This window comes from Trichechus manatus, unplaced genomic scaffold (genome assembly GCF_000243295.1).
Source record: "Trichechus manatus latirostris isolate Lorelei unplaced genomic scaffold, TriManLat1.0 scaffold00059, whole genome shotgun sequence".
Lineage (NCBI taxonomy): Eukaryota > Metazoa > Chordata > Mammalia > Sirenia > Trichechidae > Trichechus > Trichechus manatus.
Window position 1 is genome coordinate 7561767 of NW_004443995.1, and position 59809 is coordinate 7621575.

General features: G+C 39.2%; 1 protein-coding gene across 1 annotated transcript; it reads left to right on the plus strand.

The window, feature by feature from the left end:
• Window positions 1-27501: 27501 nt before the first annotated feature.
• On the plus strand, window positions 27502-37052 carry IQCM (IQ motif containing M). Its single transcript, XM_023733484.1, has 4 exons — window positions 27502-27608; window positions 33995-34077; window positions 35973-36237; window positions 36979-37052. Exons 1-4 carry the CDS (start codon window positions 27572-27574, stop codon window positions 37050-37052), a joined length of 459 nt encoding a protein of 152 aa, XP_023589252.1. The 5' UTR covers window positions 27502-27571.
• Window positions 37053-59809: the final 22757 nt, after the last annotated feature.

Sequence of the window (59809 nt, forward strand, 5' to 3'; positions counted from 1 at the left end):
AGAGGAGGCCGAGCAGGGGCGAAGAGGGCCGGGGTGTGGGAAAGCGCACACCGCAAATTACTAGTTGTTTTGTCTCCCGCTGGATGCTCCGTGAGGCTGCTTTCTCATACCCCCATTTGCTGGTCTCTGATAGGAGTCCAAGATGGTGGATCCGTGCTGCGTTAGCTGGTAGGGGACCTCTGCATGAAACTCTCCTCACTCTCCGTTCTCTGTTAGTTTCCTCACTCCATTTGGTGCTTGGCTGAGGTCTTTATCACTTCATTTGACGTTTTAGGGTTTCAGGATTGTTGTATTCTCTGTTCGGCTTAGTTTTTCGGATCTTTGCTGTGGAGGGACTGCATAGTGCTTCTGCCTAGAGTGCCATTTTGCCGGAACTCCTGAATTTACTATTTTCACCAACCATCTTTGCTATGCTAAGATTCCTTCATGATAATTCTGCAAGTTATGGAGTAAATGTCTCATGGTTACAAATTAATAAATGCCTTTGTGATTGTTTTAGCAAGTCATGGAAATACAATAATAGTGATAAACACAGAAATCTTTATCTTTTTTTCTTCTCCAAAACTACTTCATCTTTGAATTCTCTCTTGTAGTTCTCACACATACCGTGGTCAATATCTTCTGTCTCCTACTTATTAACAATGCAAGTTTTATTCATATGGAGTCATCCAGTGACAGCTCCTCATCTAGGTGAAGACATTTTTCCAGAGAGACTCTGACTTTTCTCTTTGCGGCTTCCTTGATCTCAGCATTTGCCAGAATATAAGATGTGTAAGTGTATTAGTCACTTTCCAAAATCCGTAAGAATTTTTCATGGAGAAATATATTTTTTGGTACTTTTCATATGTTTATAGTTATTTTGAAGTGGTTTGTTAGAAGAAAACATTATTTTTCCTCCTATGTCTAGCAGCTGTCAACTGCATCTCTCTACCATTTTCTAGGTTGGTAGCAGACCCAATATCACTCTTCTGCCATCTTACTGTGTTCTTTCCTGATTTCTCTGACATTCAGTTTGAAACCAATGTTAAGGCAATGACTTCACTGAATTTGAGCTGTGGTTACAGTAGTAAGAACTTGCGTAAACAATTTTAGGTAAATGATCCAAACCGTAGCTAACAGACAGATTTGGCCTGGGACTTGTTAATTTTATTACTTGTAGGATGGGCACTTTGCTCATTTCTACCACTGAGACTGCCAAGTACTTTCTGTTCTCACCTATTTTTTCTCATTTGAGAGACTTCTCCAGATTTATTTAAAAAAAAAAAAAGTAAATAAAAATCTGGATTCTCCAAGCATTGCATCTTTCTGTGGGCGTTTCTCTTTATTTCTTTCATAGTGAGAGACAGTATACTGTATGATTGAGAACTTGAGTTTTGCAGTCAGAGGGGCCTGGTTTGAATCTAAGATCTGGCACCTAGAGCACTTTGGTTTTGAGCAAGTTACTGGACCTCTCCAAGCCTGAATTTTCTTATCTGAGACATTGAGATTGGTAATACTAAGTGCAGAGAGTTGTTGTAGAGCTTCAATGAGAAAATCCTTTAAAGGGCTTAACACAGTGAATGCCACATCCTGCGAGCTCCATGTATGTAACTTTTATTTGACAAACCATTTTGAGACTCTCTGATGTTGCAGTTTAGGAGAGGAGAACCTTGGTTCTTTATGTTTCTCCAACCCTCTTTTTTTCCTTCTACTAAACCAAAAAAACAAACCAGTTGATGTTGATTCCATTCTGACTTACAACATTCCCATGTGTACCAGAGTAGAACTGTGCTCCATAGGGTCTTAAGGCTGTGATCTTTCGGAAGCAGATTGCTGGGGCTTTCTTTTGAGGTGCCTCTGAGTGGATTTGAACTGAGACCTTTCAGTTAGTCAGGTGCTTAACTGTTTGTACTACTCAGGAGCTCCTTTTTCTCCTTTAGGGACCTCTTAAAAATCCCATCTCTTCTGTGTATTTTCTCATCCATCCTCAACTCAACATACAAATATTGGGAAGATTGCAAATGTTTACTTATTCCGCCAGATCTGAATTTGGCATCCACTTGTCTGTCTTTTCAAAGTAATTTCTTAGTCTGCAGTCTAGGATTTTTTGTGTTTTTTTCTGACGGTGGGTAAATCACAGTACACTGTAACGCCAGTCAGCATAATGTATAGTACATACACATATGCTTTCCGATGATGACAGTGATGATGACAAACTCTGTATAAATAGGAAGGCATAATATTTTTAGGAGAAAGACCAATATCAGATTAGATTTAAATTCACTCATTGACTGTACCCAGTAACCTTTAGTTAGTTTGACTTCCTATGGAGTCACCAGAGTACGGACCTGGTTGTGTGTGTGTGTGTGTGTGTGTGTGTGTGTGTGTGTGTGTGTTCAAGCATATATACATGTATCTTTAAATTTAACATTATTATAAAAGCTGCTTCTGAAAATTGCTGCATGGCGAAGGGATTAACATCTCTGGGAACCCATAGTAACGGTAATTAGGAAAAGTGATTTAAATAAAAAAGTATTTTGGGATTTGTCTGTCAAAGGTGGTAGAGACCTTTGGATACCCTTATCCCTGAATCACAGCTGAATAGCTTTTTATAAATTAATCTAGAAATTATTTTTTTCTAATCCCTTTTGTGAAACCATACCTTAAACTTATTAAATAACTAAGCAATTAAATGTAATTCCCCTACTGACATTAACTGTCTTATAGAGAGATCCAGATGAGCAGAGCCTGCAAGATGCCTTTATAATGTAGAAATACTGCAGCTTTGGTCCTCAGTGCTTGGTTTTTCTTAATGAAGAGGCTGCATGAATAAGAGTTACAACTAGATCTGTAATACTACCTCACAGAAGATGAAATAAAGTGTTGGAATGCTCTTTTATATTTGGCACAGCTTGTTGTGAAGCACAATGCTGTAATTATGTGATAGTTTGAGTGTGAGGCCTGAAAGAAGATAACTTTTTCCCCCACGCTGGATTCTGGTGTTATCATTCAGGCCACCCTCCTAACAAGGTTCCTTCTGCCTTGTGATTAACGAAAATCTGAGGCTGACTTGGAAGAAGCGTTCTCCAAATTTGATTTTGTTCTATTCATTATTTTTAAATTCACGTACCCCTCAAAACTTCTATCAATGAAGAATTTCTGTCACATTGTGTAAGCTATTAAATATGTTTAAAAAATTCACCGTACAGTTTTCCTTAATATTTTACTTAAAATTTTCTTACTGTACCTTAATTTTATTACTTTTACTTGACTACGCTGATTAATGATTATTTGAAGTCTGTCCTCCCTAAATTTCACAGCCTTTATCGTGCCTCCTCAGTAATTTTTTTCCCTTGTAAGAGCATACCCAGGTTTTCTCTTTTAATCATGAAGCTTTTTTGGGTGGGGGGGACGTATGCTTTTTATTAAGGAGCCTTGGTGACGTGGCAGTTAAGCTGCTAACCAAAAGGTCAGTGGTTCGAACCCACCAGCCGCTCTGCAGCAGAAAGATGTGGCAGCTGGCTTCTGTAAAGATTATTGCCTTGGAAACCCTATGGGGCAGTTCTACTCTGTCCTATAGGGTCGAAATGAATCTGAATTGACTCGACACAATGGGTTTTGGGTATACCTTTCATTACCAATTTAAAAAAAATTGCGATCCTTTGGTGTCTCTCACTTTCTTAACGTGTTACCTTCTTCCTTGTATATATTGTCTCAATTGAAATTAAGCTTTGTTAATGGAGATCAGCTCCTCAGTTCCTTACATTTACTTTGTTTAGTAATGCTCTTAATTTTCACTGTGTATAGCAAGTAACCATTTTTTCACAAATTTTAAAAGTTAAAATGTTTCTTTTTCTCCACTATTAATTATTGCTATACTTTCCAGAAATTGAGGCCCCAGAAAAGAGCTTATATCATGTAAGCAGTCAGCAGCTAAACATAGTTTGGGCACGTATATTTCTGGAGAACTGTTTTTTTTGCGCTCCTAATAAAATCACTCTAAGTTATTGCTGCAATCAGTTGTTTGACAAATAGTTTTTGAACACCTGTGTTTAGAGAATTTTCCTAGGACCCATGAGGGATATTATGATAATTCGTACAGGAATATTATCCTTCAGACTTTTGCAGTATACTAGGGGAAACAACATGTGCACACAAATAACCATAAGATTTAAAAGGGCAAGTGTCGTAAACGAGATAGAGTAAGCGCTATGGGAATCCATCTGGAGGATAATGAGAAAACTTTATGGGGGAGGAAGCATTTGGTATGTTCCTCTAAGGAGAATCAGAATTGGTTGTTCCTTGGGAAATAAGGGTGTTAACATCTGGGAGGAGAAAGCAGCAGGGGCAAAGGCAAGGAAGGAGGGAGGCGCAGGTTGTTGGTGGCGATGGGAACAGGGAATGGGAAGTTCAGCTCTGTTTAAGCTTACAATCCATACGTGAGAGAGCTAGGACTTAGACTTGTGGCTTTGGGTGATCTATTATTGTATTATTTTATAAACACTGCAACTTTGATCGGGGGAGGAACATGAATAGATCCATGATTAAGGGAAATTGTTATGACATTGGATGTTCATGTATGAAAGGTCATGTATAAAATAAGGTCATGTGTGGAAGAAAGCTGGATCATGTATCAGTTATTTGGCCCTAAACACTCATTCTCACCACCCGTCTGTCCTTCTGTCAGTTTGTCATACTGTGGTGTCTTGCATGTTGCTGTGATGCTGGAAGCTGTGACACTGGTATTTCAAATACCAGTAGGGTCACTCATGGTGGACAAGCTTCAGTGGAGCTTCCAGACTAAGACAGACTAGGAAGAAAGGCCTAGCGATCTACTTTGGATATTAACCAGTGAAAACCTTATGGATCACAATAGACCATTGTCTGACTTGCTTACTTTGGGTAAATCATCAGGAGGGGTAAATTGCTAGAGGAGGATGCTGTGTTTGGTAAAATAGAGGGCCAGCAAGCGTGAGGGGGACCGTCAGTGAGGTGGATCGGCATAGTGGCGCAGTGATGAACTGGAACATGCTGGTGATCATGAGGATGATGCAGCACTAGGCAGTGTTTTGTTTTGGTGTACATGGGGTCACCATGAGCTGGAGTGGATGTCACAAACAACAAACACTCATTCACTTTCATGTCCTGGCCCGTATCATAGACATCGTTGGCCCAAGGAACTGAACAGGATATTAGTGACTCTCCAATATTTTGTGATTTTCGGGATACCAAGAAAGTTTATTTTACAAAGCCTTAGCAAAATCCTCCATCGACCGATACCTGTTATTTTCATATGCATGTTCCTTAGTGGCAAGTGATCACTTCCTTGATTCATTTCCCCTGTTAAAATACAAAAGCCTCTGAGCATGGTCTGAGAGCCTTGAGAAGGGAATGGATATCTCCCAGGGGAAGAACGTTTCTGGAAGAATATTTAGGGCAACACTGATTTTTCTTTTGGACTGACTTCACAATTTTACCTATCCCCATTTTAATATATTCTCATAAGTATATCAAATATAAATAAATAAGTATACCACTGTTCATGTATGTAAAATATATAAATATACTGAGTTCATAGCTAGTTTGTATATCATTTTTATTTCATAAAAATTAAATAAAATAATCAGTGCTTCATGCCAAAAAGGTGTTTTCTAGCACATAAAATCAGAAATCAGACTCCTAGTGGATAGTTGGATTAGGAATTCTTTTCTGGAGGAAGATTGGCTGTGATTTCTTAATGAATACCTTGATATGTGTTAATGAGCTACTCAGATGTATAAAAGAACAATTAAGTTCATTCTCAGCCTTCTACTACATTATTTTAATCTTGTATAAATAGTTCTTAATAAAATCATTTTATTCTTAATTGATTTTATTTTATGTAACACTGGCTTTTTACTTGAAGAGTTAGTATATGGTTACCATAAGCTGCTGTTCACTTCCTCTCCCTTTAGTGTATTTCATTCTCTTCTCTGTAGCCTCTTTTTCTCATTTTCTGTGATTTCTTTCTTCCATGTAGAACTCAGTGCCTTCATGAGTCTTCCCTACTGTGCTGCCTTACCTGGGCCTGCTCTGTCCACCCAGTGCCCTAACAAATCTAGACTTCTCTTCCTATCCTCTTCGTCTTTACCTTCTGTTCCTAATATTACTAATATTAGTTAAAACCGGAATGCTCCTTAGAAGCAAGGATGGCGAGATTACGTCTCGTGTGCTTTAGACATGTTATCAGGAAAGTTCAGTCCCTGGAGAAGGACATCATGCTTGGTGAGGTAGAGGATCATTGGAAAAGAGGAAGACCCTCAACAAAATTGACACAGTGGCTGCCACAGTGGGCTCAAGCATAGCAACAGTTGTGAGGATGGTGCAGGACCAGGCAGTGTTTCGTTCTGTTGTACATAGGGTCTCTATGATGTGGAACCAACTCAACAGCACCTAACAACAGCAACATTACTTACTTGTACTTTATTTCTTTTTGTGGTATCTAGAGGTTTGTGTATTTTGTTAATATTTACGAGGAACTGCTTTTTATTTTGTTGAAAACATCCACTGTTCATTTTTGAAGTTTTCTATTTCATTCATTTCTACTCTTATCTTTATTATTTTCTTCCTTTTACTTTCTTTGAATTTAGTATATTTTTTGTTTTGCATCTTTTAGAGTTGAGTGCTTAACTACTTATTTATTTTGTTTTAATAAATATTCACATAAGGCAAAAATTTACTCCTCAATGCTTCTTTACTTACCTTCCATAAGGTTTGATTTGCTGTGCTTTCATTTACTACCAGCTCTAAATATTTCATGATTTCTATTTTGATATACTCTTTAACCAAAGAGTTATTCAGGGATACATTTTAAAAATATTTTCTTTATGGTTGATATCCACTGTTTTCTGTGATATCACATCATTGACATCTGTTATAGATTGAATAGTGTTCCTCAAAAATGTGTGTCAACTTGGCTAGGCCATGATTCCCAGTATTGTGTGGTTGTCCTCCATTTTGTGATCTGATGTGATTATCCTATGTGTTGTAAATCCTACCTCTATGATATTAATGAGTCAGGATTAGAAGAAGTTGTGTTAACGAGGCAGGATGCAATCTAGAGGATTAGGTTATATCTTGAGTCAATCTCTTTTGAGATATAAGAGAGAGAAGCAAGCAGAAAGGAGAAGGACCTCATTCCCCCTGAGAGAAAAGAGCCAGGAACAGAGTGTGTCCTTTGGACCCAGGTTCCCTGCACAGAGAAGCTTCTAGACCAGGGAAGATTGATGACAAGGACCTTCCCCCAGAGCCGACAGAGAGAGAAAGGCTGCCCCTGGAGCTGGTGCCTGAATTTGGACTTCTGGCCCCCTAAACTGTGAGAGAATAAATTTCTGTTTGTTAAAGCCATCCACTTGTGGTATTTCTGTTATAGCAGCACTAGATAACTAAGACAACATTTTCTGAAACATCTAAAGTGACTTATTACTGGGCAGTTTTTTAAAATGGTCCACAAGAGTTTGAAAAGAAGATGTTTTCTCTATTTGTTAGGTTCAGGATTCTAAAATATCTATTAGAAAAAACAAACAAACAAACAAACAAACAAACTCATTGCTGTTGAGTCTATTTCAACTCATAGCTACCCTATAGGACAGAGTAGAACTGCCCCATAGGGTTTCCGAGGAGTGACTGGTGGATTTGAACCACTGACCTTTTGGTTAGCAGCTGGGTTGTTAACCACTATGCTACCACCCTATGGAGTAGTTCTACTTTGTAACACATGGATTGGCATGAGTCGGAATCCACTTGACGGCAACTTAACAACAAAAATTGCTACAAAAGTTTTCCTGTTATTTGCTAGATATATTTTTTCATGAATTTTCAATACTTTTATGATTTTTGGTTTTATGTGTATCTTTTATGACAAGTATTTTAGCTGGATTTTATTTTTATTATCTTATAGTCTCTATTAATATGTGAGTGTAGTCTGTTTATATTTAGTGTACTTATTCATAATTTACATTTATTTTTACCATCTTATTTGGATTTTTGTTTCTATTCCACTTTTTTCTTTGCTTTTAGCTTGATAAAGTTTTCAATAATTTCTTTTGATTTCCTTGTTAGTATAGTAGCTATATATTATATATATATAATTTTATTAGGAGTTATTTTTAACATTTTATTGGGAATATTTATCTCTAAATATTTCTTTAAAAATTATTCAGTTTATTATCTTCCTAAGCAAGACAAAGACCTTTTAACATTAATCCATTGAAAACTGTTTGTTTCTGTGCCTTCCCTCCCCACTTGTGTAGTAATAATCCTCATGTCTTTTGTTTTCTTCATTGTCCTTTGCTCTGAAAGTAATGGGACCAGTGGATGTATCTTAGATGGCTGCTTGCAAGCTTTTAAGACCCCAGAGGCTACTCATCAAAGTAAATTAGAACATTTTCTTTATGAACTATGTTATGCCAGTTGACGTAGGTGTCCCCTGAAACCATGGTCCCCAGCTCTTAGCCCCAGTAACTCAGTCCCTCAAGGTGTTTGTGTGTGTCTTGGAAGCTTCTATGACTTTGTCTTGGTCAAGTTGTGCTTACTTCCCCTATATTGTGTGTTGTCTAACCCTTCATCAAAGTTAATGCTCGTCTGCTATCTAGTTAATGGTTTCCCCTCCCCATCCTTCCCCTTCCTTGTAACCATCAAAGATTGCTTTTTTCTGCATGTAAACATTTTCATGGGTTTACACGCAGAAAAAATAATAGTAGTTTTTATACTAGTGGTCTCATACAATATTTGTCCTTTCGTGATTGACTTTCTTCACTCAGCATAATGCCTTCCAGATTCGTCCATGTTGTGAGATGTTTTGTAGATTCATCATTGTTCTTCATTGTTGCATAGTATTCTATTGTGTGTATGTACCATTCATTCATCTGTTGATGGGCACTTAGGTTGTTTCCATCTTTTTGTTGTTGTGAATAATGCTACAGTGAACATGGTTGTGCATGTATCTATTCGTGGGATGACTCTTATTTCTCTGGAATATATTCCTAGAAGTGGGATTGCTGGGTCGTATGGTATTTCTATTTCTAGCTTTTTAAGGAGGTGCCATATTGTTTTCCATAGTGGTTGTACCATTTTACATTCCTACCAGTAGTGCATAAGAGTTCCAATCTCCCTGCAAACTCTCCCACATTTATTATTTTCTGGTTTTTTTTTGATTACTGCCAGTAATGTTGGGAGTGAGATGGTATCTCATTGTAGTTTTGATTTAAATGTCTCTAATGGCTAGCCATCTCGAGTATTTCCTTGTGTGTCTGTTAGCCTGAGTGTCTTCTGTGAAGAATATGAACAGTGAAGTTTCTGTTCATATCCTTTGCCCATTTTTTAATCGAATTATTTGTATTTTTGTTATTGAGATGTTGAAGTATTCTATACTTGAGATGTGTCATAGCCAGAAATTTTTCCCAGTGTGTATGTTCTCTTTTTACTCTTTTAGTGAGATGTTTTGATGAGCGTAAATGTTTAATTTTTTGGAGCTTCCAGTTATCTAGTTTATCTTCTGGTGTTTGTTCATTGTTAGTTACGGTTTGTATACTCTTTATGCCATGTATTAGGGCACATGGGAGGTTTTTATGGACCAACCTAGAAGGAGCATACATCACTTTACCCAGATGCTTATGATGAGAACTCAATCATTTGTCCATACATAAGTGTAAGGGTGGCTGTGAGAAATAGTCCAGCTGTGGCCCAGGTGGAAGACCCTACTATAGAGAGACAGGATATAGTCTGACTTATGTTTTAATGGGACACCATGGTTCCTGTATTGAGAATAGACTGTAGGATGGAGGTGGGAGTGGAATCAAACGGGCAAGTTAGGACACTACTTGAATAGTTTAGATGAGAGGTAATGGTGATTTGGACTAGAATGTTAACTGCGAAAGCAGCGTCAAATGACTGAATTCTGCATATATTTTGAAGGAAGTGCTGACAGGATTTGCTGAAGAAGAGGACATAGGCTATGAGAAAAAGAGAGGAGACAAGGATGATTGTTTGGCTTCAGAAACTGTAAGAATGGAGTTATCATTTACCTAGCTGGGGAAAATTATAAGAGCAACATTAGGAACCCAGTTTTTGACATGAAAAATTTGATATGACTTTGAGACATCCAAATGGAAGCATGAAATAGTTAAAGGGAGAGATCCAAGCTGAAAAATATGTTTTGTGAGTCAGCAGCATAGAGAATGGTATTTAAAAGAAGACTGGATGGAATCACAAAGTAAATGTATGTGGTTGAAAAGATATTCAAGGCCTGAGTCTTAGACCATTCTATGTTTTGATGTGAGTGAGTTAAGGAGGAATCAGCAAAAGAGTTGGAGAAGGAAGTCAGAGAAGGTAAGAGAAAATCTAGGACAGTGTGGCTTCCTGGGATCCACGTGAAGAAAATATTTCAAGGAGGAGGCAGTGATAAAATATGTAAAATGCTGTTAAAATGTTAAATAAGATGAGCACAAAGACTGGACAATTGAATTTAACAGCATGATGGTCATTGGTGACCTTGATAAAAGCTATGACAGGTTGCCTTCCTGAGGAAGCTGACTCTGAGGTGGAGATGAGCAAGAGATTTGTTAGGGAGTGCTCTTGGGATCACCATCTGTAGAAGGGAAGAGAAGGAAGCAGGGATTGTCATAGGGAGAAGCTGGGTTGTCAAGCAGTCTAGTGAAGGCCTCAGTAGACATCACAGAGGGCTCTGATGTTAAGATGACTCTTTGTAGTTGCCCTGAGCTGGGGCGAGGTATCAGATCCTGTGGAGCACCTGGGTGGTGCACACTGATAAGTGCCTGACTACTAGCTGAAAGTCTGGTGGTTCAAACCCACTCAGAAGCGCCTCGGAAAAAAGGGCTGACGATCTGCTACTGAAAGGTCACAGCCTTGAAAACCCTACAGAGTGCAGTTCTACTCTGCACGCATTTAGTCATCATGAGTTGGGACAGACTCAACAGCAACAAGCAGAAACAACAACATTAGAGTCTGTATAACCCCTTTGTTGATTAGTTTCTGAAAGTGATCTGCTCTGGGAAGAGGACGTGATTTGGACAAGGTGATTCTTCAGCCAGGGCAATTCCTAGGAGGGCTTGTAGCTGAGGGCTGTATTCTGGTAGTATTCTCAGCAGCTGGGTGTGTAAGTCCTTCACGGGGGTCTGAGTGGTTCATCATAGTCTCCACTGCCAGCTGTTTAGCTGCAGTATCAAGGGCAAAGGCCTGATGATAGTGGGTCAGTAAAGACTGGGAAGACAGAAATTGGTGACAATGAGCGTAGATGACTCTTTTTCCTTCATTTTTGATCTTCACTGGGAAGTGTCTGGATGTGGATTTGTTTTTATTCTTCTTGCTTGGCATCTGGAGTATACTTTCAATCTTGAGATCAATGTCATTTTTCAATACTGACACTTCAAATACTGCTTCTCCTTAATTTCCTTTTTTTTTTTTTTTGGAACTTCTTTTGCACACATGCTGCAATCTTTCAATCTGCCCTTTATAACTTTTAAGTGTTTTTCCATCTTTTTATTTCTGTCTGTCCCTTTGGCTGGAATCTGGCAAATTCCTCGGTATTAACTTCTAATCCACTGATTCTCTTATACTGTGTCCAATCTAGATTTTATTCTGCATATTGAGTCTATAAAATTTTTCAAAGAATATATTTTTATTTTAGGAGATTCTGATAGGTTCTGTTTCATATTCCCGTTTCATTTCTGGCTGCTTTGTTTCATGTTTTTATATTATTTCTTAAGAATATTATTTCTTCCTTTATCTCTTTGTGGAGACACTCTTAACCTACTTATTTTAAATTCTTTTTTCATATTCTTTTATTGTTTTTAATTTCCTATGGAGTGAACTACTATTCCACTTGCTGCTTTTTTTGGCTGTTTTTCCTTGTGTTAGTTTTGGACATGTATTTTATAATTTAAAAATTATTTATAATAATATTCAGCCATATTTTGGGTAGGAAGTTTTATTATATTTATATTTTATTTACCTCCTCTACACTCACAACTTTCTGATTCAGTACTGTAGTTGCCACCAGCTTCCCCTGTCCAGAATCAGGTTTTCTACTATTTACTTGAAATTCCTGCTCCTGTCATATTCGTGTTTCAAATCCTGTCTCTGAGCCAGTCGCTGACGTGGCTAGGTCCTGGTGGTGAGACCTGTCTGCATCTTCTGCCTCCCTGAGTATGGAGCTTATGATAGACTAACAAGAGCGACAGCTGGAAGTTGTATTTTCTGTCTCCTCTCAACCACTGGTTTCTACCAGGTCCTGGGCCTTATCGCCTACTTCACATGGGAATTATGTGGGATTTGCATTATTCCAGTGGAGCTGAACTCCAGATTGCCTCTGCCTGCTTCTGGGAGCTGGAGCTCAGCAGTCTACAGCTTCAGTCCCGTCACCACTTTGCATTTATTTTCTATTTCTGGTCGTTGAAGATGACTGAAAGTACATCCCTACCTTATTTATGGTTCTCATTCCTTAGGGAAAAGCTTTCAGCCAGGTAGTGGTGAGGAGATTTGATATTTATTGTTCAGTGTGTTTCTCCTCTTAGGGATTTTTTTCCTAGAAATATATAAATGATAGATATTGGTACTGTATGCATCAATGATGTGGTTATTGTGGACATTTTCAACTGTTTTGGGGACTCCTCACGTTTTTAAAGTCATCCCATGTAATAGAATGTTACACCCAATTTATCCCTTACCCTTATGTGTTACTTTCCTAAGCTGCTATAACAAAGTACCACAAAGTGGGTGGCTTATTAGAACAGAAATGTATTGTCTCCCAGCTCATGAGGTTACAAATCAGAATTTGGAGTGTTGGCAGGATTATGTTCTCTGTGAAGTCTCTTGGAGAAGATCCTTTCTTGTCTCTCCCAGCTTCTGGTAGCCCCAGGTGATCTTTGGTGTTCCTTGGTTTGTAGATGCACCTTGATATAACCATTGTCTTAGTTTCTTAGTGCTGCTATAACAGAAATACTACACCAAAATAAACCAAACACGTTGCCGTAGAGTCAATTCTGACTCATAGCAACCCTATAGGACAGAGTAGAACCTCACCACAGAGTTTCCAAGGAGCAGCTGGTGGATTTGAACTGCCAGCTTTTTGGTTAGCAGCTGTAGCTCCCCATAGCTCTTAACCACTGAGCCAGCAGGGCTCCAAAAATACAAGGGTGGCTTTAATGAGCATAAATTTATTTTCTCACAATTAGGAGACTAGAAGTCCGAACTCAGGGCACCAGCTTTAGGGGAAGGCTTTCTCTTGTCTTTTCTGAGCTTCTGTTCTTCATTTCCTTCGTGAGCTCCACGTGGCATCAATCTTCCCCATTTGTCCTTGCCTGTGTCTGTGCCTGATCTGCTCTTTTTATATCTCAAAAGTGATTGGATTAAGACCCACTGTATGTTTATAGGGCCTCATTTGTAGAACGAAGAAAACACTATTTTCAAATGGGTTTATCCACAAGTACAAGGGTTAGGATTTACAACAGATATCTTTAGGGGACACAGTTCAATCCATAACACCCGTCATCCCCCTGTGTTTCTGTCTCTTCTCTTTTATAAAGATAATACTCAAATGGGATTAGGACCCACCCTACTTCAGTATGAACTCATGTTAACTTGCCTAATTTCTTCAAAGATCCTATTTCCAAATAATGTCAGGGTCATAGGTACCCAGAGGTAAGGACCTCAACCTATCTTTTATGGGGGACACAATTCAATCCTTGATACTTCATTTCCTCTTTTTTTAATTCTCTTATAGAACCCACATATATTTATAGACTCAGGAATAAAATTTACTACTAAGGCATGATGGGAATTCCAGGCCCATGGCAGGAAATGGATGTCATGTCCCTGCAATTCCCATTGTGCCTTGTTTGATATGTTAACTAATATCTCCTTGAAGAACTCTCCATCCTTTCTCTTCTCTTCCTACCGTCTCCAAGTCTGCTTCTTGCCCAGTTTCTCAGGGAGCTTATTCTCTTTCCTGGCTTTGCATATCGCCTCTCTTTTATATGACTCTCAATCTGGAAAGAAATCCAAGAGGAAGTGAAAGATATGGAAGTGAGTGCTTATTGTGTGCTAGGCCCAGGCACTGTGCTAAATATTTTCTTACATTTGTTGATTTTTGTGTTGCAGCAGCACTATGAGTTATAAGTATTATTATTATTCATATTTTACAGATAAAAGAGTTCTGACTTAGAGAGTTAAGAAAGCAGTTGTCCCAATTTGCCTGGGACTGAGAGGATTGCTTGGACTCAGGACCTTCAGTTTTATTTAAAACCAGTAAAGTCCCGGGCAAATCGGGACGAGTTGGTCACTCTAGGTGTAAGGTCAATGACTAACCAGTTGCTGTTGAGTCAGTTCTGACTCATGGAGACCCCATGTGCATCAGAGTAGGACTGTACTCTCTAGGGTTTTCAGTGACCAATTTTTCACAAGTAGTTGGCCAGGCCTTTCTTCCAAGGTGCCTCTGGGTGGATTTGAACCTCCAGCCTTTCAGTTAGTGGCTGAGTGCATTAACTATTTGCACTACCCAGGAATTCCTGTCAATGACTAGGAAGTGGCAAAGCCTGGGCTTGAATCCAGGCCCACTTGAGCCTAAAGCTTTTGTTCTTCACTATGGTGTTATATTGTCCCCATAGGGTGAAGTATAAGATGGGAAATAGGTAGGAGGTAAAGGCATGAAAGAATCCACTGGTGGGGAAGTACTGTTTCCTGGAAGACATTTCATGAGGGGGATTGTGGTAGCTCATTCACAGACACAGTGTAAAATTGAACAAATCACTTTACATAGCTGTGCCGCTGTTTCCTCATCTGTAAAATGAGGGGCTAACAAGAAGACTACTCCTGAGAGTCTTTCCAGTCTTACAGTTACTTGATTTACATCTGTCCGTTAAATATAAACTCTTCAAATCATTTCATAACCTGTAAATACTAGTTAGTTTTTACAAGGTCATAGAGAAAAAAGAAAGCTGAAAATAGAAGCCAGAATTTATAGTTTTCATTATTTGCTCAAATTTTTACATCTAGCTCTTTAACTTCAGAGTTGGTATTTCCAAGCTCAGCAAAATTCCATTGAAACAGTTAATAATTTTGGCCTTTAATTTATTTTATTTAATTTGCTGTAATTAACTTTATGGTGTTTTCATTGTTGTCTTTAACTGTTTACATAGTGTTCCAAACATCTCAGCAGGAACTGCTTTGTAAATCAAGTTTTCACTGTTTATTGTTATTTATAAAATGTTAATAGCTTCTATTTAAAGTATGTGTGATTAATAGCTGAGAGAATGTACTTTTATAACAGCACTGTTCCAATCTGTGAAAAATCATAAGAAAAACAGAGTCACACCATGCCACAGTTACCATTGAGTGTATTGCATGTATCGATAGGAGAATTTTCATAAGATGTTTTAAAAGCGTTTCTGATATAATAGAGTGCTTAGAAAATAGGCACTGTCACCATTTTTTTCCTGGACATATATGTTCTATATGATATGTCTCCTAATCAGAATTTCCTAAAAATAAAATTTATGATAAGACAGAGCTTCTAATATTTAACATTTTATTCAAGGAAAGCTTCACTGTCCCTATTATCCCCACCCTGCCTTTTACTGTCAATGTCTAATGGTTTAATCCAAAGATTGAATGGGAATTTGAGATGAGAAAAATGTGGAATAACATGGCTTTTTCTGACACCAGTTGTGTGTGTGTGTTTACTACTCATTTGGGGCCAAAGTAATTAGTGCCTTTTTTCATTTGGATAATTATGGTCTTCCTATCAAGATGACAGGGACCCCAGGGGTGGTGCACATTGGTAACACACTTGACTGCTAACTGAAAGGCTGGAGGTTTGAGTCTACCCAGTAGTACCTCAGAAGAAAGACCTGTCAACCTATTTCTGAAAGCTCAGCCGTTGAAAACCCTGTGGAACACAGTTCTACTCTGATACACATGTGGTTGCCATGAGTCAGAGTTGACTAGATGCAATTTTTGTTTTTTTAAATCAAGATAGCTAGGTGAATAAAATTACACAATCATGCACCCACATAATCAGATGTTTGGGCAACATCTAATCGCAAATACACTTGTGGTCCCATAAGGTTATAATAGAGTTCAGAAATCTCCATCGGAGAACAGGACATAGCAGACGTAACCGGATGTAGCAAATGCAACAGCTTCCTGCAGGCAACATGTATACCTCATGTCTCTTGTATACAAAGCGATTGTGCTGCCAGCTGTATAATGGTTCTGTACATATATAACCTATAATACATATGCCTTGATAGTCATAATTAACACCTGTGTTACTGGTTTATGTATGTACTATACTTTCTATCATTATTTAATATGAACTTTCCCTACTTAAAAATAAAAAGTTTACCGTATAAGAGTGTGTGCTTTGACTCGTAGTTAGCAGCATCCAATCTCATGTGTTGCACGTCTCTTGAGTGTTGTAGCATTGTCACTCTGTTTAATTTTCTTTCAAAAATAATACTGTGAAGTGCATGATAGCTCCCAAATGCAGCAAAACTAGTGCTGGTGATGGCAACAGCAAGAGGCAAAAGAGAAGTATCAATTTGTAAGTGAAACAAAAGGTAATTAAACAACACAAAGGTGAAAAATCCGTGAATGCTATTGTTCGCCATTTAGGCATGTTTTCACAACGTCACATCACTTAATGTCCTGTTTCACAGACAGTATCTTAGACGTTAAGTGATGCATGACTGTACAAGCAAAACCTATTAGCCACAATGCAGAATTTCATGGCAGCTGCACAGAAAATTCAGCAGTAGAGAGATGTCTAAATAAATATTAAGAATTCTGGGAAAACTAAGCAAATTGTAATACTTTAGGATTCCCTGCAGGAATTCCAATCAATGATTTTTTATGGGGTACTTATTTGACTAGTCATGTTCTCAGTCTTATGGAAAACATAAAAGAAATGTAGAAAGCTAGTTCTTGCCTTGGTGGGGCTTACGATCTAGTACAGATATTGGTGACTTTTAGCAAAGCTCTATGCTTTGCGTTTTTTGAGAAAGGCCATAATAACTGGGGTAGTATTTTCAGAGTTTTAATGGCTTACTTTGAAAATTTAATGCAGTGTATATTAGGATTGTTGACTATATTTTAAATTGGGGTATAATATACAATCATAAGAGTGCACAAATCCTAAGTGTGCAGCACAATGAAAACACAAAATGAACACTCCTGTGTAACCACCATCTAGATAAAGAAATTAAATAATACAGAACCCTAGAGGACCTCCTTGTGCCCCCCTAAGACTCTATGCCCTTTCCCCAAAGGTCACTGTTATCCCGCTTTCTATTGCCATTAATAAAATTTATCTATTTTTGAAATTTATATTAATGGAATAATACAATATGCCCTCTTCATGCTCGCTTCTTTCTCTCAGTGTTATGTTTGTGAGAATCATTGCTATGAAATAGCCTGTTGTATGAATGAACCACAATTTATTTCTCCATTCTACTGTCAGTGGGCATTTGAGTTGCTTCCAGTTTTCAGCTATTACAAAATAGTACCTCTATGGTCATTCTTTTGCATGTCTGTCTTAGTTATCTAGTGCTGCTATAAGAGAAGTACCACAAGTGGGTGGCTTTAACAAACAGAAATTTAGTTTTTCACTGTTTAATAGGCTAGAAGCCCGAATTCAGGGTGCTGCCTTTAGGGGAAGGCTTTTTCTCTCTCGGCTCTGGAGGAAGGACATTGTCTCTTCAGCTTCTATTCCTTGGCTTCTTGGTGATCTTCCTGTGGTATAGCATCTGTCTTTCCCCATCTCTGCCTCCTCACTTGCTTGTTTAATCTACTTTATGTCTCAAAGGAGATTGATTTAAAGCACACACTACACTAATACTGTCTCATTCACATCACAAAGAAAACCCATTCCCAAATGAGATTATAACCACAGGTATACCTGTTACTGTTGAGTCAATTATGACTCATAGCGACCCTATAGGACAGAGTAGAACTGCCCCATAGAGTTTCCAAGGCTGTAAATCTTTATGGAAGCAGACTGCCACATTTTTCTCCTGTGGAGTGCTGGTGGCTTGGAACCTCTGACCTTTGAGTTAGCAGCATACCACTTAACCGCCACACCACTAGGAATTCTTTTCCAACTCGTAGTGATCCTATAGGACCGGGCAGAAGAGCCCCATAGGGTTTTCTAGACTGTAATCTTTACAGGAGCAGATGGCCAGTCTTTTCTCCTGCAGAGCTGCCAGTGAGTTCGAACCGTCTAACTTTTGGTTAGCAGCCAAGCGAAGAAAACTCTATGGAGCAGTCTTTTACCCTTTAGGAGAGGTAAAATGAAAAACAAACACATTTTAGCTAAAAAAAGAGTATTTGATAGAATTTTATAGTATAATGTGAGAGTTCTCAGTTTAGGATCTCCTTTTTTAATGACTTGAGACCAGAAATGAAATAAATATTTTTCTTTTGTGCTTTAAAGATTTAAACATTTTTTATAAAACCAGGAATATTTTTGATTTCTTAATTAGTGTCAGTGGCCACACATGCCTGCAAGGAACTAGAACATAACATCTATGTCAGAAGTAATTGATTGGAATCTTACATCTGAAGGTACTTGTGAGATCCTCAAGTGTGCTTTTATGAGCCTGGGGTATTGAGGGTGGGGGAGAGACTCTGAGGCCCTCTTCAATAAGAACAGGTTTTACCTGTTGTCCTCACTGACTTATGGAAAATATTTCCTTTAAATGTAGATAGAAGCTGCAGTGTTTAAATTTATGTGTCTATTTTAAATCCTTCATTTATAGACAGGAAAAAAATAAAAAAGCAAAAAACCAAACTCATTGCTGTTGAGTCAATTCTGACTCATAGTGATCCTATAGGACAGAGTAGAACTGCCCCATACGGTTTCCAAGGAGCAGCTAGTGGGTTCGAACTGCTGACCTTTTGGTTGGTAGCCAAGCTCTTAACCACAGCACTTCCAGGGCTCCATTTATGGATGAGGAAGTAACAATTCAAAGAAGTTAGTGATTTGTCCCAGATCATATATTCAAGCTTGCTGTCACCACAGAGCTCCTGACTCTCATGCTTTGTGTTAGCTGAAGTAATATTCTAATGATTCAATTATGCTCTTCTCCTTCCCACTTCCTGGCTCTGGGTAATATATTAACCTGATTTAATTAGAGAATCAAAGGGAGGTTTCTACATCAGGACAGGAGTGTTTACTCCACATGCTCACTGCTGTTGCACGTGGCTCTGAGATCCCAGCTTGTTCGATATTAATGATCATGAATTCATAGAGCATCTCCCTTCCAACTCATTTTATGGTCCTGTGACTGATTTGGTTCACATTTTTTATTATGCAATTATAAATCTTCTATTCTCCTGTGGTCTGGTGTACCTTTACCCATTATGTTGTTGTTGTTAGGTGCTGTCAAGTCGGTTCCGACTCATAGCGACGCTGTGTACAACAGAACATAACACTGGTCCTGTGCCACCCTTATAATCATTGCTATGTTTGAGCCCATTGTTGCAGCCACTGTGTCAGTCCCTCTCGTTGAGGGTCTTCCTCTTTTTCACTGACCCTCTACTTTACCAAGTTGGAAACAAAGAAGGATTGGTATTTGGAAAATATAGCCTTGGTGTCATGGATTGAATTGTGTCCCCCAAAAATATCTGTCAACTTGACTAGGTCATGATTCCCAGTATTGTATGATTGTGTAATCTGATGTGATTTCCTTACGTGTTGCAAACTCTGTCACTATGATGAGGTTATATGTGATCTCCTTGTTTGTTGTAAACTTTATTACTGTGAGGTTATACTGATTAGGTCTACAAGATTGGATAGTGTCTTAAGCCAATCTCTTTTGAGATATAAAAGAGAGAAGTGAGCAGAGACACATGGGAACCTCATACCACCAAGAAAGCAGTGCCTGGAGTAGAGCACATCCTTTGGACCTGAGATTCCTGTGCTGAGATGCTCCGAGACCAAAGGAAGACTGATGCATGATGAGGACCTTCCTCCAGAGCTGACAGAGAAAGCCTTTCCCTGGAGCTGATGCTCTGACTTTGAACTTGTACCCTACTGGACTATGAGAGAATAAACTTCTCTTTGTTAAAGCCATCCACTTGTGGTATTTCTGTTAGAGCAGCACTAGATGACTAAGAGATTTGGTGATAGAAATGACACCAGACATTGCATGATAGAATTTTGCAAGACCAATAAATTCTTCGTTGCAAATACGTTTTTTCAACAAAGTAAACAGTGACTATACACGTGGACTTTGCCGGATGGAATACGCAGGAATCAAATTGACTACATCTGTGGAAAGAGACAGTGGAAAAGCTCAATATAGTCAGTCAGAACAACGCCAGGGGGGACTGCAGACAGACCATCAATTGCTTATATGCAAGTTCAAGCTGAAGCTGAAGAAAATTAGAATAAGTCAACGAGAGCCAAAGTATGGCCTTGAGTATATCCCACCTGAATTTAGAGACCATCTCAAGAATAGATTTGATGCCTTGAACATTAATGACTGAAGACCAGACGAGTTGTGGAAGGACATCAATGACATCATACTTGAAGAAAGCAAGAGGTCATTAAAAAGACAAAGAAAGAAAGAAAAGATCAAAATGGATGTCGGAAGAGACTCTGAAACTCGCTATTGAATGTAGAGCAGCTAAAGCGAAAGGAAAAAAATGACGAAGTAAAACAGCTGAACAGAAGATTTTAAAGGGCAATTCGAGAGCCAAAGTATTATAATGACATGTGTAAAGACCTGGAGTTAGAAAACCAAAAGGGAAGAACACACTCAGCATTTCTCAAACTGAAAGAACTGAAGAAGAAATTCAAGCCTTAAGCTGCAATAGTGAAGGATTCTATGGGCAAAATACTGAATGGCTCAGGAAGCATCAAAAGAAGATGGAAGGAATACATAGAGTCATTACACCAAAAAGAATTGATCGACCTTCAGTCATTTTAGGAGGTAGCATATGATCAAGAACTGATGGTATTGAAGGAAGAAGTCCAAGCTGCACTGAAGACATTAGTGAAAAACAAGGCTCCAGGAACTGACGGAATAACAATTGAGATGTTTCAACAAACCGATGCAGCACTGGAGGTGCTCACTCGTCCATGCCAAGAAATTTGGAAGACAGCTACCTGGCCAACCTACTGGAAGAGATCCATATTTATGCCTATTCTAAAGAAAGGTGATCCAACAGAATGTGGAAATTATCGAACAATATCATTAATATCACAAGCAAGTAAAATTTTGCTGAAGATTATTCAAATTCAGCTGCAGCAGTACATCAGCAGGGAACTGCCAGAAATTCAAGCCAGCTTCAGAAGAGAACATGGAACCAGGGATATCATTGCTGATGTCAGGTGGATCCTGGCTGAAAGCAGAGAATACCAGAAAGATGTTCACCTGTGTTTTATTGACTATGCAAAGGCATTCGACTGTGTGGATCATAACAAATTATGGATAACATCACAAAGAATGGGAATTCCAGAACACTTAATTGTGCTCTTGAGGAAACTGTACGTAGACCAAGAGCCATTCATTCAGATAAAACAATGGGATACTGCTGGTTTAAAGCCACGAAAGGCATGAGTTAGGGTTGTATCCTTTCACCGTACTTATTCAATCTGTATGCTGAGCAAATAATCCAAGAAGCTGGACTATATGAAGAAAAACGGGGCATCAGGATTGGAGGAAGACTCATTAACAACCTGTGTTATGCAGATAACACAACCTTGCTCACTGCGAGTGAAGAGGACTTGAAGCACTTACTGATGAAGATCAAAGACTACAGACTTCACAATGGATTACACCTCAACATAAAGGGAACAAAAGTCCTCACAACTGGACCAATAAACTACATCATGATAAATGGGGAAAATACTGAAATTGTCAAGGATTTCATTTTACTTGGAACCACAATCAGTGCCTGTGGAAGCAGCAGTCAAGAAATCGAAGGACATATTGTACTGGGGAAATCTGCTGCAAAAGACCTCTTTAAAATGTTAAAAAGCAAAGATTTCACCGTGAGGACTAAGGTATGCCTGACCCAAGCCATGGTATTTTCAATAGTCTCATATGCATGTGAAAGTTGGACAACGAATCAGGAGGACCAAAGAAGAATTGACGCCTTTGAATTATGGCATTGGCGAAGAATATTGAATTTATCATGGACTGCCAAAAGAACGAACAAACCTGTCTTGGAAGAAGTACAGCCAAAATCCTCCTTAGAGGCAAGGATGGCGTGACTTTGTCTCACATACGTTGGAAATGTCATCAGGAGGGACCAGTCCCTGGAGAAGGACACCATGCTTGGTAAAGTAGAGGGTCAGGGAAAGAGAGTAAGACCCTCAGTGAGATGGATTAACACAGTGGCTGCAACGATGGGCTCAAGCATAGCAACGAATGTGAGGATGGCGCAGGACCAGGCAGTGTTCCATTCTGTTGTACAGAGGGTCGCTATGAGTTGGAACTGACTTGATGGCACCTAACAACAACAACAACTACTTTACCAAGCATGATGTCCATCTGCAGGAACTGGTTGACTCTACTTTGAGGAGGCAGCTCTTCCCCAGTGGTATTTTGAGTGCCTTTCAATGTGAGGGGCTCATCTTCCAGTGCTATGTCAGACAATGTTCGGCTGCTATTCATAAGGTTTTCACTGGCCAGTTTTTCCAGAAGGTCCTTCTTCGTAGTCTGTATTTGTCTAGAAGCTGTGCTGAAGTCTGTTCACCATGGGTGACCCTGGAGGTATTTGAAATACCAGGGGCATAGCTTCCAGCATCACCACAACATGCAAGCCACCACAATATGACAAAGTGACAGATGCATGGTGAGGCACTATGATAGATGCTGGGATTATAGTAGTGACTAAATCAGACATAGTTCCTGTCAAAATGGAATTTACATCCTAGTGGAATAACACACAAAAGAATACAAATAAAGTGGAATTAAAGATTTTGATAAGTGCTATGGAAGAAATAATCCAGATGCTAAACACAGAATAATAATACAGAGTAGGACGGATAGCAGATGAGGTAGTACTCAGAGTAGCCAGGAAATGTCTCTTTAAGGAATTCCCATGTATGCAGAGGCCTGAAAGATGAGCAGGAGCACACCATTAGAAGGGTAGGAAGAAAAATGTTTGAGGCAGAGAGAACAGTATGTGCAAATGCTCTGAGGCTGGAAAGAGCTTGGCTTTGTGTAGGGAGGAAGGGGAGAAAATAACAAGAAATGAAGTCAGAGAAGCAAGTGTGTACACAGCATGAGGGCACTTGGTAGGTAGAGCTCTGTGGTGGAGTTGTGTGCCATCAAGTTGATTCCTACTCATAGCGACTCTATAGGACAGCGTAGAACTGCCCCATAGGGTTTCCAAGGCTGTAAATCTTTATGGAAGCTGACTGTCACATCTTTCTTCCATGGTGTGGCTGGTGGGTTTGAAAGGCTGACCTTTTGATTAGCAGCCAAGTGCTTAACCACTGTGCCACCAGGGCTCCTTAGGTGGATCCAGAGGCTAGATTTATTCTAAATGCAGTGGGAATCCACAGAAGGGAAATGTTGTGATCTGATACATATTTAAGAAGAGGACTCCTGCTGCTGTGTAGAGAATGGATTAATTGGAGAAGGTAAAAGTGGTAATTGAGAAAACAATTTAGGAGGCTATTTCAGCACTCCAGGAATGTAATGCTTGTTACTCAGATAGGGAAAATGGGGAGAAACAGGTGTATTTTGAAGTTAAAATGCAGAAGACTAGGTGAATTGGATGTGGTAGGTAAAGATATGAGAGGAATCAAAGGCATATGCTTTGAGCAAGTAGGTGGATGTAGGTAAGACAGTGAAGTGGCAGGGAGGAGAAAGTGTTATTGAAGGTTGGCAGGGTTGGAGAGGAGGGACAGTAGTGGGGGGATTAGGGTAGAAAATGAAGACCTGTTCTCATTCAGCCTTCTATCAGCTGCGAAAGGGGCAGTCCAGACCCAGGTGCTTGGCCTGTTTCCACGTGTCCTGCTAAATATCATAAGGCAGCTCTTTGCCACCAGGGTGCTTAATTATACAGAATACCGTTATGAAATCTTATTAGCCATCTGCTTTAGGAAGGACAAGCTAAGGCGATGAGGTAGAGAAATGCTGTTTCCACTTCTGTTTGCCTGTATCCACGTAGAAATGGAATTAGAAATTCCTAGTATTCCTGTAACTCAGTTTAGGAGAACCCTGAATTCTATCTACTGGAGGAGAAAGAGGAAAGGACTTTTTCACAAACAGGCATGGGAATGTAGGGCCACCCTGCTCAACATGCTGTGGCTATACTTATTCACTCCACAAATATTTTTTGAGATTCTTCTACATGTCAGACCCTGTTCAAGGCACTGGGTATATAGCAGGGAAGAAAAACAAAACTCTTGCCTTTTTGGAAGTTACGTTCCAGAATATTGGTTATGTCAGTGCCCTGTTCAGAAACTTTCGATGATTAGCTGGCCATTTCTGCAGCATAAAATCTAAGCCTCTGCTCAAATCAGACCCTCTACCACTGTCTCACAAACCACATACTTTCTCACCTCCAGGCCTTGGCTTGTGCTATTTTTCTCACCTGCCTGACTTCTCTGTTCTTAAATTAGCCAGTCTGAACCACTCAGCGTTGATAGTGAGTACCCTAGGGCATGCTGGGCAGCATCTGGTTCTGATGGTTGGTGGCTGTGCTGAAGCAGTTATTAAAAACTTCAGTTGTACACCTGTGTCCACCCTTCCAGGTATAGCTCAGTCCCTCTTCTACCCTTTTCTAGACCCTTTTCCCAGCTCTCAGTGATCTCACCTTCATTTGAACCACTGGCACTTACGGGTCTATATCACTTATTTCACAATGCTTACTGACTTTCTTATGACATCTGGTATATAGTTGTTTGCATCTCTGTTTAACATTTTGATTTGTATTTGACTTACGTGTATGCCTTTTCATCCAAAATAGGTGGCAAGCCTCTTGCATAAGTCATGCACTAGGGATGCACTTATTAATCAATCAAGTGCATCAGGGAGGGACTCGGCATTTCATAACATCTCTTGGGGACTTAAAGTGGAGAGGACCCCTGTTTTTGCTGACATTCTGTGTCATTGTGCCTATCTCCAAGCAATGCCATCCTCCAGGGCCTTTCTCCAACCCCATCTCCTGTTACAGAGCTGTCCCCCATCACCTCGGCTTTGCGGGGCCATTACCATGCCAGCACCCCTGAGGATGCTGCATTAAAAAGACAGTGGGATGTCTTGCTTGCCAGCAAGTTTAATGCAGGATGACACTCCTGGCACGCTGAATTAAGGTGCAGGTGCCAACAGCCCCAGAGAAGAATCTATTTCTATGTAGATTAAAACAAGAAAATGATGGAGCACAAAACACCTTTATTTTCTTATATTTAAATGGAAAGAAGACAGTAATTAAGCCAGACCAAAAGATGTGTTCCGATTGTTAATTGCTAAGAGGTGCAGTATTTTAATTTATCCTGTTTCATTTGCAGAAGTGGGCAGACGAGGTGCATGTTCTGTGCTGTTGCCCCTGGTATAATGCCGACAATTTGAGAATTAATCATTTTTGGAGGTTCCAGATTTGTTACTTTCCAACTGTAATTGCAATTATTTTCCCCCTCTGGGTAGAATCTGTGGAAAAACATAGTAGCCTTCTACATAAGAGCATATGGCTAGAGAAACTTGACTTCCTTAAGGGCAAAGCTGGTTTACAGATTTACTCAAATAATCCCCACATCATCATTTAACAGGTCTTAAGTACATCACTCATAATTTGTTGGTCAGGTCAGTCAACCAAACAACTATACTTACAGTTTGAGAACAAGAGGCTCAGTGGGGCTCCATCTAAGCATTTAATATTCCTGTTTCTGTTCGTAAAGCTGGGTGAGCACACAGTAGCATGCATCACTGTAACTGGCTCCTGGCTGTAGAGCAGTAGTTGATGTGTTTTGCATTATGCTTTGGGAGCAGTGATGATGTCAGATGTAGGAGGAAGGGCTCAGCTGCATCAGCCCATTAATCAGCTCTTCACTGAGCGCCTCAACAATGCCACACGCTGAGCAGGGCACCATGAAGGTCGAGACACAAGGCAAGGCTTCCCCCCCTGCAATGAAACATTCAAATCCGCATTCTAAAAAAATGCAGAAGCCTGACCCCTAGTCTAGAAGGTAATATGTTTTTTAAAACTCCCCAGATAATTCTAATATTCATCTAGGGTTGATTATCACTAGTATAAAGTATAGTTTGGTTTTCAAGGCATCTGGAGTCTGATTGGGAATATAGGACTGAGTCCCTGGGTGGTGCAAATGATTAATGCACACGGCTGCTAACTGAAAGTTTTGAGGTTTGAGTCTGTGCAGAGTTGCCTCAGAAGAAAGGCCAGACAATTTACTTCCAAAAAATCAACCACCGAAAACCCTACGGAGCACAGTTCTACTCTGACAAACACATGAGGTCGCCATTAGTCAGAATCGACTTGAAGGCAGCTGTTTTTTTGTTTGTTTGTTTTTAATAATGTGTATCTGTGTCTGAGTGGTAGAATTCTTGCGTTCCATACGGGAGACCTGGGTTTGATTCCTGGCCAATGCATCTCATGCTCAGCCACCACTCTTCTGTCTGTGGATGCTTGTGTGTTGCTGTGATGCTGAGCAGATTTCAGCACAAACTTCTAGACTAAGACCGGGAAGGAAGGCCTGGAAATCTACTTACAAAAATCAGCCAATGAAAACCCAATGTATGACAATAATCCAATCTGTAACTGGTCTAGGTGCAGGGCCAGGCAGCATTTCATTCTGTTGTGCATGGGATTGCCCTGAGACAAGGGCTGACTCAACGGCAGCTAATAACAACATATGTATCTTATACAGTTAGCATATGATAAGTTTCAAGAGAGAGGCGTGGCCAACATAACGTGTTTAAGGGAGGAACAGATAAATCACTGGAGGTAGGTGATCATGAGGGAGGTGGGATTTAAACCTAGGTTTTAAGGATGGGTAGGCTAAAAATAAGTAAGACAGGACATTCTGGTGACAAGGCCAGCATAGACCTAAACTCAATGTCAGGACTGTGTAAGGTGTGTGCCAGGCAGAGTAGTGGAAAGTAGTGAGAAATCAGATGGACCTGCAAAGAACTTGGGCCCAAAGGTGTATTTGAGTTTTCCGTATATGCTAGTAAGTAGCTGCTTACATTGACAAGTTATTTCACTTCCCCGAGCTCCAGTTTTAATAGCTTCAGGAGCAATAGGGACAATAGTTCCTATCAGGTTGTTTGGTAAGGTAAGGTAATGGTTATAAAAGAACTTGATTAACTATAAAGTTCTACCAAATGCAAGCTGTTGTTATTGGAAGGGAAGACATTGTAGGTTTTAGAGCAGAGGAGTGATGTTACAAAAAAAAGCGTTAATTGTTTTTGTTCATCCTGTTTTTCTTGAGTGAGTGAATTAAAAATAAATACTCATCCTCACTATTTTCTTAATGTAACTGTGTTTAAGGACCTGGAGCCCAGCCTTCAAAAAACAAAAAAACAAACAAACCAGAAAATAACCCTAACGGCACATCATGGCTACTGCAGAGTCTATGCCCGAAAAAGCTGAATGTGAGTATCCACACTTATGAAGAACTTGACACACAATGCATGGTGCACCAACTGTTATAAACTGACCTTTCTATTAATGAATAACTAACTCTCAGAACACTGCTTATTGGCACACGTTGTAAGACTCCATCCCATTCCCTTTATTTAAATATAATCAACTTTTGAGAGATATGTAGCAACTTTCAACTTAGTATATTGTCCAATACTGCGACTATCCATATGTAACTATTTAGTGCTTGAAATGTGGCTAGTACAACTAAGGAGCTGAATATTTAATTTAATTTTAACTCATTTTTATTTCAATTTGAAAAACAACTTAAAGTTCAGTTTACTGGAAAGCATTCAAGAATGTTTAGAACAACTTGGGTGTGTGAATCTACTTTTTCAAGTGACATTTCACAAAATCTAAATACACATCAAGATGTCATGTGTAAGTGCAAAAGACACACTGGATTTTTAAGACTTAGAGCAAACAAAAAAGAATGTAAAATTCTCATTAATTATTGTTTTTAGTGTTGATTAATGTTGAAAAGATAATACTTGGGGTACATTTTGTTTAAATAAAATATGCTATTAAAATTAGTTATGTATTATTAAAGTGAATTTCTTTTTCTTTTTTTTTACTTTTTTAAAAATGTGGAAAATTTTAAATTACATATGTGGTTCATATTATATTTCTCTTGGACAGAGCTGTTTTAGACTTTACAACACTGTAAGTAATCTTAAACTTAGATTTAGGAAGCATAATTGAGAAATGGATAATCCTGTACAAAGAGCTGGGATTTTTAGGATTTTCTGCTCTGCTGCCTCTTTGCCTCTTTGCTGCTTGTGACCCAGCAATAGATGATACAGGCCAGCTGGTACTCATCCAGGGCTACCAATAAGAGCTTGTGTGGATCTCTTTAACTCTCTGTTTGGATAATACAACGTATTTTTAAAGATGGAAAGGGCAGAAAGGGAGGAAGATCCAGGAAGTGGAGGAGGAATGTTCTCTAGTTTCATTTTGCCTTTGGGTCATGCCCATAATTAAATTATATTTGAAGTCTTGATGCTGTGAACTTGGAATTCCCCCACATCTCCCTAGTAACCTTATCCCAGTCTGAGAAGTATTAACATAGATTTTTTTTGGGTACATTTAATAAAATCTCTCAGAGGTATGTAGAGAACTTATTGGTTATTTATTGTTACAAAGAGGATAAGATACTTTGATAAAGAAAACCAAGGAATAACGGAGAAGGGAAGTGAGGAAACGTATGTTGATATGAGACAACTCAACACAGTACCCTTAATTTGGAACTGAAGAGATGGGTCTTGATGCAGAAAATGTTGTGGGAAAAAATTGTTGAATATGTGTCATGGGAGAAGATAACCATATGCCACTTGAAATTTGGGTTTACTTGGTTCTTTACTCTTTTTGAAAAGAAATCAGAAATGGTATGTACTTTCTTCACTTATATATAATGGAATAGAATATAACTTCTTCTATTTGACGTTTTTTTTCGAAGTGGTTCTATTCTCTTTCCAGAGATTTGCTTCCACAACTCTTTACCTGAGAACTAATGACCTTAGTTCCAGCTTCTTCCCTCTCCAACTTCTCCCCGTCCTTGGCACGTCTAACTTTTTCCTCCATCTGAACCTACTTTTAGGAAGAGATCTTTTAGCACAAGTAGTGGTAGGCAAACTTTGCTTATTTGTTTTTTACTTGCCTGGTGTTTGATTGTTATTTTTAGCCAAGGAATTCTTTTCTTCAAAACAAATTTTAGGAAGAGCACAAATATGTAAAGCAGATAAGGCCTGAGCTATTCTGATTGAAAGAAGAGCCCTCAAGGCACATGAAATTAATGAAGCACAATTTTAAAACCACTGCCTTAGCGTGGATTTGATTCACTGTGTTGTTTCTCCTGGGCTATTTCTGGTTTAAATCTTATTTCTAATAATACAATGAAAAGCTTTATCTCCATAAAAGGAAATTCATACATTAGTAAGCTGGTGGTAGAGGATGGTTTATGTTGACTTTTAAAACAGCACCTATCTTTCCAAGGAAATCCTGGTGCCATAGTGGTTAAGAGCTATGGCTGCTAACCAGAAAGTCAGCAGTTTGAATCCACCAGGCGCTCCTTGGAAACTTATGGGGTGGTTCTACTCTGTCCTTTAGGGTTGCTATGAGTTAGAATCGACTTCATGGCAATGGGTTTTTTTTTTTTTTTGTGTCTTTCCAAATGGTTTGGCATTTATTTACAAATTGTTCTGGCACTAGATTCTTAAGCACCTGGAAGGCAGGGATAGCGTCTTATTTATTTCAGCACATTTAGCACCAAAATCAACATCTGGCTCTTAAAAACCAAAAAACAAATCAGTTGCCATCGGGTCAATTCTGACTCCTGGTGATCTCATGTGGTAGATGTTTAATGAAACTATGCTGAATTGAATCCAGTTGAACCTGAGGTGGAGCTTTCCTAACACCTATGAAACCAAACAATATAGGCAGTCAAGCTCTTAATGTGACTATATAACGGCTTTGGCCATGTGGCCACACATCTTTGTTCAAGATATATTCCTCAGTAAATTTTTGTGGATTTTCATTTTGAAGAATGCAGCCTATTAGCAGAAAGGATGGAAATCAAACTCTCTAAGGCCAGTTATTTTTGTTATGATTATGAAAAATACATGTTTGTAAGCCCCTGGATTTTTTAAGATGCAGAAAAGACTTGCTAAATGATTACACTCAAGAGATAAGCAGTGGCTCATTCTGTCATAATTTCCATAACTAGATCCATAACAACAGTAATAATAATTGCCTGCATTTATAGAAAGGTTTTTTTTTTTTGTGCCAGGCATTGCGCTAAGTGCTTTTCAAAAATACCTAAGTTAATCCTCACAATAACCTCTGCAAGAAATATTATTATCCCATTTTATAAGTGAGAAAACTGAGGCTTAAAGAAACGAAATAAGTCTCATGAGTAAGTTGGAATTCAAACTCAAAATAATAGTGTGACTCAAGAATGAGAGCTCTTAGAAGTCAGTCTATTTGCAATGGATATATATTTGCAAATAAACAAAGCCTTAATTATAGGTTTATTGTAAACAGAGAAGATGCAGACCTTGGCAACTTCCTCTTAATAGCTGAAGTTATAATGTGTACTCGAAAGTATAAAAGCTTCATGCTTACATACTTACCCCATTGTGAACAAAGAAATGGAAACCTCAGAGACTATAACTGGATGGATCCTTAATGTTAGAGTTGGTTAATTTACTGTAATTTTTAGAATTATTTGTTGAATATATGCATATATCCTTGGAAATTATAAAAATATAGAACGGACTCTAGCTTTGCCTTTTCAGAGGCATTGACTTACAAGCTATCTTGTGCTGCCTCAAGAATTTAACTCGTTTGATCAAAGGCTAAGTTTTAGTTATGGGAGAAAATGAGAATGGCTGCCTTAGGACCATAAATGACAACAAGGGCACGGGACTGCCAGGTTGAAGTCACTTTATCAATTTGCCTTTAGTGGAGCCAGCTCAGGACTCCTGTGAAATTGCTGTATTCTGGCTGTGACTGCCCTTTCCTGCTCTTTTGTAAACAATCCCAGGCCTTGTGCCATTTGAGAACCTCATGGCCTGACTATGGACACATTGTGGCTGTCCCTCGATGAATAGATGTCTTCTTGCTGGGCCCAAGGAGGTCATTAGGATTGCCAGAGTGTGCAAGAGCTCCTCCATAGTTCACTAGTACACCTGGGGAGAAGAGAAAATGAGACACGCCCCCTGATCACCAGAGAGCCCAACTGGGAAGACAGTTCTATCTTGGGAATTTAACTCTTCTGTCAAAGGTTAATTTTTAGTTATGGTAGAACATCAGAACAGCTGCCTCAGCACCTTCAATGGCAAGAAGGGTACAGAGTTGCTGGGTTGAAGTTCAAGTGTCCATGTGTCTTCAGGGAAATGTGAGTATTTCTCTAGGGTGGCGAGTCCAGTCTCAAAGGAGTCTCCAGTCTTGGGTACAAGCGTCAGGAAAAGCAGCAACATAGAAAAAAGCAGCAAAAAACTCTTGAGACTGGTGCCTGTGCAGGCTCAGAGCCCAGCTGTGTGACTTCAAAAGACACTCAGGCCCTCCGGGTCTCTGAACTTCACCTGTCAGTGAAGACTATGCAGATCGTCTCTAGGGTCTCATTGAGTATGAAGACCCTATGGCTTTTACAAAGCTACATTTTTAACAAAAACTGATAACTTATGTTATATGTTGATAGGTTCTATCACTTGTCATGTATATGACAGTTATGGAAATAATTATAAAGAAGGTTTGATTAGTCAGAAGAAGAGAGTTAAAAGAAGAAAGAATTATCATGAGAGGAGGAAAAAAGAGGAACACATTGTGGAGTAACACCTCGGGATAATCGCTGCCTTTCCTCCAGGAAATATGTGCTTTGGTTGGAGGAACCCTTAAAGAAGTTTAGACTTTAGTTGGAACTTGATGAAACAGACAATTTCAACTCCTAGTCTCTTATCTCTCCCATGTGGGTGCAGTGCAACTTATACCTTTGAATGACAAAAATTATATGAGCTGTTAATGGCGCTGATCCAATCACGTGTGACTTTGTTCTCTGATCTGTACAAGAAATATATACACTTCTCCAGAAACGTGCATGAAGTCTTAACAATTATACTCGATTGAAAAGAAGAAAAAAATCTACCAGTCAATATCCTTAGAAGTACATAGACAGCTGTGAATGTGGGGGGATACAATGACGATTGTGGAAGGACGGGAGATTTGAGTTTAGTAATAACTTAAAGCACTTCCCTTAGGGAGAAGCTAGAGAGCTAGAGGAGGTGACGCTATTTGTAGAATAACGTCAGAGGGACGATTCCAGTGCTGCTTATCTCAATGGGTCACCTTTAGGCTAAATTTCCTGTCTGCACCCAGCACTTTTGTGGTCAACCAGAGCCCAGTCTTTCCTCTTCTTGATTGCTAAGGTCTTTCTCAGGCTTCATTGCTCAGGACATCATTGCCCCAAAGTAACAGCTATCTGTGGCTCATGAGTGTACATAGTGGAAAGCAAGGGAAAATTTTAGGAAGGAATGAATAGAGAGTTTTGTCCTCAATATTTTATTATGAAATTTTCAAACATACAGCAAGTTTAAAAGAATTGTAAGTGAACATCCATATACCTATTTCCCAGTTTTTACTGTTTCTGTTTTACTGTACTTGCTTTCTATTCCTCTATCCATCCAACGTACATATCATTAGTTAGAATTCAATATTTGGTTAGAGTTTTTTCTTTTGATGTATAATGTACATATAATAAAATCCACAAATCCTGGGTGTATATTCATTGAATTATATAATTACATATGCTTCTGTAATCCATATCCATATCAAGATATAGAACATTTACATACCCTTAGAAATTTCCTTCATGTCTCTTCAGTCAATCCATGGTACCCACTATCAGAAGAATAACTGTTCTGATTTTTTTTTCTACCATATGTTAGTTTTGTTTGTTCTATAACATTATATAAGTGGAATCCTACAGTATGTACTTTTTTTATATAAGGCTTGTTTTACCCGGCATACTGTTTCTGAGATACATCCATGTTATTATGTATGTTAGGAGTTAGGCTCTTTTTTATTGCCAAGTAGTATTGTATGCATATACTACAGTTCATTTGTCCGTTCTCCTGTTGATGCACATCTTGGCTGTTTCCACTTTGGGGCTATTGTGAGTAAAGACGGAGCCCTGGTAGTGCTGTAGTTAAGAGCTTGGCTGCTAACCAAAAGGTTAGCAGTTCAAACCCACCAGCCGCTCCTTGGAAACCCTATGGGGCAGTTCTACTCTGTCCTATAGGGTCGCTGTTAGTCGGAATCGACTCGACGGCAGCGGGTTTTATTTTCTTTTATTGAGGAATTATATTTTGCAGTTATAATTTTATTGACAAGTTGTAAGGTAAATATCCTTGAAGAAATGTACAGCCATCTGCATTAGTCAACAGGTATGCTTTAGAGAACACAGGTAGAGTTGATAATAACTTTTTGTGCCGAAAGTAATACGTTGTTGTTCCTTCTGTATAGTAACGTTCAGAGAACTTTCAGCACTGAAGAATATTTCAGTTTTGTGTGTTTTCTTTGCTTTCTCTAGCCTTTAATAATTTAGGATATCCTATCTTGCCACTCTGACCATTACAAGCTGATTTTCTTTTTTAAAAGCAAAATGTTATTTTAGTGGCATTTCACTAACTTTTTTTGCATCCACTTACATTTTTATAAAGTCCTGCAAGATTCATAACTGATCAACTATTTTAATTTCACATTTTAGTTTCACTAGTTTTGATTATGAAAGTCCATTAGCGACATTAAACAATTAAAATGCTTCTCTCTGTTTCTATCTTAGATCCTACATCAGAGATCACCAAGCAAGATTTTTTTCAAGAGGCAAAAACTCTCATTGCTCAACATTATGAGAAAATAAATGAGGTTAATGCTTTGCATTTATCTAACATTAAGTTTTTCAGGAAACTAATAATTATTGTGTATACTACAATGATTATCTCAAGTGATTCCATGAACCCTAATATGTGACAAGCTCTGAACAGAATAGGAGAAAATTAAATCCTCAATAAATATGAAGGTTACATTTTAAAATAACATTTTTCAATTATACCAATTATTTAACTATACATTTATAAACTTTAAATATATATACATATGCACATATATATATTTACTTTGCACATTTCAAAGTTTAATGTTTCTTTTGATGAATTATAACAAATATTTGGATTTAAAATCTCAAGTAAACATCCCTTTGAACAGTATTTAGACAAAGCTAAACTAGAAAAGTCACATCAGTTATAGGTTTGCTGTAGGGTCGCTGTGAGTTGGAGCCAACTCAGTGACCATGTTTTTTCTTAAACTACAAAATGTACTATAAGGTGTGTCTCTTCTATGCCCCTAGCATGACAGCTTCCCTGTATCTTCTCCCATGTCACTTTGCATTACAACTGTTTACCAGTCTGATGACAGCCCCTTAAGGGCAAGAGAAGACTGTCTTTTTTGCATGTTGCATCTCCAGCTACAAGCACTATACCTGGTTCGGTATATATTTGTTGAATGGCACAGACTTGGAAAGTGATTTAAGAAGGGTGAAAGGGAAAGATTAGGGCAAAGAGACAGGAGAGACCTCACGGGCTGAAATTTTGGAGGAGAGTATTTACAGAGGAGATGAGGAATATTTGGGTAGGAGCAACTATGTGGACCTTTAGGGAGACAGGTGAGGGAAGGCGATCTTAGAATAATGGTTTACTGTGTGTCACACCAGCTTAGTCCCTTTTTAGACACTTTTAAATAAAGACTTCAAATAAAGATTTAAAACATTGTTCAGTGCTACCTGGAGGAGGGCTCTTGTAATTTTTAATGTTTCTTTTGAATCGCCCTTTATGATGAGACTGGCCATGAGGTGGTTTTAATCTTTTAATCAACAACGTTAATATTGTTTAACTAATCCTTTCCTCTAAGCAATTTTAAAAACAATTTTAAATTATCTTGATTTCACTAGTAGGCATATTGGATGAAAACTTCGTAGTCTTCAGAGTTAGATGTGCCTTAGCACCTTGACCTATTTTTAGAATTTTGTCTAATAATAACAGCATGATATTCCATCTTTGGTTGCTTGGCAAAATGTATTATTAGAATACTAAAATCTCCTTGGTGGTTGGCATCTTGAATTGGCAAGAATTTGAATTTAATTTGTCTGAGGCTTTTTTTTTTTTTTTTTTTTTTTAACTATAGCTCTATCTATGGGCAATAGAATGACTGAAACTACATTGTTTGGGTAATTATCTATCAGTGATCTGGGTTGCATTATTTTTCTATTCCTTACGGTGGTCAAAATTAGGAAGCATGTAGGTGACTGAAAGAATCTAAAATACAAATTTGATTATTAATATACTGTTCCTGAGAGCCAACTCCATATATGCCCAATTGTTTCTTATTTGTTTCCAGCAGAGAGATTTGGGGTGTTTGCATTTTATAGACATTTGAAACTAATTAAATTCTTATATGTTTGAAACGCCTATTTCAAAATACTTCCAACTGTATTTAGAAACACCACATTTGAGGAGAAAATTACTATTTTAAAATCTACATTTTTTGGCGGGGAGCAAAAAAAATAAATAATATCTACATTTTTTTAAAGTTGAATATAACCCTCATGCTTGTGAAAGGTTTTGGAGCACTACATAGGATAACATCTGATTTATATGATTACTGTCATGTAGTTCATTGTAAATGTCCTATACAGTAAGGTAATTTGTAAAATGTATTTAATGGATATGAGATTTTATTAAAATTTATTTTTGTTTCATTCATAGAATAAAATTCAAGGTACTTCTATAAATGTTTTTAGAAATAAACACCAAAAAACAAAATGTGGCAAATACATACCTTTGGAGATTAAAAAAAAGGAAACACTTGATGTGGTCCAAGAACATCAGATAGCACGCAAGAATATTTGTTTTCCCAAGGAGTTTTGCAAAAATGAATCTTTTGGAGAGCCTTCTCAACGAACTTTCAAGGAGCCACACTTTTTTCATGTAAAAGAAAAACACGAGGATTCTATAGATCAATTTGCAAAAGGTAAGTTTTTGGTGGAGTAAAGAAGTTCAGCAAACCAACAGATAAAACTGTTTGCTTCTCTGCACTTGTAATGGAATTTTCTTGTTAAGACAGAGCTCAGACTTTTAAATGTTAACAGTGGAAGGCAGGGAGGCATGATTAATAACCTGTTAACCTTTGGGGCCATCAGAAATTAAGAAGAGAGCATCCTAATGGGAAAGAGAAATTTAGGGGAACAAATAATATTCCTTATAGTACAAATCCTCAGAGATTGTTTATTTCAGCGTTACTAAGGCTTGACACAGTGGCTGCAACAATGGGCTCAAACATGGCAACGATTGTAAGGATGGTGCAGCACCCGGCAATGTTTTGTTCTGTTGTACATGGGGTCACTCTGAGTCGGAACTGACTTGACGTCATCTAACACCACCAACGACAGCAGTCACTGGTTTATAGCCCTGAATTCTGTTGTTGAGCAGGGTAAGAGTTTTTTAGTAGAGCATTGCACTTATCATTAGTATCCTTCATTTTGTGTGCTGCTCTGTTACTTCCCCAAAAGATGATCTCAGCTGATAGTTTTGGTTCAGGGTTTAAAGAGTATCTCAAGGAGGTAGTCTCAGGGAATCCTCTGGTCTCAACTCGTTCAGTAAATTCTTTTTAAGAATTTGAGTTCTCTTCCACATTTTTCTCCCCTTCTTCCTCTTATGCTATTTCTGAAGATCTCTGTTCATTTGTTCATGCATTTGTATTTTTTTCCTTCAGCAATGAGTTACTGTTGTATGCCAGGTACTATGCGAGCAGCTGGGGAAACAAAGATGAAAAGGCTCAGACAGTAATGGTGGGGATAAACATCCAGCTACTTTCTTATCATACGATGTGAAAATCGCTCTAATAGAAGTACATGCAAAGCATTATGGAAACACCGAGGAGTAACCAACCAAGGCCCAAACAAAAATTTCTCAGGAGAGATCTTGTTAGAAATGGGTTTTAAGGAGAAGTTTGTTAGAGATAGGATGGGAACAGGAGAGGCATTTTGAGCAGTGAGAGCAACATGTGTCTAAACTCTGAAGGATGAATGAGCTTGGTGTGTTTTGGGAAAGGAGAGATGTGACAGGAAATGAAGTCGGGAGGATGGGTGGGGCTAGGTTTTGAAGGGCATATTATTGCAGGCCTAGGATTTGAGCCAAGGATACCGGTGGCAGAATGATTAAGTGCTCGGCTGCTAATGGAAAGGTCTGCATTTGGAGCCCACTCAGTGGGAGAAAAGACCTGGCAACCTGCTCCCGCAAAGGTTACAGCCTGAGAAACCCTATGGGGCAGTTCAGGTCTCTGTGAGTTGGAATCAACTTGATGGCACACAACAACGACAATTTAAACCTATATGTAAGGGAAAGCTAATGGTGATTTTAAAGCTGGGGGTGGGGAAGAGATGAGTCATGACCAGATCTTTCCGTAAGAAAAATAAAACTGGTAGAGGAGACTGTGGAGAGAATGGTGGCAGAGAGATAAGTGACGAGGTTGTCTAGGAAAGACTGTGAAAATGGCCTGGCAGTGTCTAACCTCCTCTAACTTCACAAGGGGAAAGGAGAATCAAGATCAATAGCTACAGGTTGATTCCTATGAGGCGGAGATCAGACATGCCTCCTCTCTTGGCCATCTTTACCAATTCTGACACCAACCATCCCTCCCACAGCACTTTGTACTTGTCTGCTTGTTCAATAATTCATTGTAGTGGCCACACAGAATTCACAGACAATATTCACCATTATGGGGTTTATTAGGGAAGTAACAGGTTACAATTCAGGATCAGGAACAATCAGGATACAGTTCTTCCATCAGGACAGCCTCTTTTCAGCTGTGCTCGCAGACACACCTCTCTCTGGCGCTAGGCCTCTGCCCTGCTGAGGCAAGTTTTACAGAGTTCTTTTTGCCACTGCCGTTAAGTCCCCAGAGGCACCTCGGACACTGAACTTTCTCATGCCGTTGGCCAGGTCTCTCCTGCCACCGCTTCTCACCATCTTCTGGGTTACAGCTCTCTCTCTCTCGGTCTCCTGATTTCAGGAGCTTCTCAGTGCAGGGATCCTTGGTCCAAAGGACATGCTGTCTGCTCCTGGCTATTCTTCCTTTGGTGGTGGTAGTATCTTCTCCTTCTTGTCTCTGGTATGGCTCATTTCAAGCCCAGTGGGATGGCAAAAACTGACCAATCCTCTTGGTGAGACACAATTACCCTATTTGCATGGTCCCATCCAATCACTTGGGTGGGAGTTACAAAACCAAGTGAGAAAGGCCACACAAAAGTGATCCATTGCACTGCAGAGATGGTCCAAGTAATAGATGTTGGGGCCTAAATTAGGTCAGTAGTGAAGCATGAAGTGTGAATGAAAGAGGGATGTTACAGCAGTATTTCTCCAAAGTTCAGTGTTCGAAACACCAATCCTGAATGATTTACCTTGACAAAAGAGTTCTCTGGTCAAATAAGTTTGAAAAGAATGCATACTGTATTTTCTTCCTGGAGATTCATATTGTACATTAGTATATTGAAACCTTTGAGAAATACTGCCTTAAAGAAATCTGTTTTCTGTTTTTAACCTGGTGGCTTAGTGGTAGAATCCTTGCCTTCCGTTCCAAGTTCAATTCCTGGCTGATGCACCTCAAGCACTTCTAGGGAGAAAGGCCTAGTCATCTACTTTTGAAAAATCAGCCAGTGAAAATGCTACGGATTACAACAATCTGATCCCATTGTGCATGGGCTCACTAAGAGTTGGGTGCTGACTCAACAGCAGCCAACAACAACAATCTCTAAGTCATTTGAATAAAGAGCCTCCACTTTTCATATTATGCCAGTTATTGTCCTTAAGACTAGTGTTCCTTTTAACATATTTTGGAAGAACATTATATGACTGCGTTCAGTGCCTGGGCAGAACTTTGGGTTGTCCCCTTTGGGAAGAGGAAGAGTGTGTTCTGTCAGGGAACAAGAATGAAAATGAGATTGTTGGTAAAGTTCCTGAGGTTTCTAGACTGGGAAACTGGGCAACATCATTAAATTTAGATAGGAATTAAAGGGGAGAAGCAGGTTTTGGAAGGAATTAAAGGGGAGAAGCAGGTAGGGAAAGGGATGGGGAAGATAATGAATGGTTTTAGACCTGTTAAGTAGACATGCGTATGGAAATAACCATTAGGAAGCTGCAAATGGAGATCTAGAGTTAACGAGAGAAGTAAGCTAAGATTGAAGATAGATGTTTGAGGATCACTGCTGTACAGAAATTGTGGACTTTATGGATTCAGTCAACATTTATGCTGTTGAAAAAAGGTATTTGCAATGAAGGTCTTGCAAAATTCTATCATGCAATCTCCAGCGTCTTTCTATCACCAAGGCCACATTTTCCCACTACCAATCCTTCTGCTTTGTTTCCAATGTTCACATTCTAATCGCCAATAATTATCAATGCATCTTGATTGCATGTTGATCAGTTTCAGACTGCAGAAGTTGGTAAAAATCTTCAATTTCTTCATCTTTGGCCTTAGTGGTTGGTGCCTAAATTTGAGTAATAAAAGTATTAACTGGTCTTCCTTGTAGGCTTATGGATATTATCCTATCACTGATGGCATTGTACTTCAGGATAGACCTTGAAATGTTTTTTTTGTTCATGAACACGACACTATTTGTCATGGTTTGAATTATGTCCCCCCAAAAAATGTGTGTATCAGTTTGGCTAGGCCATGATTCCTGGTATTGTGTGATTTTCCTATATGTTGTAAACCTGCCTCTATGATGTTAATGCGGGAGGATGGGTGGCAGTTGTCTTAGTAAGGCAAGACCTGATCTACAAGACTGGATTGTGTCCTGAGGCAATCTCTTGAGATATAAAAAACAGAAGTAAGCAGTGAGACAAGGGGACCTCACACCATCAAGAAAGCAGTGCCGGGAGCAGAGCGCGTCCTTTGGACAGGGGTCCCTGTGCTGAAAAGCTCCTAGTCTGGGGGAACACTGATGAGAAGGACGAGAGAGAGAGAAAGACTTCCTCTGGAGCTGACACCTTGAATTTGGACTTTTAGCCTACTTTACTGTAAGGAGATAAACTTCTCTTCATTAAAACCATCCACTTGTGGTATATCTGTTGTAGCAGCACTAGATGACTAAGACACCATTCTTCTTCAATTTGTCGTTCCCTGTATAGCAAACCATATGATTGTCTGATTTAAAATAACCAATACTAGTCCATTTCAGCTCACTAATGCCTAGGATCTCAATCTTTATGCATTCTGTTTCATTTTTGACAACTTCCAATTTTCCTAGATTCATACTTCGTACATTCCATGTTCTGAGTATTGTTTGTAGTTGTTTCTTCTCATTTTGAGTCGTACCACATCAGCAAATGAAGGTCCCAAAAGCTTGACTCCGTCCACATCAAGATCGACTCTACTTTGAGGAGGCAGCTCTTCCCCATTTGTATTTTGAGCGCCTTCCAACCTGAGGAGCTCATCTTCTGGCACTACATCAGACAATGTTTTCCTGCTATTCATAAGGTTTTCACTGGCCAGTTTTTTCAGAAGTAGACTGCCAAGTCCTTCTTCCTAGTCTGTATTAGTCTGAAGCCTGTCCACCATGGGTGACCTTGGTGGTATTTGAAATACCAGCAGCATAGCTTCCAGCATCACAGCAACACCCAAGCCACCACAGTACGACAAACTGACAGACACATGGTGGTATACACACACACACACACGCATGCACACACACACACACACACACACATATCTCTCAAATATCTTTGGTTTCTTCCCTTCCTTATTCCATTACTTATTATGAAATTGTCTTAGTCATCTAGTGCTGCTCCAACAGAAACACCATGAGTGGATGGCTTTAACAAAGAGAAGCTTATTTTCTCACAGTCCAGTAGGCTACAAGTCCAAATTCAGGGTGTTAGCTCCAAGGAAATGCTTTCTCTACTGGCTCTGGAGGAAGGTCTGTGTCATCAGCCTTCCCTTGGTCTGGAAGGTCCTTGTGATGCATCAGTCTTCCCTTGGTTTGTGAGCATCTCAGTGCAGGAACCTCAGGTCCAAAGGATACACTCTGCTCCCGGCACTGCTTTCTTGGTGGTATGAGGTTCCCATGTGTCTCTGCTTGCTTCTCTCTTTTATATCTCAAAAGAGATTGGATCAAGACACTATCTAATCTTGTAAACCTCATCAGCATAATCTCATCACGCTGATAGAATTTATAACGTGTAAGGAGATCACATATAACCTCATCATAGTGATAGAGTTTACAACACATAAAATCACATCAGAAAATCATACAGTACTGGGAATCATGACCTAGCCAAACTGACAGATATTTTTGGAGGACACAACTCAATCCATGACAGAAATATATGAAATATAAGATGGAAACAGAGCTAGTGTTTTTGGTTGTATGCATGTGAGTTCTATCATGTTAGGCACAAGTATGGCTTTATAATTGTCTTTATGTAGAGATTAAGTATGGTTTAAAAGATGGGTATAGGTGCCAAGTTGACAAGGGATGGACTGTGATGGTTAAGATTATGTGTTAACTTGCCTAGGCCATGATTCTCAGTGATTTGGCAGATATTATGTAATAATCCTCCATTTTGTAATCTGATACGAGCAGCCGACCAGTTGAAAGGTGAGTTTCTCTGAGGGTGTGGCCTGCACCCAAGATATGTGGATGTTCTGGCACAGCTCATCCTCTCTCAATTCTGCATCCAACTCGTCATCCTCTGACCTCCTGTTCATGGGACGTAAGCCAGCAGCCTGCTGTCTGACCTGCAAATTTTGGGTTTGTCGGCCCCTGCAACCACATGAGTCAGGAGAAGCCTCCAGCCTGATGCCTGACTCATGGATTTGGGACTTGCCAGCTTCCACAACTGAATGAGCCATTTCCTTGAAATAAGTCTCTCTCTGTATATATTTATATATATACCCTTCACAAGTTTTGTTTCTCTAGAAAACCCAGCCTAAGACAGTGTTCTTTTTGCTTGCATACAATGCATGCCCATGCTTTTGTTGTTGTTAGGTGCTGTTGAATCTGACTCATAGCGACCCTCTGTACAATAGAACAAAACACTGCTTGGTCCTGCACCATCCCCACAATCATTGTTGTGCTTGAGCCCATTGTTGCAGCCACTGTAGTGCCTTCCAACCTGAGGGGATCATTTTCCGGCACTGTATCAGACAGTGTTCCGCTGCTATTCATAAGGTTTTCATTGGCCAGTTTTTTCAGAGGTAGATCGTCAGGTCCTTCTTCCTAGTCTGTCTTAGTCTGGATGCTCAGCTGAAAGCTGACTGCATTGGGTGATCCTGCTGGTATTTGCATACCGCCGGCATAGCTTCCAGCATCACAGCAACATGTAAGCCCCCGCAGTACGACAAACTGACAGACGTGTGGGGGACAATGCATGCCCATATTTTTCTTAATAGAGCAAATTCAGGAAAAACGTAAAATGATTTCCTCTTGGAGTATATACTTTACAGCATCACTTAACTAGTTCTATTGTCATTCTTCCAACAATTTATGACTCTTGATGAATTAGAAATCACATTTAAAAGTCAGTTTTTCTACTATATACTAAATGTTTATAATTACCGTGTAATATATAGTATTCAGCTACTTGTATATTCCCTTGTGGATAATAAATATTTAGATCTAATTTTTACTCTTTTAAATTTGAAAACAGGCTTTAGTTAAACTTGACAAGATATCACGATATCCGTGGTCAAGCACCTATATTTACTGTTGGTACTGAATTGTGCTTTAATCAGTCTGGAAAGGGTTAGATGCTGTGTGTGTGTGTGTGTGTGTGTGTGTGTGTGTTTGTACTCCAAATCACAAGTCTTTTTTTAAAATACAAAATGTAATGAATTTTAATAATGCTTTAAAAGAATTACATATTTGGAAAGCACTGGAGAAACCTATTTAAAAAATGACTCTGTGCTATCTTTCCTTCTTTGTGAGGAGTCCTGGTGGTGCAGTGGTTAAGCGCTTGGCTCTTAGCCTAAAGGTCAGTGGTTCAAACCCACCAGCTGCTCTGCAGGAGAAAGCTGTAGTAATCTACTTCCATAAAGATTTACAGCTTTGGAATCCGTATGGGTCATTTGTACTCTGTTCTGTAGAGTCACTGTGAGTTAGAATCGACTTGAGGGCAATGAGTTTGGTTTTCTTGGGTTGTTTCTTTGTACATTGTGATGAATACTTACCAGTGTTGATCAACAAAGTTCATAAAATCTTCTACTTGATATTTTAATGATTTCAAGAATACATATGATAGTAAGAGACATGTTTAAACTGTTATTTACTCATTCCCATAAAATTATTTGGAAGAATTTATGGCCAGGATCTATAATAATTTATAAGAAAATAATTTATAAGAAAGATGGAAGGTAGAATTTTCTTTTCAAGGAGGTGGAAAATTATGTTGAATTTGGTATTATAAAATAATCTTTTTTTTTTTTTTAATGTTGAAACTTGAAACATACTCGTCTCCCTCCTTGTATAGAATCAAAGCCTTGCTGAGGAATTTCTAAAGGAGTGATTAAATTTGGGATAGTGTCTTTAGAGATAATCATACTTAAAGAATTTTGTAACTACTCGTCTGCTTTTCTTAGTTTCTTCTTGGTTTAGATTGGTATATTTTTTTTTCCCATTTCTTGCCAGGAATTTTTTTTTTTGCTTGCCAATGTTATTACAGAAAGAGCCTAAACAGAATTCTCAAAATTAGCAAATGAATAGAAAGAATTCTGTATCTGAGTAACAGATGTCTCAAACATACCTCTTTCTTCTTTATGTTGCTTCTGTTTTTGTGCTGACCATCCTAGTAAACTCTGAAATAGAAAGATGCAGGGTGGAGACTTGGAGTGAGGTAGAAAATCATTGTATCTAGTATTATGGGGTACTAGGAGCAGTAGCGGTTTAGTGGTAAAATTCTCGCCTTCCATGCTGGAGACCCAGGTTTTATTCCTGACTAATGCACCTCATGCACAGCCACCACCTGTCTTTTCTGGAAGTTTCCATGTTACTATGATGCTGAACAGGTTTCAGCAGAGCTTCCAGACTAAGATGTTCTTGGAAGAAAAGCCTGGTGATCTAACTTCTGAAAATCAGCCAGTGAAAACTCTATAGATTACAATGATCTGATCCACAACCAGTCATGGGGATGGCACAGGACTGGGCAGCGTTTTGTTCTGTTATGCATAAGGTTGCCATGAATTGGTGGCTAACTCAAAGGCAGCTAACAACAACAACATTGAAGTAGCCGTAAGGTTAATTACCTTTTAATGAGTTAATAGTATCTAAAATACAAAAATTATTATAACATTGTAAATGATTTGGAGACACTTGAAAGGCAGTCTACTAGCTCTGTTATTACCCAGAGGACAATTTAGGGACTAACAGAAATCTTAGCACAGACTAGAAATTTGTAGAGGTTTTCTGATTAAGTATATTTGTTTCTATGTTTTGCACTTGACAAAGAACACAGCTAGAAAAGAGGTAAAAGGCTAGTTAAATGTTTTACAGTAGGTCAGGGTCATTCCATAAGCTTTATGGCCTGCTAAATAATGCCAGCTCCCCTGAGGAAATAAAATGAGGGCAATAGCTTCCTAGAAATTGTTTCCTATCTGTAAAAACAAACCTTCAGTAACATTTGTTGTTTTTGGCTTTTGGGCATCTTTAACCTTAGCTCTGGTAACAGTATTCTGGTTTGACCTTGAAGAAACACTGCATTATGGATTCAATTGTGTCCCCCCAAAATATGTGTTTTAAATCTTAACCCCTATGCCTATGGATATACTGTAATCCTATTTGGAAATAGGATTTTCTTGGTTATGTTAATGAGGCCATATCAGTATAGGGTGCATTTTAAGTCAATCACTTTTGAGATGTATAAAGAGCAGATTAGGCACAGAGGCAAGGAAGCACAGACAGGGAAAGATAGCTGCCACGTGGAGATCTCCAAGGGATGCCAAGAAGAGCACTCGAGAATGGAGACAAGGATTTTCCTCCAGAGTGGACAGAGAGAGCCTTCCCTTAGAGCTGGTGCCCTGAATTCAGACTTTTAGCTTCCTAAACTGTGAGAAAATACATTTCTGTTCTTTAAAAGCACCACTTGTGTTATTTCTGTTATACCAGCACTAAGAAACTAAGACACACTCCTCCCACTTTGAGTCTGAGTACTTTAATAGGGCTGTAAATCCACCCCCTAACTCAAGGTTGGGCATGTCATTTGGGAATATCCAATGAGACTAGTTTATTCTCCTGGCCAGAGTGATAGATTGAGTGACTGAACTTAAACCAGCAAGGATGACACGACCTTGCAGGTACCAGAAGACATAGCATGGAGTCCTAGAAGAAAGCCAACACTGACTGGAGAAAGAGCTAGATGAAGGAGAGAAATCAAGTCTTGATGTCTTGTTGAAGCCTCTGGGCCAATCTTGGCTAAAGTCAAACTTACTGGACTTTTCAGTTTATGTGAATCAATGAATTTCCCCCTTTAGAGAAAGCGGTATAATTTAGTGGCTCAAAACATAGGAGTTCAAGTTCCTAGGTTCAGATCCTAGCTTAATCAGTTGTTAGTTTTTTGTTTGTTTTTTTTTAAAAAACAACTGATTTGATTTTCTGTTGGTTCTAATTGCAGTCTGACTGAAACACCTTCCTTAGCAAGTCATTCTAGGAAAAAATTAAGTGTGTAGTGGGCTGAATAATGGTCATCAAAGATACCAGGTCCTAATCCTTGGAACCTGTAAGTGTTACTTTATTTGGTAAAAGAGTCTTTGCAGATGTGATTAAGTTAAGGATCTTGAGCTAAATAGATTATCCTGGATTATCTGGTGGGCCATAAATGCCATTACAGATGTCCTTATAAGAGAGAGGCAGAGTGAGATTATAGACACACAAAAGAGGAGAAGGCAGCATGACCACAGAGAGAGATGGGAGTGATACAGCTACAAGCCAAGGAATGCTGGCAACCGCCAGAAGCTGGGAAAGGAAAGAAACAGATTCTCCCCAAGAGCCTCCAGCGGGAGTGCAGCCCTGCCACATCTTTTTTTTTTAAATTTTATTGTTGTACTGTAAGTGACAGTTTACAATTCAAGTCAGTCTCTCATATGAAAATTTATACATACATTGTTATGTGACCCTAGTTGCTCTCCCTATACTGTGACAGCACACTCCTCCTTTCCACCCCGGATTTCCCATGTCCATTTAACCAGCTCCTAACCCCCTCTGCCTTCTCATCTCACCTGTGGACAGAAGCTGCCCGTTTAGTCTCATGTATCTACTTGAGCTAAGAAGCACACTATTCATGAGTATCATTTTATGTCCCACAGTCCAGTCCAATCTTTGTCTTGAAGAGTTGAGCCCTGCCACATCTTGATTTCAGACTTCTGGCCTTCAGAACTGTGAGAGTATAAATTTCTGTTGCTTTAGTATACTATATTTGAGGTAATTCCTTATAGTGGCTATAGGAAACTAATCCAGTGTACTTCCAAAAGTAAATTTTGAAAGAGTTTATACTTGCTTGTTCCTTGCTGGCAGGCTGGCCCTGACTAACAGTCAGAAACTTCAAAGGGATAAGCTCAGCCTATCTCTCTCCTGTTCAATGTGAGGAGGTGGGGGAGGGTGAGGCCAGAGCTTTAACTCTCAACTACCACAGCTGTGAGCCTTTCTGCCTAGACATACCTTCTAACTCTCCTGCATCTCTGAACTAAGAGAAGGAGCATAAACAAATGAGCACTCCCCAGTGATACAAATTCATATTGTCAGATGACACTAACTACTTGCAGGCAGAGTGATTTGCCTGTATTGTAAAGTTGACATCCTTTTTGGTGAGGTGGGGATACTGAGGCTATTAAGGTAATTACATTTTTTACTCAGTGGCACGCAATTTCCTCCTAGGAACCTGGGGACATTTAAAAAAGTGTAAGCAGTGGAACACTTTCCCTCTTGTCAGTGGTTTATATGCAGCCAACGGAAGACCTGTTATTTCTTCCCTATTGTGTGGAAATTGTCAACCACACCCATTAACATTTGTATTACTTTTACCTTTTTCAGGTACAAATCTTATCACAAGTTAATTATTAAATCAAGTAAAACCAAAAGAAAGAAAAAAAAAAAAACCAAACCAAACCAAACCCATTGCCGTGGAGTTGATTCTTACTCATAGCAACCCTATAGGACAGAGTAGAACTGCCCCATAGGGTTTCTGAGGAGCGGCTGGTGGATTTTAACTTTCTGTTAACAGCTGAGCTCTTAGCCACTGTGCCACCAGGGCTCCGAAACAAAGTTAGCTTGAGACATTTAGGCTGAACTTTCTTAAGATCTCACTTGCATCTCTGATAATAATTTGCTGAGATTGATATCTTCTTACCTGAAAAAAATGAGAGGCTATAATTTAGTCACACATGTTATCAGGACATGTTGTTGGGGAACCAGTCACTGGAGAAGGACATCATGCTTGGTAAAATACAGGGTCAGAGAAAAAGAGGAAGACCCTCAATGAGATGGATTGACACAGTGGCTGCGACAATGGGCTCAAACGTTGTAATGATTGTGAGAATGGCACAGTCCCAGGCAATGTTTCATTCTGTTGTACATGGGGTCGATATGAGCTGGAACAGACTCGGTGGCACCTAACAACAACAGCATAATTTACTTTATAATTCTTTTAACTAATTTTGAAATACAGTTTTCTCATTGACGTCCACATAAACTAAAGAATATTCTAAAGAAAGTAACTCCATTTCTAGTAAAAGAAAGTCTTATTATTATTTTCAGCTTATATTACTAATGTGCTCTCCTAACTTGCCCCCCGCCTCTGGTCTACACCTTACTGTGATGGTTAATTTTATGTGTCAACTTGGCTAAGCTATGATTCCCGTTGGTTTGGCCAAATGCTAGAGTAGTTACTGTTCTATAATGTAATGTAATGTAATGACTTTCTAAAATGTAATCTAACATACTCCATTAATCAGTCGAAAGAGGAATTTCCTTATGGCAGGTCTGCCTTCAGAATATGTATTAAACAGATATTTTGGCAGAACTTACTCTCTCTCGACTCTGCACTTTTGCCATTGCCTGACCTACAGATCTTAGGAAACAAGCCTGTAGAAGTCTCCTGCCTGCCACTTGACCTGCAGTTTTGGGCTTGCCAGTCCCACCACAATCCCGTGAGTTGACAGGAGTCTCCAGCCTGCTGTCTGACCTATGTATTTTGGACTTTCCAGTCCCCCATAATCCTATGAGCCAGCAGAAGTCTCAAGCCCATTGCCTGACCTACAGATTTTAGACTCACCAGCCCCCACAAGTGCATAAACTAATCCCTTGAATTAAATCTTTCATCTTCTATGTATTTCTCACTGCTTCTGTTTCTCTAGAGAACCTTGACTAAGACACTTAATGTTTGAACAAACTTATGATTTTTTAGAATTTTATTGTTGTTATTGAGAATATACATAGCACAACATACACCAATTCAACAATTTCAACTTATACAATTTAGTGACATTGATTACATTCTTCAAGTTGTGCAACCACTCTCATCTTCCTTTTCTGAGTTGTTCCTCCCCAATTAACATAAATTCCCTGCCCCCTAAGTTTCCTATCTAATCTTCGGAGTTGCTGTTGTCAATTTGATCCCATATAGATGATTCTTAAAAGAGTATAATGCTCAAGGCAGATACTTTTTACTAGTTAAGCTAAACTATTGTTTGGTTTTAAGAAGACTTCAGGGGATATTCTTGGTTTAAGATTTAAAGATTATCTCAGGGGAATAGTTTTAGGAGTTTATCTACCCTCCGTGGCTCCAGAGAGTCTAGAGTCTGTGATAATTTGATATTCTGTTCTCCATTTTCTGCCTTTTGATCAGTGTTCTTCTATAGAATCTTTGATCAAAATGTTTGGTAATGGTAGCCGGACACCAGTCAGTTCTTCTGGTGTCATGGCAAAGGAGGCAGTTGTTCATGGAGGCAATTAGCCACATGTTCCATATCCTCCTCCTATTCCTGACTCTCCTTCTTCCTCTGTTGCTCCAGGTGAATAGAGCCTAACTGTTGTGCCTTGGGTGACTGCTTGCAAGCTTTTAAGACCTCAGAAACTCAGCAGCAAACTAGGAGATAGAACATAAGCATTAAATGTTATTAGGCCAATTAACCGGAATGTCCCATGACCCTAAACCTACAAACCAAGGAACCAAATCCCATGAGGTATTTGGTTGTACATATAAGCAGCCTCAGCAACCATTTTTTTTTTTGTCTTTGTAAATATATCTATCACACGACTTTTGACAATTTTAGCTCTTTACAGGTGTATAACGAATTGACAACATTTACAATCATCAGCTGTACAACCATACCCTTAGTCAATACATTTTTTTCCATCACTGTTTTCCCTCCCTTTCCCCCTCTCTCCTGCCCTAGGTAACCACTAATAAACTTTTGTCTCTGTACATTTGTTTTCTCTTTTTAGAATTTTTTTATTGTACTTTAGATGAATGATTACAGAGCAAACTAGTTTCTCGTTAAACAACACACATATTGTTTTGTGACATTGGTTGCCAACCCCATGACATATTAACACTCTCACCTTCTCGACCTTGGGTTCCCCATTAACAGCTTTCCTGTCCCCTCCTGCTTTCTTGTCCTTGCCCCTGGGCTGGTGTGCCCATTTAGTCTCGTTTTGTTTTATGGGCCTGTCTAATCTTTGGCTGAATGGTGAACCACCTCAGGAGTGACTTCATTACTGAGCTATAAGGGTGTCTGGGGACCATACTCTCATGGTTTCTCCTGTCAGACCAGTCAGTCTGGTCTTTTTTTTTGTGAGTTAGAATTTTGTTCTACATTTTCCTCCAGCTCTGTCCAGGACCCTCTATTGTGATCCCGGTTAGAGCAGTCAGTGGTGTTAGCTGAACACCATCTAGTTGTGCTGGACTCAGTCTGGTAAAGGCTGTTGTAGTTGTGGTTCATTAGTCCTTTGGACTAATCTTTCCTTTGCATCTTCAATTTTGTACATTTGCTTTTTTTGTCTTTTTATATAAGTGAGGTCATACAATATTTGTTCTTTTGTGATTGATTTATTATACTTAGCATAACGTCTTCAAGCTCCATCCATATTGTAGCATGTATCAAGACTTCATTTCTCCTACTGGCTGAGTAGTATTCCATTGTGTGTATGTACCACATTTTGCTTATCCATTCATCTGTTGATGGGCATTTAGGTTGTTTCCACCTTTTGGCTGTTGTGAATAGTGCTGCAGGAAAGTTGGCGTACAAGTCTCTCTTTGACTGTCTGCTTTCAAGTCTTTGAGGTATATACCTAAGAGTGGAATTGCTGGGTCATATGGTGTGCTTGCATGCATGCAAAAGATGGACAACGAATAAGGAAGACCAAAGAAGAATTGATGCCTTTGAGTTATGGTGTTGGTGAAGAATGTTGAATATAACATGGACTGCCAAAAGAACGAACAAATCTGTCTTGGAAGAAGTACAGCCAGCATGCTTCTTAGAAGTAAGGATGGCGAGACTTAGTCTCACATACTTCGGACATGTTATCAGGAGGGACCAGCCCCTGGAGAAGGACATCATGCTTGGTAAAGTAGAGGGTCAGCAAAAAAGAGGAAGACCCTCAAGAGGATGAATTGACAATGGTGGCTGCAACAATGGGCTCAAGCATAACAACGATTGTGAGGTTGGCACAGGACCAGGCAGTGTTTTGTTCTGTTGTACATAGAGTCGCTGTCATGGATTGAATTGTGTCCCCAAAAAATATCTGTCAACTTGGCTAGGTTCTGATTCTTAGTATTATATGATTGTCTTCCATTTTGTCATCTGATGTGATTTCCCTATGTCTTGTAAATTCTGTCACTATGATGTAATGAGATGGATTAGACACAATTATATTGATGATATCTACAAGATTAGTGTCTTAAGCCAATCTCTTTTGAGATATAGAAGAGAGAAGGGAGCAGAGAGACATGGGGACCTCATACTAGCAAGAAAGCAGTACCAGGAGCAGAGCGTGTCCTTTGGATCTGAGGTTCCTGTGCTGAGATGCTCACAGACCAAGGGAAGACTGATGATCACAAGGACCTTCCTCCAGAGCTGACACAGACAGAAAGCCTTCTCCTGGAGCCAGTGCCCTGAATTTGGATTTGTAGCCTACAGGACCGTAAGAGAATAAATTTCTGTTTGTTAAAGGCATCCACTTGTGGTATTTCTGTTATAGCAGCACTAGATAACTAAGATAGTTGCTGTGAGTCAGAACGGACTTGACGGCACCTAACAACAACAGTACAGTAGTTCTATTTTTAGTTTTTTGAGGAACCACCACACTGTTTTCACAAAAGCTGTACTATTTTGCATCCCCACCAACAATGGATAAGGTTCCAATTTTCCCTGTTTTCGCTAACATTTGTTATTTTCTTTTTTTTTTTTTTAATCTTAGCAATCCTTGTGGGAGTGAAATGGTATCTCATTGTGGTTTTGATTTACATCTCTCTGATGGCTAATGATGCTGAGTGTCTTTTCATATGTTTAGTGGCCATTTGAATGTCCTCTTTGGTGAAATGTCTGTTCAAGTCCTTTGCCCATTTTATGATTGGGTTATTTGTCTTTTTGTTGTTAAGTGGTTGAAGTTTTATATATATTTTTGTTATTAGATTCTTATGGAATATATGTTTCTGAAGATATTCTCCCAGTTGTTAGCTTCTCTTTTCACTTTTTTTTAAAAGTCTTGATGAACAAAAGTTTTTATTTTTATGTAGTCCCATTTATTTTGTCTTTTACTATTTGTGCTTTTGTTATTATATTAGATAATCCACTGTTAAAAACTAGGCCTAACAGCATTGCCCCTGCATTCTCTTCTGAGAATTTTATGGTTTAGTTTGCACATTTAGGTCCTTAATCCATTTTGAATTTGTTTTTGTGTATGATGTGTGGTATTGGTACTGTTTCATTTTTCTGCATGTGGAAATCCAATTTTCCCAGCACCTTTTGTTGAAGAGACTCTTCTTTTCCCATCGAATGGAATTAGTGCTCTTGTCAAAAATCAGTTAACCATAGATGTGACCAGAGTGATTTTTGGAAAATGCAAATTCAGTGCTCTTGCTTTTCTCTAAAATCCCTCAGTGTTTCACCAGGACTTATAGGATAAAGGCGTGTGAAGCTATGTGTTTTACACATCCCAGCTATCAATATTAATAGACAAATTTTGACTAACCATGATAAAAGAAAGACTGAATTATCCTTCTATTCTCTTTATAGAAAACATTATGAAATTTTTGTTGTATGAAGAGATGATCAAAAAGTACCTGGCCAAAAAAGCAGGAAAACATATAAAAGTATGAAAAATATTAATAAAAATATTGTAATTTTTCTGGATCTTTTCATGTTTGTGGTGATTTGTAAGTTTTAGAGTTTTTTGATCTGTGGTAATAATCTTCTCTAATTCTAAAGAATATTCATTTTTACACATAATATTACATTTATACTTTTGTAGACATTTTCTTTAAAATTGTTTAAGTTTTGGTCATCACAAAATCTAAATTCACTACTGTTCGAGAAGCAAAGGCAGGTGCAGGGAAATAGACAGGAGGCTATAGTTATAAAATAGTCATGATGGTGACTTTGATTAGGGTGATGGCAAGGGTTTAGAATTTGCATATGTTTTGAAGGTAGCACCTGCAGGATTTGCTGATAAATTGGTTATTGAATGTGAGATAAAGAGAAGAGTCAAAAGTGTCTCTGAGTTTTTGCCCTGCAGATGGCATTTCCACTTACCAAGATGGGGAAATCTATGGAGGAATGGGTCTGATGGGTATGATTGGGAGTTTAACTTTAGACATGTAAGTCTGAGATGTTTGTTAGGTATCTTGTTGTTGTTGGTTGCTGTCATGTCAACTCTGACTCATGGTGACTCTGTGTGCACCAGAAAGAAATGGTGCCCATTCTGCACCATCTTCATGGTCGCTGGTGTGCTTGAGTTTAGGTAGAGATATTGCGTAGGAAGTTGAATGTATGGGCTTGGAGTTCATAAGAGAGGTCTAGGTTTGGATAGAAGTTTGGGATACCTCAGCTTGTAGATGGGTTTAATGCTATGTGGCTTTAAATTACTGAGGTAGGGCGTTAGAGAAGTGCAAGAACTATGCCTGGAGTGTTTAGTGCACGTCAGAAAATGAAGAGAAACTGCCAAAGACAACTGAGAAGGTGCAGCAAGTGAAGAAGGGGTAAAAACAAACAAACAAACTCAGAAGACTGAGCATATGCTGGAAACAGTGAAAAGAGTGTATCCAGGAGCAGGGAGAGATCAGTCAACTGTGTTGAATTCTGCTTATAGATCAAGTAAGATGAGGACTGAAAATAAGATATTGGGCTTAGCAATGTGAAGGTCAATGACAACCTCAACACTTGCTGTTTTAGCAGAGTGCTTAGTTCAAAAGAGAATGGGAGGATAGAAATTAGACAGGTATAGAGAGTTATTTTGAGGAATTAAAAGGAGAACATAGAAATTGAGTACAAGTTGTGGGAAGTGAGGTCTAGAGAGGTGTTTATTATTTTTTTTTAAGATGGAAGAAATAACCACACGTTTTTGTACTGACAGGAATACTCAATAAAAATCAATAATGAAGGAAGGAGAGGAGAGAATTGCCAGTGTAATGTCCTTGACGAGGTGACAGTAGATGAGAACAAAGTAGGGGGTTGGCCTTAGATAGGAGCGTATGAATACAGATGCTAGCTGTTGTTGTCAGGTGCCATCGAGTAGACAAAAATTATCCTGTGGGAACCTTTGGAAGTCCCTTAATTGCTTCTGTTTTCTCAGTGAAATAGGCAGCAAGGATAATCACTTGAAAGTAAGGAAAGAAGGAAGTGTTGGAGCCTTGGAAAGAGAGTAGAGAATATGAAATAGAGAGGAAAAAGTAAAGGGACTAAGGAACTGTAGTATGATTACTGGGTAACATTAAGGTCTGCTTAGGTTCATGTTAATGAATGTGAGATGACACAAATCATGTTTTTGTTTTCTCCCATCACATCCATCACAAATGGTGCAAGCACAGAGTTGGTGGAAACTTAGAATCAACTAGGGTTTTGTGTTTTCTCAAATGCACATGAGAGAGGGAGAGTGGAATTGAGGGTCTAGGAGGGAGAGTGATCAGAAGAATTGATTTTGGAACTTAAGCTGGGTAAAGCGTGAAGGTGGCAAAGGAGAGTAAAAAGGTGGTAGTATCAATGCATTGCAGATCCCGGTGAGTCTCAAACGTTGTTAATGGGGAATAAGCTGGAAAAATAGTGGTGATGAGTGTAGTATGCTTCAAATTGAGATCATGAAGTAGCAATGATTAGTAGTGATGGGGGTTATGGTATGAACATGGAAGTGAATAGCTACTTCAGGGCAGACAATTGTGTCTTTCATCTTTTTATTGGTGGCATATTGGTGGTGCTCGGTGGCTAACCAAAAGGCTGGTGATTCGAACCCACCAGCCACATCACAGGAGAAAAGACCTGGTGATCTGCTCCTGTAAAAATTACAGCCTATCTTGGGGAACATCTAGCTCAACTGGCATAACACGGTTGATAAAGAAAATGTTCTGTATTCCACCTTGGAGAGTGGTGTCTGGGGTCTTAAAAGCCTGTGAGAAGCCATCTAAGATACTCCACTGGTCTCATCCCTTTGGGAGCAAGGGAGAAGGAAGAAAACAAGATACAAGGGAAAGATTAGTCCAAAGGACTAGTGGACCACAACTACCATGGCCTCCGCCAGACTGAGTCCAGTACAACTAGATGGTGCCTGGCTACCACCACTGACTCCTCTTACCGGGATAACAACAGAGGGTCCTGGACAGAGCTGGAGAAAAATGTAGAACAAAATTCTAACTCACAAAAAAAGACCAGAATTACTGGCCTGACAGAGACTGGAGAAACCCCGAGAGTATGGCCCCCAGACACCCTTTTAGCTCAGTAATGAAGCCACTCCTGAGGTTCACCCTTCAGCCAAAGATTAGACAGCCCCATAAAACAAAACGAGACTAATGAGGCACAACAGTCCAGGGACAAGGACTAGAAGGCAGGAGGGGACAGGAAAGCTGGTAATAGGGAACCCCTGGTTGAGACGGGACAGTGTTGACATGTACAATATGTGTACTGTTTAAATACAAACTATTTGTTCTGTAAACCTTCATGTAAAGTACAAAAATAAATAAATAAATAAATTTTAAAAAAGATTACAGCCTAGGATACCCTATGGGACAGTTCTACTCTGTCCCATTGGGTCGCTATGAGTCGGAATCAACTCAACAGCACACAGCAACAACAATACCACCTCAGCTTGACAGATAGTCAATAAATTTTTCTGAATGAAAGCAGGGGAAAAGTTAACTATCAGGACAGAGGGAAGGTGGTGAGAGTTGTGGAGGTGTTGTAAGGAGGTGCTGAGATAATAGCAACTGCTTTTGTCCTTACAGTTTTGGGTTGCACAGGACAGAGACAGTCAGTCTAGCTCAAGTAAAGGGAAGTTTTTTAAAGTTATAGACCTCATTAAATGCAATGAATGGGGACATAAGATACATTTGGGTCTCATAAGAACAAAAATTCCACGAGGAACTGAGGCTGCCCTCAATCCTTTGAGGACTGCATGGGCTCTCATATCTGCTCCCGGTGGGGCTGATTTTTCCCTGCTTTCCCCACAAATCAGTCTCCTCTCCAACATGGTCACCTCAGGTCCCAAGTGGATGTGACCTTTTGGTTTCACTCTCCACATCTAGTTGCCTTATTTTCTTAGTGTTTCTGTTTCCAAGAGAGGAACACCATAGGCCTGGATTGTGTCAGGTGATGCCAAAGCCATGGTCGGGACAGTGGGGGGCTGTGTGTGTGATGAGGTACTGACATGGCCATTTAGCCCCAACCTTTCATCAGAGTCTCTGGAGGAGAACAGTTCTTGGGAAGGAGGCTGTATAGGTCAGGAAACTGCAAACAAGTCATCTATACTCTTTGTGAGGGAGGGAATCGGGCATGGAAAAGCAGTACCTATTGTACTGAGCACAAATATTCCTGCCTTTATTAGAAAATACATTTTAACCTCTATAATTTTATCTTTTGTTTCAGCATAAATTTTAACTCTAATCCTATTATCAACTAGTAATTTTGCTGGTTACCATTGAATTAATATTAGCAAGTCTTTATAAACTTCTTTTCATTTCCTCCTATCAAGGCTATTTGTTCATATTCTGACCTAAGCAGTTAGTTGCTAATAGAACATACAAGAATAAATTATTCTCGGTAAAGTATTTTAAAATAAAAACACTTCTTTCATAGCTCGCAGGAATACTGATTAAGCAGACACTATAAGGATTGCTTGGAAAATAGCTTCATGAGACATCAAAAATCTTCCAAAACGAGTGGGAAAATGTTCTTATTACTATTTAAAAAAAAAAACAAAAAATACTCGTTGCCGTTGAGTTGATTCTGACTTGTAGCAACGCTATATGACAGAGTAGACCTGCCTCATAGTGTTTCCAAGGAGTGGCTGGTGGATTCGAACTGCCAACCTTTTGGGTAGCAGCCAAACGCTTAACCACTGCACCACCAGGGGTCCTATTAGCATTTTGGAGGGGCCTTACTCCTCGTGGAAACCCTGGTGGTGTAGTGGTTAAGAGCTATGGCTGCTAACCAAAAGGTCTGCAGTTTGAATCCACCAGGCGCTCCTTGGAAACTCTACAAGGCAGTTCTAGTCTGTCCTATAGGGTCGCTATGAGTTGAAATCAACTCAATGGCAATAGGTTTGGTTTCTTTTTTGTTTGTTTACTCCTCGTATATTTAGCACCAAGAACATCTCCCATCAGATTGATTTGCCTGTATACTGATCTCTATTCCTTGCTAGAATGTAAACCTTTAAAGGGCAAGAACCTTATTTATCTTGTTTGCGTTTGTATAACCAGTGGCTAAATAGCACAACCATGGGCTCATTGAGAACCTTAATGATATTATATAAGTGCTTGCTGAATAAAGGAATGAAGGAGGTGGGAGTGGAAATGTGTATATACATTGTTAATCATGTTTAAGCAAGCTGAGCCAGCTTCTCAAACTGTTCCATGTATCATTGAGAGGACAGTTCTGTTACAGGTGCTGATTCCTGAGCTACACCTTAGGAAGGGCTATTATTTGTGTGTGTGTGTGTGTGTGTGTGTATGTGTGTCTGAAGTGAACACTGACAGTGTGATGCTTACTGCACAAAATAAAGAGATCAAACTTAATCACCGTCTGGTGTAAAACAGCTGTTGCCTGGGCTGTTCAGTGCCCAAGGTAGTTAGTTATTTCTCTGGCCTGCATGGATGCTTCCAAAATGATTCTCTCACAGCATGTGTTCTGGCATTCCATCTGAACACAGGGAAACCTGGAGCCAAGGACCTATTAGTGCCTGAAGTCTGGAATGTGCCACATTGATCATCCCTTCTCTGAGCTGACACTGTTTTGAAGCTGCCTGAGAACCAGGGGAACAAGTCTGCTGCCAAACCCATCTGGTTTTGATCCCATTGCACTTAATGAATCAAAACATTATTTTAGAGACAGTTTATTTTTTAAATTATTCCAGAAGTCCATTGAGTGCTCTAAATGTGGATGAACCAAAAAAAAGTGTTTTATGCAGTCACCATAGAGACCTTCTGAAGATGTATAGTGTGTTATCATCATGTTTTATACACTCTCACTAAAGACTTCCTATGGGATTGAGCTATAGTTTCCATCTAAGTTCCTGGTTTCCAAATACCCTAACCCATCAAATGACCTTTAATTAGCAATTCAAAAATAGACTGGGATATCTGGTTGTAGCCCTATAAATCAATGACCTTTGCTTTTTATTTGAAGATATATTCAAATCTCTACAAACTGACTACTGGTTTTAAGAAAATTAAAATGTTTCCACTAGGTTTTTTTTTTGTTTTTTTTTTTAAATTAGAAGCCAATTAATAGAGAATAAGAGAGAGCAGGAAAAATTGCATATATTGAATATCTGCTACATATTAGACACTATTTTAAGTCATGTCTTATTCCGGTGGCACAGTGGTTAAGAGCTCAGCCGTTAACCAAAAGGACGGCAGTTCAATTCTGTCCTATAGGGTCACTATGAGTCGGAATCAACTGGATGACAACGGGTTTGGTTTTTTTGGTATCCAAAATCTTGTCATTTAGGCATATTATCAACTGTGTTTTACAGGTAAGAAAACTAGACTCAGAGAGATATGTGCTCAAGATGTCACCAATGGTAAATGGCAGAAGCAGGCTTTGAGGTCCTTCTGACTCCAAAGCTGTCACTCTTTTAACTAGTGCAATGGGCTGTTTGTTAACACCACCCTCTTTGTCTGTGGCATTATGAGTAATTCCAATGCTGCAGGAATGATGGTCTCCGAGGGTGGTGGGAGTGTGCTTTTCCTGAATTATTCTACAATCTTGAGCAAGGCCCCATCTTCTCTGCATCTCAGTTAGCCCCATGAAGTCACTCTGATCCTTGTTGCTTTGGAAGACTATTTTATTTTCATAAAAAACTATGAGTTTTCAAGAGAAAGGTGTCATTTAAGGTGCCCAATATCATCATTAGATAGTAATGAAAATAACTCAATTTTCTGTTATTCCCTTTAGCAATTGAATACTTTCCTGGTTCTTCTAAAGACATTCCAACGTGGCAGTATCATTTTCTTTTTTTTTTTATTATTTTTTAAATTTTCTTATTGTTGTACTTTAAGTGAAAGTTTACAATTCAAGTTAGTCTCTCATACAAAAATTTATACATACATTGTTATGTGACCCTAATTGTTCTCCCTATACCGTGATAGCACACTCCTCCTTTCCACCCCTGATTTCCCATGACCATTCAACCAGCTCCTAACCCTCTCTGCCTTCTCATCTCACCTCTGGACAGGAGCTGCCCATTTAGTCTCATGTACCTACTTGAGCTAAGAAGCACACTCTTCACAAGTATCATTTTATGGCCCATAGTTCAGTCTAATCTTTGTCTGAAGAGTTGGCCTTGGGAATGATTTTAGTTTTGGGCTAACAGAGAGTCCAGGGGCCATGTCTTCCAGGGTCCCTCCAGTCTCAATCAAACCATTAAGTCTGGTCTTTTTACTAGAATTTGAGTTCTGCATCCTACCTTTCTCCTGCTCCATCAGGGACTCTCTGTTGTGTTCCCTGTCAGGGTGGTCATTGTGGTAACCAGTCACCATCTAGTTCTTCTGGTCTCAGGCTGATGCAGTCTCTGGTTTATGTGGCCCTTTCTGTCTTTTGGGCTGATACTTTCCTTGTGTCTATGGTGTTCTTCATTCTCCTTTACTCCAGGTGGGTTGGGACCAATTGGTGCATCTTAGATGGCCACTCACTAGCTTTTAAGACCCCAGACGCCACTCACTAAAGTGGCATACAGAGCATTTTCTTAAAAAAACTTTGTTATGCCAATTCTCGCCCTGACAAGGAACACAACAGAGAGTCCCTGATGGAGCAGGAGAAAGGTGGGGTGCAGAACTCAAATTCTAGTAAAAAGACCAGACTTAATGGTTTCACTGAGACTGGAGGGACCCAGAAGACATGGCCCCCAGACTTT

Coding starts and splice junctions, on each gene's coding strand:
- IQCM (XM_023733484.1), top strand. CDS start 27,572: ATGGCTACTGCAGAGTCTATGCCCGAAAAAGCTGAAT. Junction 27,609..33,994: donor TATGCCCGAAAAAGCTGAAT/GTGAGTATCCAC, acceptor TTTCTATCTTAG/ATCCTACATCAGAGATCACC. Junction 34,078..35,972: donor ATTATGAGAAAATAAATGAG/GTTAATGCTTTG, acceptor TTTCATTCATAG/AATAAAATTCAAGGTACTTC.